Here is a 55,826-nt window from a genome sequence, read left to right as displayed (position 1 = left end):
GATTATGACAAACCATGTCTTCCATATGCTCAATGGTACCTGTGATATTGGCTTTATAATCAGAGATATAAACACAACAATGAGAATGGATTAAGGCACATACTCTTCCTTTCAAGGCAAGGATAATGTCTAAAGCATAACGATTTTGCAGAACAATCTCTCGTATTTCTGCCACTTCCTTGTTTAACAATTTGGTAGTCTGAATGGTAGTGTTGAACATGTGCCTAGTCCAATTATTTAATGCATAGATGTCTCTGTAATTCATGGCTACCCCCAGAGGTGGAATAAGAGATCGTACAATTTGCGTTCCTGTATTGCCGGGTCCTCCCAGGCCATTTTCAAGATCTCTTCGATTGTGCAAACAGTCTGAAGGTGGCTGATCTGACACAAAAACTGAGGGAGCAAGAAAGCCCAACGTACAACGGCCGGACCACCGTGGAGGTATACGCTGATATGCCCACCGGCCACAAAGCATCCAGACGTTACTTAATATATTTGTAGTCATGCTGGAGTTTTGCACAGTTTGGTGAACCATGGCTCTTACAAGATTGCAAAGGAAGAGTGTGGACATCGTGTCCGTGTTGCCGGGGTGACATCCTGTTGATACCGAGCATCCAGTTATTTGATAGGTACACATATATTCAGAAAAATCATCAAGGGATTCAAAGAGAGGGATTTTCTTAAAGCGATGCGGTCTAGTCATGTTGTTTGAAAGTTGAAATGTGACGTCACAATATGGGTATCTGCCTACTAAAACAGGGTTTTTAACAGTGTTCTTATATTCCCAACAAAACGCTGCCTTTTCCTGGATTCTGCTTCCTATTGTGTATACCGTATAATTCACCATAGCATTGGAAAGGGTCCCTCTAGACCAGGGAAATTGTTTCCAACCAGTTGTATTAAAAGGCACCGCATGCATAAAAAGTCCCCCCTCCTCCAAGGTTGGAATATGCATGCACATCCAACACTCAGTCTTGTTCAAAAGACGAGAAATATTCTGCACATCTTTCATAAAAGAGTTGTGGGCCCAGGGTCCATGGTCATCCGACGTCTGGTTAGGATGGTGGAGATTGAACCAAATAAGGACAAACACAGCGAACTGGAGTCCAAATGATTTTGCCATGATCATCTATCGCAGCATAGCCTCTCCCCCAGGTAATAAGCTCTGCAGGACCTTTCCATGTGGGGTCTGGAAGCCGTCGATAGTAAACTGGAGGTCTTGACGTAGGGGGAGGGACTGTTGAAAAATGATGAGAGGCAGCTGTTGATAATGGGTCGCCCATCAGATTTAAAAAATTCAATGTATAAATGCACAAGTTAAGGATGTTTTGCACTGCTGGGAGGCCAGGGGCGATTTTCCCCTTTTCATTTAAATATCGATTGAGAGCTGTTTTTAATGTTTGATTTGCTCGCTCAACCAAGGCTTGACCTTGGGTATTATACGGAATGCCAAACTTATGAACAATGGACCATTTTGTACAAAATTCTGCAAAAGCAGAGCTAATATAAGCAGGCCCATTGTCTGTCTTTAGTTCTTTGGGGCGTCCCAACGTTGCAAATGATCGAATACAGTGATTGATAGCATGTTTAGTGGCCTCACCCCTCTGGGGGGAAGCCATAATGAAGCCAGAATATGTATCAATAGAAACATGAAGATATTTCCACGGGGCAAAAGGAGGATATTGAGTAACATCCATTTGCCAAATTTGACAGCTCTCCAAGCCACGAGGATTTACTCCAAGTGGTATTGAGTGTGCTTGCTTGCTACAGGTTGGACATTGCTGAACGATGGCAGAAGCTTCAGCAGCTGAAAGATTAAATTGTTTGGTTAATGCTTTCTTATTCTGATGGAAATAGGAATGACTTTCCCAGGAAGTTAAAAAGGTGAGTGGCATATTAAGAGGTGTTTGTGAGGCGGCAGCATCGGCAACATCATTGCCTTCTTGGAGTGGGCCTGGAAAAGGCTGATGGCTACGAATATGGGCAACAAAAAATGGGTGCTTCCGATCGTTTACGAGATGTTGCAAGTCCAAAAATAATGTTAACAGATCCATAGAGACATTTGGTGCCAAATAAGAGTCAAAAATGGTTTTGACAATTTGGGTAACATATAAACTGTCCAGGATCAGATTAAAGGGTTGATATTTAAAATGAAAAAATGCCATCGTGGCCGCTACTAGCTCAGAGAGCTGAGCCGACGTCTGTGGGGGGGTGATTTTCATACGCCACTTCCCCTCCTCTTTCCAAGCACAGGCTCCGTGAGTCTTGCTGCCGTCGGCAAACACCGTTATTGCTTCTTTTAAAGGGAAAGGAGCACAAGGAGATTGCCATTTAAATGGAACTGTTTTTAATAAAAAAATGCGAGGATCTGATGGTGGATGACAAGACACTTCTCCTTGCCAATCAGCAAGTGCTTGCTGCAAAGATTCATAGGTGGCCAACAAACTATCCCAAGCCGTTAGCGAACAAGGGACATATAAAAAAGACGGTTCAACACCCCCTAAAGCCTTTGCCCTAAAGCGAGATTTTGTTATAAGCTGAGCAAAGAGCGTATGTTTCTGTGACATGGTGTTCTTCGGGGTGTGAGATAAGTGGATCCATTCTACAATCATCATTTTTATATTAGACATGACCTGAGCCAAAGCTGCCGTAGGAAGGTCAACGGTATTAAAAATTAACATAGAAAAAGGCATATCTGACTGAACACGATCGACCCATACTTTTGACAATGCATGCTGAATGATGTCACAAGTTTTAAGTTGTTGTTGAGTTAACACAAACTTATCTCCTGGATTTTTTCCCTCCGTAAGAGCGGAGAACAATGGAGCCAATTGAGAGGTGGTTAGTCCCATATAGGGATGAGCCCAATTAATTGATCCTAAATATTGTTGAAGTTGGACTAAGGTCGGGCATGGCGGAAGACACAACTTAGACAGCTGAGGCTCGGCGTGTGAGGCCAAAAGCTTGTGGCCCAAGTACAGAAAGGGGTGTTTAAGCTGAATTTTTTCAGGCGAAATAAAAAACCCATTTGTTTGAAAAATGGAGGTTAGAACAGGCAAGGTTGCTGAGACCGTACCTGAGGGCCCTGGAGCTGCCACTAAAATATCATCCATATAATGGTAAATTTTAAAATGAGGAAACTTTTCCCGATATGGTCTTAAAACCTGATTGACAACATATTGACACATTGTAGGACTGTTTAGCATCCCTTGAGGCAAGACAGTCCATTGATATCTGGTCGTGGGCTTGGAGTTATTCATTTCAGGCACAGTAAAGGCAAATAAGTGTTTGTCCTCTGGGTGTAGTGGAATAGAGAAAAATGCATCTTTTAGATCTATAATCATTAGGTCATAGTCTTTTGGTATCAAATTAGGATTAGGTAAACTGCATTGGAGCGCCCCCATGGGGCGAATGATCTTATTGACGACCCTTAGATCGTGCAAAAATCTCCATTTTCCAGATTTTTTCTTTATGACAAACATCGGAGTATTATAAGGACTCAATGAGGGTTCAATGCGTTTTAACTCTAATTGTTGATCTACCAATTGCACCAAAACGGTTAATTTTTCTTTGGTTAATGGCCACTGGTCCACCCAAACTGGGGTGTCAGTCAAGAGGTTTAACTTTATTAACTGAGACATCTTAATCCAAAATTAATTTTGCATTGAACTGACTCATCAAGTCCCGACCCCACAGATTAATATGAAGCGGAAGAATGACAGGTTTAATGTGAGCAGTGACTGATGTTTCTTCCGAGGTCACGGGAAGCCAGCGTTTGCTCACGCGTGCGTGCTCGACTCCTCCCACTCCCCGAACCGATGGTGCGCTGTCGGTCTGCCACTCAGAGGGCCACTCCTCCTCTCTTATGACCGATACGTCAGCTCCGGTATCTAGAATACCAAAAAAAGGAGCATCCGTTGATTTGAAAGGCCATAGAGGGGCGGAACTTTTGAATTTCTTGCTCAACCGCCAAAACTTGCGGTTGTTGGGGCACAGGGACGGCAGTTGCCACTACCGTTCCCTCGAGCACAGTCATGGGAGTGTTAGGGGTAAATGCCAAAGCGACTGATGTAAAGTCAGCTGGGTCTTTCAAAAATGGCATAGCAGTTACTCCCTGCATAATAAAGTCACGGTGAGGAAACACTAACAGAGAGGTGTCACAATCAGGGGGAAAGGGGACAGACGGCTGGATTGGCAAAAAATACGACAGCCCGGATAAGCCTGTGGTTATTGTCTCGGAGGCCACCAGGAAAAAATGATAAGATTCAGCCTTTGAGGCGGGGCTAGCTGAATGCCCCAGCTCTAGTTTCCCGGTTTCTGGGAATCAGCGAGCATAGGGTTGGAGCGACACTGGTTTGCCCAATGAAACCCCTTTTTACAGTGCGGGCAAACAGTTTTTGGTCTGGCTCCCACTCCCCTACTTTTATTAGCGCCCCCCCCGGGGCCCAGCACTGATTTTTAAAATGACCAGGCTTCCCGCAATTAAAACAGTTACCAGCTTTACCCGCAGGTTGCCCATTATTATTTCCTGCTCTTTGTAAGGCCATAGCCAAAGTTTCCATGTTAAATGCATTGGTCCCCACAATTCTACAGGCTTGAATATAGTCTGCCAATCCTGCATCAGGTTTGCTCATTAAGGGCTGCAGGACCCTTCTACAGTCCTCATTAGCATTTTCAAAGGCAAGTTTTTTCAACAATTCCTCTTGGGCTATTCCATTTGTGATTTCCCTAGATATGGCCTTTTGTAACTGATCCACAAATTCCCCATAGGGCTGATTAGACCCTTGAAAAATCTTTACAAAGGAGCCTTTTGTTCCCCTCTGCGGATCATCGACCCGAGTCAGGGCAGCTTGCGCGGCGAGGGCTGCATGAGAATAAAACAAAGGATTCATGGCTTGTTGAGCGGCCAGGTAACTATAATTTCCATTCCCTGTTAGCTGGTCTACTGTTGGCTGATTACGGCCACGCCAAGCTAAAACAATCTTCTGACATTCTTTTTTCCATTCCGATTCCCAAACCACGTATTGTGAAGACGTTAAAATCATATGGAATAGCCCTTTCCAATCTTCAGGCAACAAATAAAAAGTAGAGGCCATGTGACCTATCAGACCCAAGGTATAATGGCTGGAAATCCCATAGCTTGATGCTGCTTGTTTTATTTTTCTAATAGCTTTCATGGGAATGGTTTCATATTTGCGATTGCCTGTGGTTGGATCAATAAAAACAGGCGCGCAAAATTGATATTCTTCAGGTTGCAGTTCCCCTTTTTCATGAGCTTCGGCCAGTGCCCTAGAGATGGCGCTGGCAGGGGAAGGCAGCACGTTAATGCTCCTTTGTTCTTTTTCTTCCTCATTCATTGGCGCGGACGGCTCAAGAGGCACGTCGGCTTGATAAACGGCCAAGGAGGATTTTTCTTTTGCACTCTATCCCTTTTTTAATCATCGGGCTTTTCAGAGTTATAAGCAGGCGGGGGGTCTACCATCCCCTTCTCTGTTTTCATGGCATCTTCATGGACTTGGAGACATTCAATAACAATTCGTCATGTAGACAAAATTTTTGGAGGGGCTTTCCCAATTTAACCCACACAGACACTTTTAGGGATCCTCCTTCGGGATATACAAGCCAATTTTGATATATATATTTTAAGAGGAGGATCAAATCCCCTTTAGTGGGAAGCGGCAAATTTTTCCCATTGTTTTTCAAAACAATTATTGATGACTTGGTCAATTCCCTAAGTTCTGAGAGGTGCACAACCTGAGGCTTAGAGAATCCTGCCCCCATACTCACGGTAATGTCTTGGGAGGGTCCTTCGTCTAGTCCTGACGACTGGCCCTGAGTTGCAGTAGGCTCTTCCGCCGAGTGAGTAAGAGAGTGCCAAGAGATGCGCTCGGAAACATGAATCACGTCAGGGTCACCAGTTGTGGGTTTTCACGCGCCCAGCGGGTCTCCCATGAGTGTAGAGGAACAGACACGAACACGTGGTTTCCTTGGGATGGGAGCCCCGAACAAAGCCGAAGCATCCCTTTTATTGCGTTATCAGAAGGCGGGTTTATATGCACCTCGTGACCACATCACACCAATCACACTGTTGCAACACAGCATATTAGCATATTACACGTGCTACAGCTTTGTTCTGCACACATCCCTATACAGCTGTTACACCCGGCACCAATAACGCACCAAACACATTTCTTTGCACCGCATGGCATTTCTTGGTATTCTCCTGAACTTCTTGACTTCCGACTTTCTTATACCTTGGCCTACTGCAGCTGATGACTCAGCCTAACAGGCCAGATAACCTAATAACTCCAACACTTTCTCTCTTCTGGTGAATATTTAAAGAAAAAAAAATTAAATAAATTTGGCATTTATAGGAGTAAACTGATGCATATTAAAGAAATCAGATCAAACTGTGTAGTGATATAACAACTGACCATGGCAATAAAAGATTTTATTAATTTCAGTGGACAAAAACATAACTATGATACATATGCCCAAGAATACCCCTTCATACTGTGAGATTAGGAATTAGTTCTCAGAACTGTGCATGCTAACAAAAGCCAAGCAGCCTAGTCAAATCATTACTAAATTAGAACTTGGGAATATTAAACTACATTATTGAATGTATGTATTTGTTGTTATTAGTTGCGTGCAACCCATCGCGACCCTATGGACAACGTTCCTCCAGGTCAGGGGTTCTCAACCTTGGCAACTTTAAGACTTGTGGACTTCAACTCCCAGAATTCCTCAGCCAGCTCACTCCTACTGCTTCAGTGACTCCATCCAGCCACCTCATTCTCTGTCGTCCCCTTCTTCTATTGCCCTCAATCTTTCCCAGCATTAGACCCTTCTCCAGTGAGTCCTTCCTTCTCATTAGGTGGCCAAAGTATTTGAGTTTTAACTTCAGGATCTGGCCTTCTAAAGAGGAGACGGGGTTGATCTCTTCTAGGACTGACTGGTTTGAATGCCTTGCAATCCAAGGGACTCTCAGGAGTCTTCTCCAGCACCATAGTTCAAAGCCCTCAATTCTTTGTCACTCAGCCTTTCTTATGGTCCAACTTTCACATCCATACATTGCAACTGGGAAAACCATGGCCTTGACTATACGCAATTTTGTTGGCAGGGTGATGTTTCTGCTTTTTACTATGCTGTGTAGATTTGCCATAGCTTTCCTCCCCAGGAGCAAGTGTCTTTTAATTTCTTGGCTGCAGTCCCCATCTGCGGTGATCTTGGAGCCCAGGAAAATAAAATCTGACACCACCTCCATTTCTTCTCCATCTATTTGCCAGGAATTGAGAGGGCCAGATGCCATGATTTTTGTTTTCTTAATGTTGAGTTTCAAACCAACTTTTGCACTCTCCTTCTTCACCTGCATCAAGAGGCTCTTTAGTTCCTCTTCACTTTCTGCCATTAGAGTGGTATCATCTACATATCTTAGGTTGTTGATATTTCTCTCGGCAATCTTAATTCCAATTTTTGATTCATCTAGTCCTGCCTTTCTCATGATGTGCTCTGCATATAAGTTAAATAGGCAGGGCGACAGTATACAGCCTTGCCGGACTCCTTTTCCAATTTTGAACCAATCAATGGTTCCGTGTCCAGTTTTCACTGTTGCTTCTTGACCCGCATATAGGTTTCTCAAAGAGGCAAATAAGATGGTCTGGTACTCCCATCTCTTTAAGAACTTGACACAATTTGTTGTGATCCACACAATCAAAGGCTTTAGCATAGTCAATGAAGCAGAAATACATGTTTTTCTGGAACTCCCTAGCTTTCTCCAGTTGCTTCACTCTTTCTGGCGCTACTAGTACTAGCTCTCTGTTCTTCCCCAGTAGCATATTGGACACCTTCCGACCTGAGGGGTTCATCTTCCAGTGTCATATCTTTTTGCCTTTTGGTACTGTCCATGGGGTTTTCATGGCAAAGATACTGGAGTGGGTTGCCATTTCCTTCTCCAGTGGATCACATTTTGTCAGAACTCTCTGCTATGACCTGTCTGTCTTGGGTGGCCCTGCACCGTATAGCTCATAGCTTCATTGAGTCACGCAAGCCCCTAGGCCACGACAAGGCAGTAATCCATGGAGGAATGTATGTATATATGTATGCATTTATGTATTTATTTATATCCCACTTTTATTTTACAAATAACTCGAGTTCCCAGAAACCAAGTTGAAACCTAGAGTTTATGATGTTTAATCTCACCTGGGGTAAGATACAGTGGAGGTAGTTTCTGATAAATATTTGGGAATTTGCCAAAGAGGAACAGAGAAGAAATCCTATCAGCAGCCTTGATATCTAGGCAAAAGGATGAGGCCTAGCAGGTGTGCTAGAAATGTGCTCAGCTATTCACAGCAAAACCATCATGCAATCTACACTTTAAACATAGGAATGACTAAGCCAGTGGTCCTCAACCTATGGGTCGCAACCCCATTTGGGGTTGAACGACCATTTTACGAGGGTTGCCAAACAACGCAATCTGCCATTTTTCCCCCTCAGGGGGTGGCGCCGCGCATGCGCGCCACGCATGGGGGCAGCACCGCACATGCGCGGTGCATCCGTGTGACGGGGGTCGCCGTCACAAAAACGTTGAGAAACGCTGGACTAAGCCAATGTCAAAAGTGTCACTGAACAGCCCCCTGGCAATGTAATATCATTGAAGAACAGACTGAGTTGATGCAGGCAATGAGGGCATTAGACCTTCTGATTCCCATGGGAAAATAATGTTTCTGCACGGACTTTAGAGAACATCAGAAGAAAATATTAACAGACTTGTTTCCTACATCTTGCAATGATGACTGGCTCTAGCACCTAGGAGAGTGGGGAACATTTTCATACTGGACTTGATCAAAGGTTATTGAGACATGTCTTCGGTAGACAGCGTTAAGAAGTCAGCTTTCATCACACATTTTGATATGTTTGAATTTAGCACAGTCCATCTGATCTTTTTGAAAGAGAAAAATAGTGACGACTTCCAACTTTTCTCAGTGTAGTAAAATACAAAATGTAGTTACAGCCTTGGCTTTTTACCTATTTAGTAAATATAGCAAATGTTCGTAAAAGAAGTATAATGTATAGCAATAGAACTAGTTGTAATTATATATTTAATTCATGTTGACAGGTATCAAACATATGGATTAATAGTGCCTTTATTATTTAATATAATTTCAATACATAGATCCATATAATATTTTGGCAAATAATGATTGAACATGTTTTATAATTATTATAATCTCAGTCATGTACTTATTCATTTTGTCCTATATGCCCTTCAGATAAATTGAATTATGTCATGCTAAAGAAAGTTTTGTATCATCCCAAAGTTCAGGAGACAAAACCATAAAATGATAGCAAAACCCTTCTAACAAAAATATGGCAATGGAAAGTATTCCTCCAAAGGATTGCATTGACAATGCATTTATCTGGATTCCTACACAAAGACTGCGGTTCGGTTTGCCTATAATAGGACATTATTTATTTAATCAGGTGTGCAGGACAAGCCATATGGACATCCTATAGTCACAAAATACACTGACATTACCATATAAACCTCAATGTTAAAACAAAATGTCAGGATAGTTAAACAACTTCATTCATCACTTCCATCTCAAAATGAGCACTCAATTCCGTGGCCACGATTTTCACTCGACCAAATTACATAGAAACAGTACAATGTTGAACAAGGAAAAGGATAACCTACTGATATCTTCCTCTACCAATCAATTAGAACTAAAGAAACTTCTTGGAGGAAAAGAGAGAGAGAAAAAATTAAGGTGAAAGTCCAGTTGTCTTTTGGAAAAGCACCTTTGGGAGAACCATGACCTGGATGATTGAGAATCTTCACAGACATTAATTTACCGATGCACGCAAACCCGGATTGGAGTGGTTTGATTTAGGATCACAAGATTAATTTCCAAAAGTAACTCGGAATCTGGAGGTTGTTGGAAATGGTGCACATGTCTACCACTAGTCTGAAGAACAGGATACCGCTAAGCGCCTGCGCGGGATCTACACGCTCGACCTATCACTGAATGGGGAGTTTGCTGAACCGACGATTTGACCCCATTGGGCGTGCGGTGAAAATTCTGACTTCGGGCTTGGGCCTGTTCCGGCCCCAAGCCTTGTGGCGCCAGCGTGCGGGGCTTGTGATGGGCCGCAGACAACGCCGAAGACAGCAGCAGAGCCGTGAGGGAGGCTCCCAGGTGAGTTGGGACCTAATCGCGGCGGGCTCCTTTTGGCCGTTCCCGGCGAGAAAAAGCCACCGTTTTTCGCAGAGCTCGTATTCTGTTAAGTTTTGCCAAGAGAGGCTAATTGCTCATCTGGCCTACTGGTTTTCTCCGCTTCTGCGGTCTGATATCTCAGCCCGTGTGGCTGTTCTGGGCCGATAAAGAACCCCGAGGCGCTTCGCTCGTGAGAATAAGACTCGGTTGAGACTTCCCCTCCTCGCTTGCTTCTCCCCAGGGCTGGTCCGATGGTGGGTATCCGGACATCGTGAAGGAGAACGCGTCGTTTGAACACTACTATGGGCAGCTTGGCATTGTGCCTCAGGAGGAATGGGAGAGCTTCCTGGCCACTCTGCGGGAGCCTTTGCCAGCCACCCTGCGGATCACAGGATATAAGAGGTGAGCAGCCTTTATTTGCTGTTTCTTACCGGTAAAGGGTCCTGCACTAAGTTCACCTTGGTTGATGGATGAGACCTGGTTAGCATCGGTCTGGGGCACCACTAGGGCATGTTAGGGCTGTAAGAGTTGCCAGAATAGAAAGTAAAAACACCTCTGAAGAAACCAATGGCAAATTGCTTTCATATTTTTTGGAAAGGAGGGGGTTAACATGAAATGGCTGGCGATAAAAATGAAGAATATATTTCTGTTCAACTTGAATGAGATTATTTATTTATTTTATTTATGAGACATATACCGCTTTAAGTGCAAGTACTCTCTAAGCGGTGTATATATCTCACCTTGCAGATTTTGGGAGATGCCATGCGTGTTTGTGTGGTGTGTGTATATGCTTATTTTAAATATTTTATTTAGGGCGCTGTAATTTGGCTTTTCATCTAAAAGTGTAGTTTGTTAGTTCATATTTCTTTATGCAGTATGTAGATTCAAAGGCATACTGTATACGTACATGTATTTTTAAAAAATACATTTGTGTATTTCAAAATTGAAAAGTAAATAGAAACATGACTTACAAAATAAGATATGTTTGGTTTTTGGGGGGATGACTACACTGTTTTGAAAAATAAAAAAGGGAACATTATTTTAGGGTTTAAGTTTAACTGAAACAAACTGCACTTGACAGTTTTGCTAGATTGTGATCATCACAGAAAACAGGATATAGCTGCAAGAGCCTATTGTATTTGCAGTGAAAGGATCTCAGATTCAGAAATCAGTAGCAAGGAATTGTGACAAAAGGAAGAAATTTGGTGATTGAGTGTTGTGATAATTTGGAATTTGGGGCAGCCATAGAAAGGTATGATGTGCTTTTCATATTATAACTGAAACTAGATAAGATTAAGACTTTGGCAAAGTTGAAAAGTAATTTGGTTAGATTGTGATTCACCTTCCTCTGATTGGGTTTCTTTTTATTGCACAGCCATGCCAAAGAAATTCTCCGTTGTTTAAAAGAAAAGTATTTCAAGGAGATAGAGAATCTGGTGGTAGATGGTCAGAAAATTGAAATGCCGCAGCCATTACGCTGGTAGGTTTGCATATATAGTTATTGACTGGTATAATAATTGTTAATAATATACTTTGAGTATTAGCTTTGTATAGATTGCATATATTTGAAAGTAGCAATATGTTAAAAATAATTTCTGGCCAATTGTTCATGGACAAAATGCTGTTTATGCTTATTGGTTTCTCTGTTTAAATAATGAGTAACGAAAGATTTCCAAAATGTTCATATGTCTACTTTTGAATTTGTGGATAGATTTACAGTTCTATAAGAATATGAAAAGAAGGAAGGAAGGAAGGAAGGAAGGATATAATCTACAATTATTCACAAGATGAACAGTGTTCCAAATTTAGTCAGCTTTATTATTACAACCAAAAGCAAATTACATGAAAAACCAATCACTAACTAATGACAAATACAATGCCAATTCCCATCCAATGTTAGAAAAAAATCCAGCTTTAATATACGTGTATGCACACTCCATGTACTATTTGCATTACATTAGAAAAGATTGTATAAAGCTCAGGAAAAGAATTAAGGAGTAAACAAAATGCATTAAAGATAAGAATTAAGAAAAAAAGGAAATCTAACTAGATCTAGTTGAGATTGTTTACTATATCTGTTGATATCTTTGTAATTTTGCAAGCAATCCTTGGATTACAAGCACATAGTGACTTCTTTTTGGTATTTGATTTTTCAATTACACAGCAGGCATCAATACTGCCTCATGTTCCTGAGCCTTTTCTAAAGCCTGCTTGAACATCTAACATGTCTTTTTCCACATAGGGCTCTATTCTGTATTGGATGATCCTAAACCAGTGATGGCGAACCTTTTAGAGACTGAATGCCCAAACTGCAACCCAAAACCCACTTAAGCATAGTTGGGTGCCGGGTGGGTGTGGCCCATTGGGTGGGTGTGGCTGCGGTGGTAATGGCAGACTGGGTGGGACTAAAAAGTTCAATCAATTCCAACTTTGCAAGATCTTTTTTTCCCCCGTGAGAAGTTGAAATTGACTGATTGAACCTTTTTTTTTTTTTGCACATGGCGGTGGAGGCCGAAAGCGAAAAAGTTTTATAAAACCCAGCTGAATGCCTAGGACTGGGATGGTGGCGTGTGTGCCCACAGAGAGGGCTCTGAGTGCCGCCTCTGACACCCGTGCCATAGGTTCGCCAGCACTGTCCTAAACCTTATTTTGTTAGCATATAAAATTAAGGATATTGTACAATAGCTTGTTGTTGTCTTTCTTGGTATTCGAAGGATGGTCATTATGTTGTTCTCCAGATTTTCTGGCATACTTGATTAGAACTTTTGCAGATTTTGCTTCTGTTGCCATAATTTTTGAGGGTATTCCATCCGTTCCTGTAGCCTTCTAACTTGGTAATGACTGGAATGCTGCTCTAACTTCATCTTCTAGTACTAGAGGCTCTTATAATTAAGGCATATCTTCTAAGGTATTGGAATCTTGGATGTACTGTTGGGTAGTTCAGTGTAGTCCATTGATCTTTATTTGATCTCTCTTGATTCAGTTGTCTGTTCATTGGTGGCCTTTACCATACTAATTTGAAGTTGGAACCTCCTCCTGATTACAGAAATCTTTTGAAAAACTTGCATTGATTTTCTATGCTGTTTCCATCATTATGTTTGCAAATGTAATACTACTTCTTGTCTCTTCTAAAATATTTTTTATCTTTTATGATTTTGGCATCTCTTGTCTTCTTGACAAATTTTCACAGTTTGTTCTGATATCTAGTTTGCATTTTTCTGTTTCTTCATCTTTGGCAGTCTCTTTTTACAATCATACTTAGATTATTATTAAGCTCATTGCAAAGGTCCTCTGTCTCTATCAGTGAAGTTCAGGACTTTAAAATGATACCTCATGTTCTCCTTAATAATAGTGTATGTTCAAGATCAGACCATGGAAAGTGATTGCTGTTCTTTTTCTTATTTAGCTTACCTTGGAATTTGTTCACTTGGTACTTGGCCATGTTTTTAATGCTATAATTAAACTCCATCTTCTTTGGCAATACAGGTACTTACCACCATTTGTTCAGTAACTGTTTAAAGTTCAGTGGTGCTGAATGAAGCAGCTTATGATTGGTCACTGAAGTTATCACTGTTGCAGTGCCCTCACAGTCACATAATCACGATCTGGTACTTGACAACCCATTTGTACTTATGGCCAGTTGCAAGCTCTCTTTCATTGTTTGGGTTATCATCTCTTAGGATGCAAAGAAAAAATATCTGCTGCAAACTCTGTGTAGGCATCAGGAAGGGCATCAAACCAGTAAACTCTCACTTCCATTCGCCCCAACTCTACTCTGAATTAAGGGATTATGGGGTTGTAATAGGGAGTTTTATTATGTTATAAACATGATTTTCTTGGTAAAAATACACCATTGTAATTTTTTTGATTGCTGTTGTTGGGAGTCAGGTAGCCTACAAGTTTAATAAATTGTGTGAATAGTTGTCTTTGGCATAGTCATTAAAGTGATAATCTGCCTCCAGCATCTTCCTATATTGCTGCTGCTAAACATAAGTGTCTGCTTGTTTTACCTGGGCAACTAGTATGACCTTCACTCTTTGAATGACCCTGCTGGAAATTGTATACTCTAGGCATACACACCTGCACTCATCCCTCCCAGGAACGCATCCTTCTGCTATGCTTAGGCTGCACAGCAGGACTTGGAGGGAGGAGGAATAGGGGTGATGTTTGCTTGCCTTAATTTTTTTTTCATTTTCTCATCTGTAGGGAAAAATTAAGCAATTAATTTCCCCCATAACATATTCCTTTTAACACATTAACATCAATATTCATAGGTACATTGAAGGGAATTTTTGGGCATTCATTTTAAAATGCAGTTGCAATCTTTTATGCCAGTTCAGAGATTCTTTATTCAAAATGCTTTATTTTATTAGGTACCCAGAGGAGTTGGCATGGCATACAAACCTAAACCGAAAAATCTTGCGGAAATCTCCACAGTTAGAAAAATTTCATCATTTTCTTGTTAGTGAAACCGAATGTGTAAGTATTAGCTCACTTTTCATTCTGGGCTTCATATGATTTCTTGCATTCAAGAAACTTTTTATTCAGAGTTTATGGGCAAGCTACCTGTTTTCATGTTTCTAATAAATGGAATAGGAATGCTACTGAAGTATTTCTTTAGAAATAGTAAAAAAGCCTGCATGTTATTTTTAAATCCTAGCCCTGTGAACTGTGATTCAAATTTTAAAAAAAGATTTTGTTCATATTAGTACTTTAATACCTTACATTTCTGACTACCAAACTATATAGTAGTATAGCTTGTTCATAGTAGGAGATAGCCTTGTTGTGAATAATGCTTTATTAAACTTCATTTTTGAGTTGTCAAAGTTTTGCTTTGGGCAGTAATTATAACAATAAATTGACTCTGAGACAGGGGGTTTATATTGGGAACATTCATAGTCTTTTGAACTACTATCTCTATATACTATATAGAGTCAGTTTGGTCTAGTGATTAAGGCACCAGACTAGAAAAGGGGAGAGCATGAATTCAAGTCTCACCTTAACTATGAAAGCCAGCTGAGTGACCTTGGGCTAGTCACTCTGTCTCAGCCCAATTCACCTCACAGGGATGTTGTTATGGGAAAAATAGGAGAAAAATGTGTTGGATATATTCACTAGCTTGAGTTATTTGTAAAAATAACAAAGGTGGAATATAAATAAATATGAAATGAACAAAAATATTACATGCAAATTGAGGCATTTGAAAGGAATTTTCCACATCCTTCCTATTGTTCAAAGACTAACCGTTCAGCATTCAAAATACAAATTAATGATGCCAGTTACTCAGTGGATTGAAGACCTGATACTTGTAACTTATGAATTAGTTGTTCATAGGAGTTCATTATGTATGGATATTACAATGAAAAATGATCATATTTTATCTAAAATATTGCATACAACTTTATTTCTGCTCATTTTTATTTTAGTATCTCTACAAGTTGAGCTCATCTCTTAATCGTTTCGTGGAAACATCCATATAGTTTTCTTGGAAGTATATGGAAGTTTTAACCCCTTAGAGATTTTTTTTTAAATTGACGAGTCTAGTCTATAACTTTGGAATTTTTTGGAAGTTGCTCATTCAGGGATTATCTTAAATTTAAGATATTTAAGTAAATTAAGATTTATATTTTCTTCTGTGTCTATAAATATAAAATGAAAGTGGAATTGTGCACTGTATTTATTTTGTTTTAGGGGAATATTAGTCGTCAGGAAGCTGTCAGTATGATCCCTCCATTGCTTCTTAATATTCAGCCTCATCATAAGGTATTCTTGTATTATGATCTCTGAAATTATTTTGCAGAAAAAGCATAAAGGAACATACATATTGATACTTAATACTACACATTGATATTGAATATCTTTTCTAATTGGGTTAATCAAAATTCATTGTAAAAGAATATAATACAATGTAGCCTTCTCTGTTCTTTAAATATATAAAAATAAAATTTTACACTTGTCTTATCTTTTCCCTTATTTAACAGTTAATATGTTTCATTTTTATGTTTGTATTATCCATGGGTTGGAACACCTTCCACCTGACTTTTCCCCAACCTTTAATGTAAAAACACCTATTACTATCTTCCTATCTTGCTTTATGCTCCAAAAGACAGGAAAAAAATGTGGCCCAGAATCCCCCCCCCCTTCTTCTCACCTTCTTTCTTATTGTTGGCTTTTTCTGGGTTAGTATTAGGATGAGATCAAAGAAGAAAAAAAGCAGTGTTCCATACAGTTTCTAAACCAGGGGGTTCAGACACACATAATAATTCTAATCGGTCAAATTATTGGGTGGTCTCACAGTATTTTGGTCATTTTAAACATGGAAATATGTGGATTCTGCAAAGATATGTGCAGTAGGTGCTTTTAAAAACATATTTGAATTTCTGTGATTCTTTTTCTTGGAGATAATTATTTTCAGCTTTAATGACTAAATCAGAAGCCTGTACTGTAACTGAAAACTAATGTCTTGAAGAGTTTAATATTGACTTGCTAGATGCAAGATTCTTAATACTGTAAGTTTCCTTCCCAAATCTCTCTACAAATACTGTTATATATAAGCATATATGCTTCAAGTTTGTTAAATAATATCAATAACTCTCTTTCTGGTAAACATCTTAATCTTGATAGATTCTAGATATGTGTGCTGCACCTGGATCCAAGACTGCCCAACTTATTGAGATGCTTCATGCAGACATGAATGTTCCTTTTCCAGGTAAGTGAAGGAAAATTTTAATTCAGTAATCCAGATTGAAGTAGCATAAAAGTAGCTGTAATAAATATATTTTAATTATGGTGTTTTGAAAAGTGCAGTTAGGCTTACTAAATTGACTGTTGACTTCCTCTTAAAATCCCTTCATATTTCAACATTGATCTTGCACTCGAGTTAACTTATCATTATGTGAATAGGTGATTTACTCACCACTAATGTGAGTAAACAACATTTTAATAATGTTTACTCACATTACTAAAGCCAGGTGTGTGTTAGGGTGATATAAAGGGAGACTTAAAAAACATGTTAGATGATAAATGTTGTGGCTGTCTTTTTCTGCAATAAAAGACTGGTTGCTAGTCTTTATTCATAGAATTCACCTGCTATTCATACCTATCATATTGGGCATCCTGTCATATACATTTTAATAATATAAGAGTGTGTGCATGTGCTCATTGTTTTCATTACTTGTTTGTGCTAGATCTGATTTGTCATAAGAGAGAATGTCTTATTTTATGGATGGTTTGTCCACATGAAAGTACAAGATTTAGAAATTTGTTGATAAATTTTTGGTTTTCTCAAATTTTTTCCGTCACCATTTTCGGTGCATACACATTTTTCTGTAAATTCTGTTAGTAAATTCGTTTTATGATTTCTTGGTCCATTTTTTTTTCTATCCATATTACTATATTGATGCTCTCACTTTTTACCATTCGTATACTGTCTATTTCATTCGACTGGCAGCTGTATCACTGCTAGCACTCTTATACCCAGTGGAATAAAATGGTCCTAAATGTTTGGATATGGCCAGAAGTCTTTATACCTTGTACCTTTAGGTGTGTTTGGCTTCAGCTTGGCTGGCTTTCAGGAAAGCATTAAACTAAACTTTTTAAATTGGTGTTTTACATCTAGTTTTGAATATTGGATGAGCATCACTTTTGCTTTAAATTTGTTTTATAACCAAAGTTGCCAAAGTTTGTTCTATGCTAATTATTTTGTATCCTAGGTCCTCAGAAAAGACAGTATAACATGTTATAAATTAAAGGTAACTGTATAAAATAATTATGTTTTCTTGATTCCATGTAGTTAATATTTTGATCTTATACGGACTAATGATAATTGAAAAAAGTAATTCTTCCACTTCCCAAGTGATCATTCTCTTTTAACCAGAGGATTTTCCTTTTCTTTTTTTTCCCTAGAGGGATTTGTAATTGCAAATGATGTAGATAACAAACGTTGTTATCTGCTAGTTCATCAGGCAAAGCGGTTGAACAGTCCTTGCATTATGGTTATAAATCATGATGCCTCAAGTATCCCTAATATACAGATCAATACAAATGGGAAAAAAGAGATCCTCTTCTATGACAGAATATTGTGTGATGTTCCTTGCAGGTAAGTTAAACTATGTTAAACTTTAAGCCAGTAGGCTGTTTGTAGCATACTTTTCTAAAGCTAGTTGTTAAGACAGCAATATTTACATCAAGTTATAGCTTAAGAGGAAAATTGGTACAAAATATTCTATAAATGGTACAGGCAATCTTCATTTAACAATCGTTACTGGGTATTATGGTATTCTAAACATTTTAGAAATTACAGTTAACATTGATGTGAATTCTTTTATCTCTTAATCTTTAAAGATTTAAGTTATCATCAGAATGTTAATAACCCCTAATCATTGCTGTATAAATACTATTGTATGCATATAAATATCATTTGTGTTTTACACTATATAATAAAATAATATTAACTTTGAGAAATGCAACTTCTTAAAAATGCACTACTGTAATTTCAATGTGTTCGTATAAAAATGTTATATCGCAACTAGCTCAGAACGCGTAACTTTCATACTATCTTGGAATTAATGTGGAAATGTCTCTTTTAGTGGAGATGGAACCCTGAGAAAAAACATTGATATATGGAAAAAGTGGAGTACACATAATAGTTTGCAACTACATGGGTAGGAAAATATTTTATTATACATTTTTTTTCAATTTCTGGAATGAAATTAAGAATTTGATTAATGTCTTGACTTTTTTTTCTATATACATATTACCATTTTGTTCTGTTTGGAAAACTCCAGCCTTCGGATTGCATTGTGGCCAATTCTCCCCATGTATAGAAATTTTTAGTGTCAGGTCTCCATAGGTAAGTTGACATAAAAATATGCCTCATTTGCAGGAATTGCCAGACTCCCCTTTTTAAAGAAAAATATTCCAAGGTATGTACTTTGGATAGATTTCAATTTATTTTTATTTTTCTGATTCCCCATTTCACCCCAAAAGCCAGACACTTTATTCTAATATTTCTAAAGTGGTCATTTAAGCTATTGAATCCAATCTGCTACTCAGTGCAGCAATTCAAATTAGAGTCTATTTGCATATTTGGTAGATTACTCTCCAGTCTTTGTTTGGATGTATCCAGTTAAGGGAAGGCTGCCACTGCTCTAATTAGTTGTGCCCCCAAACTTCTCTTACTGCTATACATTTTGGTTTTTTAAAATTTAAATCCAGTGTACAGTGTCCCATACTCTTGATCATTTTCTGCATGACATATGTACTTTTAGGTATTCAAAGTGCTATAATTCCTCAGTTTTTTCTCAAGATTAAAAATGCCAGCCTCCTTCAGTCTTTTTTTAGAGAGCTGTTTCTTGGCCTTCATACTCTTATTGTTTCCATTTTGGCTGAATTCTTCTTAGCATGGTACCACAAACTGGACAGATTGCTTTAGATGAAGCCTGACCAACACAGGTTAAAGTGGAACATTTTACTTCTAATTATTTATAACTCTGCTTCTATTGATCCAGTCTAAAACTGCATTTGTCTTATTCTGCAGCCATATTACACTTAGATTCAGTTTGTAATATGTTGTTCCAAGATTTTTTACATGCTCTATACTTTATCCACTCTTTACCTGTGAATTTGATTTCTGTTTCCTAAGTGCATAATTTTATGTATCCATTATATTGCATACTTTTCATTTTGATATTCTAACTCCTTTCCCTATATGAGGGATGGACATTCTGAATGGCTGTATGTGACCCTTACATTACAGTGGAGAACGGGTTTAATTTCAGCAGGGGTTTAACAAATTGATTTAATTTTAGTGGCATGATTTGGAGTCATGGGTGAAATGAATGTGGCTTCTGTCCAAGAAATGTCCCTTTTCTATTTCCACCCTTTCAATCCCCCTTCCCAATAAAAAAAGATAAAAAAATCAAGCAAGATGGATTGTGAAATGCTTTATTGAAATCAACACATATACTTATATTTACTACAGAAGTTATCTACATATTAAAAATGAGATCATTTTAGCAAGGTTTGTTTCCTGATAATTCTCTATTTTTTTCTGATAGTTAGGAAAGTGTGTTCAATATACTTACAACCTGATTGGTTTTTTTTTATCTGCTCCAGAATCTTTTCATGCATTGATTTCAGAGTGAACAACCTGGTTCGGTTCTTAACCTGCTGCAGAAAATTAACAGGACATCTATAACATCAAGGATGCAAACAATATAATTAATTTCTAATTTCAGATTTCATGCCCTGATAATTAAGTGTTGAACAATATTTTCTATGCAGACTACAGCTAAGGATTGCAACTCGTGGAGTCGAACAGCTGGCAGAAGGAGGTAGAATGGTGTACTCTACCTGTTCATTGAATCCTATTGAAAATGAAGCTGTCATTGGTTCTCTGCTGGAAAAAAGTGAAGGTGTGTATAGTTTAAAAGGAAAAAAAAATTGGTATTTTAATTAGGTCAAAAAGAAAGTAAAACTTACTCTTTCGGCCAAACTTGCTGGGTAGCATGTTGATTGAAAATCTGGGTTAATATTTGTTATGTTGGAATTCTAATTTCAATCTAGGTGCTGCTGTCTCATCTTTTTAGAAATTATAGCTGATTAAATACAAGTGGCATGATGTTTCTTTTCTAGTCACAAATGAACCATGCTACCCCTGCAGGAACTGATTTACTTGATTTTTTTCATCCCAGATGTTTTTAAATGTCAGAACATAACCTATCATAGTTGCTAGCTGGTCTTCACTGTTTAAATCAGTGGTTCTCAACCTTTCTAATGCCGTGACCCCATAATACAGTTCCCCATGTTGTGGTGACCCTCAACCACTTATACATCACCGGGTGCCAGGGGCGTGGCCAAAGAGAAAGGGGAAAAATGGCGGACAGCCTTGTTTGGCGACCCCCGTGAAATGGTCGTTTGACCCCAAATGGGGTCCCGACCCACAGGTTGAGAACCACTGGTTTAAATGCTATTCAAATGTGTTATTAAAGAAGCTATATAGATTTGGTATGAAAACCTTATATCATGTTCACTTTCTGCCTCACCCTATTTTTTTGAGATAACATACGTACCAAGAATAGTTGTCAGTCCACAATGCTTGTTTGCTTCATGGGTGTGTTTAGGGAACCTTCATAATTTCAATATATTCTTTTTCTTGACACTTTGGGTTAAAGTTTTAAAGGTTGGTCAGAAGTATTTAACTTTTCAAGGCATACTAAAGATTTGAACTGAAACAATCAAGAAAAAGAATCAGGAAAGATGGGTAAAAAAATAAAGTTCAAATAAGCAAGGGATTTACAAATCCATGAAGGTTTTAATTTTCCAGTGAATCATTAATTAACTTTAACTGAATGTATTATATTATTTTAAAAGAAAAAACACTACAAAAGTTAGATAAAGTTTGCATTTCAGCAACCAGGATCAAAACAATATGAATCACTGAATGAGATTATGAGCTACAGTAAATTATATCCATATTACGAAAGGTAGATTCTGATTTTAAAATTGAGTCTAAGCATAAATGGTATAAATATTGTACATGATACAATCCATCAGTGATTAAAGACCAAAATTCAGCAAATATGGTGAATAAAAGGGAAAAAAAGCAGAAAAATCCCTGATACAATAAAGTAAAGGAAGCACCAATGGCTTCTAAAAGCCATAGCTATAGATAGGAATTTTGCAGCCTCACCTTCTAGAATTGATCACATAAAAGAAAAGCAGTAATCTCATATGCAAAGAAGCAATTAAAATTACTGACAATTACAGCTATGAATTTTAATCATCATTGAGTATTTAAGCATTTTAACAGCACATTGGTGCAGGGTCATCCTTCTTCACCTTTGCACAGAAAAGTGTGGCTTTTGCAGAATGTTAGTGTCTCTGCTAATTGTCATCCAAATAGGTAGTTTCCCGTTTGTGTCAGAATAAAGAGCCTCCTACAAGGAGCATGTAAGATACTAAATGAATAGCTAGCAGTGGGTTGTGTTGGGGGGGGGGGGAATTATGAGAAGTCCTGATTCTCTCTTTGAATATTTAAATCCCAATTCTCTGTTTCAGTTCAGCCAGTTTATCTAACCAAGGGAGAAAATGGCTAAGTCATTGTTAATTTGTCTCTTTAGGAAAAAACTATGCCTGTTTAGGAGAAGGGAAGTTTCCCCAAAGAGTTGTTACTGGCAGAATTGAGTCAACAGAATCTTAATTGAGCCCCAAAGAGGATGCAGACTAATTCTAACTATATTAAAATACATTATTTTCAAACTTACCTGCAAATTTAAGAGTGACAAGATATGCTTTTGGGGGCTTTTATAAGCAACTGTCTCTTGAGTTGACCAACTGGTAGGATTATGGCTAATCCTAACCTCAATCCATGTATTAAACTGTAACCTAAGAATTATTTGCAATATAAATTAAATTCATATCAGATTTACTTTGAAGATATGAAGTTATTCTAGATATTGAAAAATACTTTCACAGCTTGATTAGCCATTTTTCCAGTCAAGTGACTTTTCCAGTAAAATGCATATAATGTTGATTTGTTTTTTTAAAGGTGCCTTAGAACTTGCTGATGTCTCTTCTGAGTTGCCAGGTTTGAAAAGGCTGCCAGGCATCACAAAATGGAAGGTAATTTTAAAGAATTACATATTGTATTTAGGGATTTATATCAGATGTGAATAAACTAAATTTCCAAAAGTAAATAGCTTCATTATTTTTCCAGAATGAAATCATTGGCCTGAATTTCCTTTTTCAAATCTCATCGAGGTTTATTTGGAGCTCGAGCATGCTGTAAACATTTATGCTTCTGCTTAGGAGAGCCAGTTTGGTCTAGTGATTAAGGCTCCAGGCTAAAAAGGACACCATGAGTTCAAGTCCTGCCTTAGCCATGAAAGCCAGCTAGGTGACTTTGAGCCTGTCACTCCTCTCAGCCCAACTTATCTCACAGGGTTGATGTTGTGGGGAAAATAAGAGGAAGGTGTGTTGGATACGCTTGCTGTCTTGAGTTATTTGTAAAAATGATGCAGGAACCACATAAATAAAAATAAAAAAATTGTGACCTGCCCCCCAAAAGGAATGGGGACAGGGAAGGCCTTTGGTCTTTTATATAAATACTGTGGCGGGTGAAGAGAATGGGAAGCACCTCTTGGCTGGAGACCTTCTAGCAATAATACCACCAAGAGGGTATATTTTCTCAAGATATTTTTTCCCAGACCAGTTTAACCATATTACAAGGTAACCACTTTCTGTATAATTCATTGATGATCCTCAGGTGGTCAGTTGGCCCTTGTTACATTTCAGCGTTAAGTTTCATGAGAGAAAAGGAAGAGTGCCGCTTTGATGACCAGATTAATAGTAAGATTTGAAAGACATTGTATTTTCCCGCCTAGATAATGACCAAAGATGGTAATTGGTTTGAAGACTGGAAAGAAGTACCTTCTAGCAGGCATACACAGATCCGCCCCACAATGTTCCCTTTAAAAGATGAACAAAAATTGAAAGCATTACATTTGGAGCGCTGGTATGTAAAGTTGTCTTCATGTTTGTAAGATGGTGTTGAATTCAAGTTCACTTTAAGATTGCCACGTATGTTATGTGTCCAACTGGGAGATATGTACAGCTAAAAATTAAAATCTAGAGATATATTTTAAGGGTTTAATGAAGTCCTGCAGTATCAAGAACACTTATTTCCAAATTCTTTATTAATACTGCAAACAATTATCCGTATTAAACCATTTAACAACACAGTAATCAAAGATACAACGATAGCATATTTTATCCTTGGCAATACAGCATTTATCAATAGTATAATAATGTTAAAATTGATGAATAGGAAGTTGATATAATAGTAGTTTGGTCTCCTGGATACTCTGACTGAAGCAAAATACAAGAACACTGTACAGTTGTATACAATCAGTTTCTGTCTCCTCTGAATCATAAGGGCAAACTCATTCAGATGAGGGGATTTTGAGTTATCTCCTCAGTAGAATTGCTGGTAATTCATTATGCCATACCCAAAGGTACTTCCTCAGAGAACCTTAGTACCTTAGAGAAGATGAGAAATATTAATTATTTGATCAGCATTCACAGTGCCCTTGAAATCTAGGTTGTGCTATTCCAAGGAATACAGGTGCCATGCTTACTGAATGAAGCTGTTCTGGGATGGAAGAGGCCACAGTTCAGCTGTAATTGCTGTTTTAGACCCTGAGTCCTCTTTAATAAGATACATAACTAAAACAAGCAAAATAGTTGTACAAAATCATGCAAAAATTTGATAATATTTAATTTAACTAAAGTTTTTTTTAAACCATTTTCTGATCGCAGATTTAACTAGAGCTCAATATGCCTATTAATACAAAATCCATGTTGCTTCTCTAGTTTTAGAATTTTACCACATCATCAGAATACTGGAGGTTTCTTCATTGCTGTATTAATTAAAAAATCTCCTATGCCATGGAATAAGCGTCAGCCCAAGGTAATGTTTGGTATTATTAAAAACATTTTTCAGTATGTTTTAAAAGGACAAGATTTTAGAAACACCATGAAATAATTATGAATTTAGAACAGCATGTTTCACAGGAAACTGCTTTTGGAACTGGATTAAAGCTGAATATTGAGAGAGATGAGAAACTGTCTACTGAAAATTTATCTCAAGTAAATCCACTGGGCATTCTTGAGTCCTTGGATGTGTTTTTAAGCAAAAATAGACAGATTTAATCCAGAACCAAATATTATTCCCTTATCTAGTCAAGCTAGATTGTTAAGTCTTATACAAGGAATAAGGCTTTAAAAATGGTGATTCTGTTTCCAGAAAAGTAACTAGTACTTCAAATTGTTTATTTTTCTTCATGCAGAAACACATTGCTCTATTTAGAGTATTTTTCCGCGTGGAGGGCATCCCTGGTTCATATTTTCTCCTTCCCGTTATTATAATTTACATTTGTTTTATATGGAAGTGCTATTTCATAATTATTTATCTAAACAATAATTTGTCAAAGGTTGTTGGTTTTTTTGCTTGTGTTGCAGCAAAAGAGCAAAGGAACCTATGGCATCTTAAAGGCTAAGAGGTTAATTATGACCTAGACTTTTGCAGGTCTGAGTTCATTTCATCAGATAGTTGTCGATTTCAGGAAAATGGGATTTGGCGAAAGGTTAAACTTGCAATGTAATTAGTAAAGTAACAAGGAAATAGAAATGATTTTAAGTTTAAAAAAACAATATCCAGACAATTGAGAGTTTGAATGTGTGCAGAATACCATTCACAATAGCAATGCTGATTATTGTGTTATCAGCAAACACTATTGTTTTGAAGGATTTCTTGCACTAGTTTTGCATACATTTCACTATAATTAAATCATTGTTTACTATGAAGATGTTGCTATATATCAAAAGTGGAACCTACTTATGCTAGGAAGAGAAATGATTTGGTCTTTGTAAATACTGCAAAAGCTGTATGCCAAATACTTTTTTCTTCCAGGTCAGAGTTGAGTTTAAGCTGATCTAAATAACTACAGTCAGGCCTTTTCTTCTGATATTGGCTCTCCATAAATAAACAATACATTGTGTCAGAAGTGAATTTGAATTTCCGTGCAGTAATCATGACATGCTGGAGACCCAGATTTGGCCCTACAAAACAAAACTCTTCTGTTAGCTTATTAGAAGAAGTATATCTGAGTATTACTGCACAGTCAAACCACCAGTCAATTGTAGTAGTACTGAGCTGTCCTTAGAGAATATGCCCTCTTTGATGTTAGCTGACTGGTGACAGCTGCAGAGAAAGAAAGGCTGCTTTGAAGCTTCCATCAAAACAGAAGCATACTGAAAATATGGAAGGCCAAGGGTACCCTTTCAACAAAGTACTTCTGTGCTTGAGAGCAACTGGATGCCATAAAGAGGGTACAAAACAGAAATTAGCACTCTTCTTGACAGCAGTTGGGAGAGGTGCCCTTGATGTGTATCATAGGAAAGGGAAGCAAATGTAAAGCCCTATTGCAGAAACTTGTGGCCTGCTGTGTGTTGTGAATAGACTTATGAATAGTTTGTCTTCAGATCACACATAGAAAAAGTCAGTCTTTGCCACTGACTTTGGTGTGCTGACTGAATCCTTGCTCAACTCAAATTGCTTTGGGCATAAACAACAGAATGCAAGAATGTGGCCCCGTTCCTGGATCAGCAGATCCTGCTTACAATCAGGCATGTCCTAGTTTCCTTCAGATTGAATTGTTACAATGCACTCTACATGAGACAGTCCTTGAAAGTATCTGGAAGCTTCAGCTGACACAGAGTGCAACAGCATGGACAGTAATATGCATTTCTAGAACGGTACATGTTATCCCTCTGCAAGGTGCATTAGTTACCAGTTTGCCTCCACATCCAATTCAAGATGCTGGTTTGATCTATTATGACAGAACGTCCTAACCGTGCTTCACGAAAGCCAGGAAACAGGAACGTTGCAGTATTCAACAAGCTTTATTCACTACGTTGAAAACTGCAACGTTCCTATTTCCTGGCTTTCGTGAAGCACGGTTAGGACGTTCTGTCATTAAGTTAGCACTGGAAAGAAGCTCCATTCATTGCCCTAAATACATTACTCCATCACACCCAGACTACACACCCTAATTAACGGTTGATTAATCAATTAGATTCCACCCGTAGCATTCCCCATACCTGCCTCGTGATAAGCCTCCACCCTGACTACGCCCCAATCCAGCTAGCACTTATGTTCTTCCCTCCTGGAACAACTTTAAAATGGAACCTAAATCGTTGGAAATATTGCGCCCAACGAACATGTTTGGGAGCTAATCTCCTCGGTGTTTGGAGGACTGTTAAATTCTTGTGGTCTGTCCACACCTCGAAGGGATGCTGTGCGCCCTCCAACAAATGGCACCATGTGGACAGGGCCCATTTCACAGCAAACGCCTCCTTTTCCCACACCGCCCAGCTTACAATACAGGCGAGCGTCTAACAATTTTTTCAGCACAGTGCGTACCAACTTTACATGCTCCTCCAGTGTTTGGGAATAAATGAGTATATCGTCCAGATATACCAGCACACCCCGGTACAAATGTTCGTGCAAAACTTCGTTAATAAGCTGCATAAATACAGCTGGGGCCCCTTGCAACCCGAAAGGCATCATTTAAATTGATAGCTGCCCAGCGGGCAATTAAACGCTGCAGTATTCAACAAGCTTTATTCACTATGTTGAAAACTGCAACGTTCCTGTTTCCTGGCTTTCGTGAAGCACGGTTAGGATGTTCTGTCATTAAGTTAGCACTGGAAAGAAGCTCCATTCATTGCCCTAAATACATTACTCCACCACACCCAGACTACACATCCTAATTAACGGTTGATTAGTCAATTAGATTCCACCCGTAGCATTCCCCATATCTGCCTCGTGATAAGCCTCCACCCTGACTACGCTCCAATCCAGCTAGCACTTATGTTCAAACCTACATTGAATCCATGCGTTACATTCACGCCGTTCTCATTCCTAACATCCCCATACCTGCCTCCTGATAAGCCTCCACCCTGACTAATGTTATCCAGTTTTGGGCTCTCAGGGAACTGGAGACATGTTTAGATAGCCCCACTGCTGAGCTAGCTATGCTTATTTTCTCTTTCCCCAGGCTTTTTTGTTTATATAATATTTATTGTTAATGTATAAAAGATTTTTATGTCCTTTATATTTGTGATTTTATATGTGGTTTTACCCTTTAGGCATGCTGCCCAGAGTTGCTTTCAGTGAGATGGGTGGCTATACATACATACATACATACATACATACATACATACATACATACATACTATAAAATTTGGATTGCTAACAAAGAATTAAGGGAGAATGGGATAGCTATTTCGAGTTTCTTAACTCTCTTCAGCCACACTTACCCTTCTGAGATTCGAGCCTGGACTGTGTGCATGTTAGGCAGCTGTATTTACCTCTAGGCCACAGGCTCCTTCTCACTTTGTCGGCTGTATCAGGGAGGGAAGAGACAGGGGAAGGAAATTTACCTTGAGTGTTTCTTGATGCACCCTGTCGGCCCAAATATGGGAGAAAGAAATCTTCCTTTCTTTTTCTTTTTTTCTTTCTTTTGCCTGTATCAGCTTCTTTCTTTTTCTTTTTTTTTCTTTTGCCTGTATCAGCTCAATCTAGAGCCATCCACAGGCAGCAGTCACAACTGCGACACCATTTATATTATGAAATTTAGATTGCAATCCAAATCCGAATCTCAGAAGGGTATGTCTGGTTGAAAAGAGCTAAAGAGTTCGAAATAGCTATTCCAGTTCTCCCTTAATTCTTTGCTAGCAATCCAAATTTTAGAAATGTACATGATGTCACAGTTGTGACTGCTGCCTGTGGATGGCTCTAGTTTGAGCTGATACAAGGCAAAAGATTTCTCTCTCCCATATTTGGGTCAACAGGGTGTAACATACAGCATTCTAGATAACTCCTCCCCTGTTTCTTCCCTCCCTAACACAGCTGGCAAAAGTGAGACAGAGCCTGTGGCCTAGAGGTTTAATACAGCTGACTAACATGCAGGCAGCCCAGGTTCGAATCTCAGAAGGGTATGTCTGGTTGAAAAGAGCTAAAGAGTTCGAAATAGCTATTCCAGTTCTCCCTTAATTCTTTGCTAGCAATCCAAATTTTAGAAATGTATATGATGTCACAGTTGTGACTGCTGCCTGTGGATGGCTCTAGTTTGAGCTGATACGAGGCAAAAGATTTCTCTCTCCCATATTTGGGTCAACAGGGTGTAACATACAGCATTCTAGATAACTCCTCCCCTGTTTCTTCCCTCCCTAACACAGCTGGCAAAAGTGAGACAGAGCCTGTGGCCTAGAGGTTTAATACAGCTGCCTAACATGCAGACAGCCCAGGTTCGACTCTCAGAAGGGTATGTCTGGTTGAAAAGAGCTAAAGAGTTCGAAATAGCTATTCCAGTTCTCCCTTAATTCTTTGCTAGCAATCCAAATTTTAGAAATGTACATGATGTCACAGTTGTGACTGCTGCCTGTGGAGGAGCCGAGGTGGCGCAGCAGTTAGAGTGCAGTACTGCAGGCCACTTTAGCTGACTGTGTTCAGCAGGTCAGCGGTTCAAATCTCACTGGCTCAAGGTTGACTCAGCCTTCCATCCTTCCGGGGTAGGTAAAATGAGGACCCAGATTGTTGGGGGCAATGTAAATATATATATATACATTGCTTACTGGTGTACACCGCTTAGAGAGTGCTTGCACTTAAAGCGGTATATAAGTCTCATAAATAAATAAATAAATAAACAGGGTATAACATACAGCATTCTAGATAACTCCTCCCCTGTTTCTTCCCTCCCTAACACAGCTGGCAAAAGTGAGACAGAGCCTGTGGCCTAGAGGTTTAATACAGCTGCCTAACATGCAGACAGCCCAGGTTCGAATCTCAGAAGGGTATGTCTGGTTGAAAAGAGCTAAAGAGTTCGAAATAGCTATTCCAGTTCTCCCTTAATTCTTTGCTAGCAATCCAAATTTTAGAAATGTATATGATGTCACAGTTGTGACTGCTGCCTGTGGATGGCTCTAGTTTGAGCTGATACGAGGCAAAAGATTTCTCTCTCCCATATTTGGGTCAACAGGGTGTAACGTACAGCATTCTAGATAACTCCTCCCCTGTTTCTTCCCTCCCTAACACAGCTGGCAAAAGTGAGACAGTCTATGGCCTAGACAGCGGTTCTCAACCTATGGGTCGCGACCCCATTTGGGGTCGATCGACCATTTCACGGGGGTCGCCAAACCCTGCTGTCCGCCATTTTTTTTCCCTTTTCTAACTGTTCTACTTCCTTATTTGGCTATATAGAAAGTGCCGTTCCTGCCTCCCTCCTCCTTGCGCATGCGCAGCTTTTTTCTATTTAAAGTTAGGAAGTTTTGGTTTCGGAGCACGTGGAGGAAAGCAATACAGAGGACAAGCAAGAGAGAGCAAGCAGCGGAAAGCAAGAGAGAAAACAACTCAAAACAGTAAGTTTCCTCTCTGGCCTGCTGCTGAGCTTCCTCTGCTTGGCAGAGGAATATATGTACTGTATTTTCCGGCGTATACGGGTACTCTCTAATTATTTCAGTGGAGTTTAAGTTTGTAGTTCGTTTTGTCAAAGTTAAATAAATGAATCAAAAATTCTTGCATACTTATCTCTCTAAGCGTCAAGGATCGCAAAGCAACATGAGCCCCAAATTACTTTTGTGCATCAATTTCTCATTATTTCCCATTGTGCCAAGGCAAGGGGTTTTTTTTTGCATCGTATCGTAGAAATCCCCTCATTTTCCCTGCTGCCCAGCCGCTTCTCTCTTTGTTCCGGCCTCTCCCCTCATCGCCTGCTGCGCTCTCCAGACTACTGTTTTGGGCTCGTCTCGCTACCACCCCCTCCCTCACTTCTGAGTGCCTCCGGAGCCGACCCTCCCCTCTGCCCGCTGCCCTGGTCAAGTCCCTTCGCGCGCTCCACTCACCACTCGCTTCTGTCCATTCAGAGCTGTTGGCACTCTGCTCCTCGTAGCCACCGATGCCGCCTCCTCGCCATGCCCCAGCGCGGCGCTCCTGCTGGCGCACGCTCCACTCCCCACTCGGCTTTAGGCGTCCTTCATCCCCGAGGCGCACGCCAAACGCACCACAAGGATCGAGTCTCTCGACCTCGACCTACCAGCAGGAGCGCTGCGCTGGGACATGGTGAAGCGGCGGCGGCTATGAGGAGCAGAGCGCAAACAGTGCTGAATGGAGAGAAACACTTCTCTCAATTCAGCGCTGTTTGTGCTCTGCTCCTAGCCGCCGCCGACGCCTCCTCGGCATGTCCCAGCGTGGCGCTCCTGCTGGTAGGTCGAGCTCGAGAGACTCGATCCTTGTGGTGCGTTTGGCATGCGCCTCGGGGATGGAGGACGCCTAAAGCCAGACACGGAGTGAGGAAAGTGGGGTCAGGATGATCTGGAAGCTGAGGCAGGCAGGAGCCATGGAAGTGCAGTCGGTATCTGAGCCGTCAGTGGCAGCGGTGGCGGGGGCAGTGGCCCCCGGCACCAGTGCTCTCCCTTTGGAACCGGCAAAGGATACGGACCGCCAGCTGCGTCTTCGCCTCTGTGTCCTCAACCGAGCAGGATTACGTGGGCACCCTGCGTTTCCTGCAGTCGGTAAACACCGGGGCTCCGGAGGGTATGCCTGGACCCCAGAAAGGGGAGGGAGTCACTGGGGCGGGCGAAAGATTGCGTCAAGGAAGAGGAAGGGCGGCTGTGCATCTGCTGTGGCGATGGGACCCGCGGCGGCCACTTGGCGGCCACACCCACTCGGTAGACATGCCCACTTGGTGGCCACACCCACTTGGCGGCCACACCCACTCGGTGGCCACGCCCCTGGGGTCACCACAACATGGGGAGCTGTATTATGGGGTCACGGCATTAGAAAGGTTGAGAACCACTGGCCTAGAGGTTTAATACAGTTGCCTAACATGCAGACAGCCCAGGTTCGAATCTCAGAAAGGTATGTCTGGTTGAAAAGAGCTAAAGAGTTCGAAATAGCTATTCCAGTTCTCCCTTAATTCTTTGCTAGCAATCCAAATTTTAGAAATGTATATGATGTCACAGTTGTGACTGCTGCCTGTGGATGGCTCTAGTTTGAGCTGATACGAGGCAAAAGATTTCTCTCTCCCATATTTGGGTCAACAGGGTGTAACATACGCATTCTAGATAACTCCTCCCCTGTTTCTTCCCTCCCTAACACAGCTGGCAAAAGTGAGACAGAGCCTGTGGCCTAGAGGTTTAATACAGCTGCCTAACATGCAGACAGCCCAGGTTCGAATCTCAGAAGGGTATGTCTGGTTGAAAAGAGCTAAAGAGTTCGAAATAGCTATTCCAGTTCTCCCTTAATTCTTTGCTAGCAATCCAAATTTTAGAAATGTATATGATGTCACAGTTGTGACTGCTGCCTGTGGATGGCTCTAGTTTGAGCTGATACGAGGCAAAAGATTTCTCTCTCCCATATTTGGGTCAACAGGGTGTAACATACAGCATTCTAGATAACTCCTCCCCTGTTTCTTCCCTCCCTAACACAGCTGGCAAAAGTGAGACAGAGCCTGTGGCCTAGAGGTTTAATACAGCTGTCTAACATGCAGGCAGCCCAGGTTCGAATCTCAGAAGGGTATGTCTGGTTGAAAAGAGCTAAAGAGTTCGAAATAGCTATTCCAGTTCTCCCTTAATTCTTTGCTAGCAATCCAAATTTTAGAAATGTACATGATGTCACAGTTGTGACTGCTGCCTGTGGAGGAGCCGAGGTGGCGCAGCAGTTAGAGTGCAGTACTGCAGGCCACTTTAGCTGACTGTGTTCAGCAGGTCAGCGGTTCAAATCTCACCGGCTCAAGGTTGACTCAGCCTTCCATCCTTCCGGGGTAGGTAAAATGAGGACCCAGATTGTTGGGGGCAATGTAAATATATATATACATTGCTTACTGGTGTACACCGCTTAGAGAGTGCTTGCACTTAAAGCGGTATATAAGTCTCATAAATAAATAAATAAATAAACAGGGTATAACATACAGCATTCTAGATAACTCCTCCCCTGTTTCTTCCCTCCCTAACACAGCTGGCAAAAGTGAGACAGAGCCTGTGGCCTAGAGGTTAATACAGCTGCCTAACATGCAGACAGCCCAGGTTCGAATCTCAGAAGGGTATGTCTGGTTGAAAAGAGCTAAAGAGTTCGAAATAGCTATTCCAGTTCTCCCTTAATTCTTTGCTAGCAATCCAAATTTTAGAAATGTATATGATGTCACAGTTGTGACTGCTGCCTGTGGATGGCTCTAGTTTGAGCTGATACGAGGCAAAAGATTTCTCTCTCCCATATTTGGGTCAACAGGGTGTAACGTACAGCATTCTAGATAACTCCTCCCCTGTTTCTTCCCTCCCTAACACAGCTGGCAAAAGTGAGACAGTCTATGGCCTAGACAGCGGTTCTCAACCTATGGGTCGCGACCCCATTTGGGGTCGATCGACCATTTCACGGGGGTCGCCAAACCCTGCTGTCCGCCATTTTTTTTCCCTTTTCTAACTGTTCTACTTCCTTATTTGGCTATATAGAAAGTGCCGTTCCTGCCTCCCTCCTCCTTGCGCATGCGCAGCTTTTTTCTATTTAAAGTTAGGAAGTTTTGGTTTCGGAGCACGTGGAGGAAAGCAATACAGAGGACAAGCAAGAGAGAGCAAGCAGCGGAAAGCAAGAGAGAAAACAACTCAAAACAGTAAGTTTCCTCTCTGGCCTGCTGCTGAGCTTCCTCTGCTTGGCAGAGGAATATATGTACTGTATTTTCCGGCGTATACGGGTACTCTCTAATTATTTCAGTGGAGTTTAAGTTTGTAGTTCGTTTTGTCAAAGTTAAATAAATGAATCAAAAATTCTTGCATACTTATCTCTCTAAGCGTCAAGGATCGCAAAGCAACATGAGCCCCAAATTACTTTTGTGCATCAATTTCTCATTATTTCCCATTGTGCCAAGGCAAGGGGTTTTTTTTTGCATCGTATCGTAGAAATCCCCTCATTTTCCCTGCTGCCCAGCCGCTTCTCTCTTTGTTCCGGCCTCTCCCCTCATCGCCTGCTGCGCTCTCCAGACTACTGTTTTGGGCTCGTCTCGCTACCACCCCCTCCCTCACTTCTGAGTGCCTCCGGAGCCGACCCTCCCCTCTGCCCGCTGCCCTGGTCAAGTCCCTTCGCGCGCTCCACTCACCACTCGCTTCTGTCCATTCAGAGCTGTTGGCACTCTGCTCCTCGTAGCCACCGATGCCGCCTCCTCGCCATGCCCCAGCGCGGCGCTCCTGCTGGCGCACGCTCCACTCCCCACTCGGCTTTAGGCGTCCTTCATCCCCGAGGCGCACGCCAAACGCACCACAAGGATCGAGTCTCTCGACCTCGACCTACCAGCAGGAGCGCTGCGCTGGGACATGGTGAAGCGGCGGCGGCTATGAGGAGCAGAGCGCAAACAGTGCTGAATGGAGAGAAACACTTCTCTCAATTCAGCGCTGTTTGTGCTCTGCTCCTAGCCGCCGCCGACGCCTCCTCGGCATGTCCCAGCGTGGCGCTCCTGCTGGTAGGTCGAGCTCGAGAGACTCGATCCTTGTGGTGCGTTTGGCATGCGCCTCGGGGATGGAGGACGCCTAAAGCCAGACACGGAGTGAGGAAAGTGGGGTCAGGATGATCTGGAAGCTGAGGCAGGCAGGAGCCATGGAAGTGCAGTCGGTATCTGAGCCGTCAGTGGCAGCGGTGGCGGGGGCAGTGGCCCCCGGCACCAGTGCTCTCCCTTTGGAACCGGCAAAGGATACGGACCGCCAGCTGCGTCTTCGCCTCTGTGTCCTCAACCGAGCAGGATTACGTGGGCACCCTGCGTTTCCTGCAGTCGGTAAACACCGGGGCTCCGGAGGGTATGCCTGGACCCCAGAAAGGGGAGGGAGTCACTGGGGCGGGCGAAAGATTGCGTCAAGGAAGAGGAAGGGCGGCTGTGCATCTGCTGTGGCGATGGGACCCGCGGCGGCCACTTGGCGGCCACACCCACTCGGTAGACATGCCCACTTGGTGGCCACACCCACTTGGCGGCCACACCCACTCGGTGGCCACGCCCCTGGGGTCACCACAACATGGGGAGCTGTATTATGGGGTCACGGCATTAGAAAGGTTGAGAACCACTGGCCTAGAGGTTTAATACAGTTGCCTAACATGCAGACAGCCCAGGTTCGAATCTCAGAAAGGTATGTCTGGTTGAAAAGAGCTAAAGAGTTCGAAATAGCTATTCCAGTTCTCCCTTAATTCTTTGCTAGCAATCCAAATTTTAGAAATGTATATGATGTCACAGTTGTGACTGCTGCCTGTGGATGGCTCTAGTTTGAGCTGATACAAGGCAAAAGATTTCTCTCTCCCATATTTGGGTCAACAGGGTGTAACATACAGCATTCTAGATAACTCCTCCCCTGTTTCTTCCCTCCCTAACACAGCTGGCAAAAGTGAGACAGAGCCTGTGGCCTAGAGGTTTAATACAGCTGCCTAACATGCAGACAGCCCAGGTTCGAATCTCAGAAGGGTATGTCTGGTTGAAAAGAGCTAAAGAGTTCGAAATAGCTATTCCAGTTCTCCCTTAATTCTTTGCTAGCAATCCAAATTTTAGAAATGTATATGATGTCACAGTTGTGACTGCTGCCTGTGGATGGCTCTAGTTTGAGCTGATACGAGGCAAAAGATTTCTCTCCCATATTTGGGTCAACAGGGTGTAACATACAGCATTATATATATATATATATATATATATAGGTCTTTGGTTGTTCGGGTTTTCTCTCACGTAAAATTGGAAGTGTCTTGGCGACGTTTCGACGAAGTCCCATTCGTCATCTTCAGGCTGGTGCTTTCAGCTTCGTGCCTCGAGCAGCACTGCTGCTCGAGGCACGAAGCTGAAAGCACCAGCCTGAAGATGACGAATGGGACTTCGTCGAAACGTCGCCAAGACACTTCCAATTTTACGTGGGAGAAAACCCGAACAACCAAAGACCTACATACAAATACCCGCGAAAACCTCAGAAAACATATATATATATATATATATATATATATATATATATATATATAGTCAATTACCAATAAAGCGTGAACACCAGGAATATAATAAACTATAAAAGTTTAATACCATCACCGATCACCAAGCTTTCGTCAGATACTTCTGACATCGTCAGGGTTAATGCTGGTCTGTGGGAGAGTGCCTTTATAGGTGAGCCGTCATTTGCACACGGCTCCTAGATCTTGTCGTAGGTCCTAATTGATTTAACTGCTTTTTAATTACGGCTTCCATACTGATGACTCCTCTTTTCTTGCTTTTACTGCTTGTGGGTGTGTCATTATTCCCCTCTACCTCCCACTGCCTTGAATTAGGGAGGTTCTTTCCTCCCCTTTTTTGGTCATTCACATCTCTAAGTTGTTGCCTCTTTACACTTCCATGTCTCCTACCTTCCTCCTTCTTCTGATCTTTACTTGCTCCCCAATTGTCATCCCTCATTCTATGGGGGAGCACTCTCAGCCTTTCTCCCCATCCCTTGCTTTCCATTTCCCTCTCTTTGGCTGCATAAACTCCGTTTCTGTCGTTGCCATTCTGTCTGACATCTACTTGCTCTTTCACCCCATTGTCAATGTTCTCGGACTCCACGTCAGACTGAATCCCTTGAATATCTCCTTCCTCCTCACACAAGCCCTCGTGTGCCCTCCTTTTTTGAGTATTTATGCCTGGTTCCTTTATATCCCTCCCTCCATCAACACAGTGATCTATTTTACAGTTTCTATCACATTCTACCCTTATTTGCATTTCCCCCCCATTCACACAGCTCTCGATCTCTATATCCTCTCGGGCGTTCCGATTGGCGCTCTGTTGTTTCCGCTGATGGACTGTCATCACAGGGCAAGCCGGTCCCATCCTCCTTCTTTCCTGATGCTGCTGGATCATCGCTGTTTTGGGTTTCAGGGGGTCGGGAATGATTGTTTGTTGGCTAATTGCCTCTTTCTCATCATGCAACCGTTCTCTCACTGTCCGGGAGCGTGTGCATGGTCCTGGAGCAGGGGGGGAGGAGTCCCTCAATCGTTGATTACTCTCCTGAATGTCCATGGGCCGTTGCTGTTGTTGTGGGGGGTGAAAATTCATCCCCTCCATAACTTCTTCCCTAGGGTTACATGATACTGTCGCAGGGTATCTCCTTAAGGGTGGGTGGTCTCGCCTGCTCCATGCTCTTAAAGTTAGATGTGCCGGGCACAAATCGATGTGCCGGTTGACAGAGTCCCCGTCAGAGAGCCATGCCTCTGTTAGTAACCGGCCCTCTTTCGTGTTGTCACCGGACAGGATGCAAACATTATCAAAGTCAAAGCAATGTCCAGAATCCGCCATGTGCGCCCATACTTGGGAGTGCTGTTCCCCCCTTTTTACCGCTAATTTATGCTCATGGACCCTAGTCTTCATTCTTTTTGAAGTCTCTCCAACATAATTAACGGGGCAATCTTTGCAGTTGATTTTATATATGATTGCCGATTTTTCACTGTTGGGGAGTGGGTCTTTTGGGCGCATCACTTTGGATCTTAAAGTTTGAACAGGTCTGTGAGCCACCCTCACTTTATGGGGGGCTAACAACCTGGCTTTTGTTTCTGAAACATTGCTGATGTACGGAAGGGTGACACGGGTTATCTGTGACGGGAGTTCCTTCATATCCGAGCTCATCCGGGGTTTGGGTGGTATACTACAGTGTCTGATGAACCTGGTAGGGTAACCATTGCGTCTGCATATTTGGAAGAGATGGTTTCTTTCTTCCCTTTTAGCTTTGGCTGTGCTGCAATGGGAGTCTATTCGTCTAAATAGCGTTCTTATGCAGCTAACTTTGTGGGTCATAGGATGGTTACTAGCATAATGCAGAATTCTATCTGTATGCGTAGGTTTTCGGTATACCCTCATGCCCAGGGTCCCATCTGGCTGGCGGTGGACCATTACGTCCAAGAACGCCAGTCTCCCCTGGTTCTCCTCCTCCTCCGTGAACTGAATGTCAGGGTATACCGAGTTGAGTATGCCCACAAAGTTAGCTTTATGCTCCCTTTTGATGACCACGAATGTGTCGTCAACGTAGCGGGCCCAGAATTTAGGTTGGTATTGGGCCATCGCTTCGTGCTCTAGTTGTTGCATACTCATAGAATGAGGGATGACAATTGGGAAGCAAGTAAAGATCAGAAGAAGGAGGAAGGTAGGAGACACGGAGGTGTGAAGAGGGAACAACTTAGAGATACGAATGACCAAAAAAGGGGTGGAAAGAACCTCCCTAATTCAAGACAGTGGGAGGTAGAGGGGAATAATGACACACCCACAAGCAGTAAAAGCAAGAAAAGAGGAGTCATCAGTATGGAAGCCGTAATTAAAAAGCAGTTAAATCAATTAGGACCTACGACAAGATCTAGGAGCCGTGTGCAAATGACGGCTCACCTATAAAGGCACTCTCCCACAGACCAGCATTAACCCTGACGATGTCAGAAGTATCTGACGAAAGCTTGGTGATCGGTGATGGTATTAAACTTTTATAGTTTATTATATTCCTGGAGTTCACGTTTTATTGGTAATTGACTATGGATTCACCCAGGAATCATATTTTTATTTTCACTATTCTTATTAATATATATATATATATATATATATATATATATATATATATATATATATATATTTATATTATATTATATTATATTATATTATATTATATTATATTATATTATATTATATATATTATATTATATTAATTATATTATATATTGTATATGATGGATTAATTAATAAATAAGAATGTATTCAGAGAATTGAATCCTTCCTTAGAATAATGAGATGGGCAGTTTCTAAATTTGACAAATAGATAGAAAATAAACCAAATCAGGCAGCAGAGATCATGTCAGAATCAATGGGAATAAGTAGCTATAATATTTTACATTATTATACTGTAAATAATAGATTGGCAAATAACAGCTATATCCAAAAAGATCAGCAGATTAAAAAGGTCAATTTGCATACTATCAAGGCAGAATCTCCAATTTCAGTGAAATCAGAACTGTTTCTACCAATCCATCAATGGAGATATTGCTGTGAACCAATCAACAACCTGACAAAGAAGAAGCAGTGAAGCTCTGGGCACAGTAATGGGACAATGTAAAGAAATACAACTAGGATTCAACTTGGCTAAAAAAGGCAAGGGAGATCAAGAACTAGTCAGCATCAGATGAAAAGGAACTGCATGGTTTTTGATTGAAACATCCGATTGGTGTATACCCAATCATTGCCAAGCACTTTAACAAAACATACTTCAAGGAAATGAAAATGGAGATCTGGCAAAAGTTGCATGATAATGAAAGATCCAATAAAGGGGGTGGCAACAGGCAACTACAAGAAACTTAACAGTATTTTCAGTACACCTTTTATGCTATGTTGCAAATAAAAAGCCCTGCATTGAGTGAAGTGGAATGTAATCTGTGAAAGCTATTGCAATAGTAATTTTTTAAGTCATTTGAGATTTTTAACAAACTATTCTATATTTACATTGGAGAATAGACTGCTTTCACTAAGAATAAATGATTAAATAAGCTACCACAGGGCTTTTCAATCAGTGGTACGGGTACCACCTGTGGTACATTGGCACCTTGCAGGTGGTATGCGACCATCCTAGAAAAGTGGTAGCGGGGGAGGGGAATGAACTGAACCGTTGGCAGCACCGCACAAGCCTGAGTGAGAGATGGCTGGAACTGCAGGGCTGTCAGGGCTCAGCGGAAGCGCCAGGATCAATGCCACTTTCCAGCTGATTGGTGCTTCTTTGGGACTGCCAGGGCTCAGTGGAAGTGCCAGGATCAATGCCAGGCTCTAGCTGGAGCTCGGTGCTGATCCTGGTGCTTCTGCTGAGCCCTGAAGAAGCACCAATCAGCTGGAAAGCAACATTGATCCTGGTGCTTTTGCTGAGCCCAGAAGAAACGCCGATCAGCTGGAATGTTGCAGCATCCCCAGGATCTTGTGATTACATTCAGATGTTTGGCAACCAATTCATATTTATGACAGTCACAGTGTCCCAGGGTCATGTGAGGTGAACTTGCTGCAACCACCCAGCAGACCGGGGGAATAAAATCCAAACCCCACCCCACCCCCTGCCAATCCTCAACAGAAATGCTCACAACAATGAAAACCTCAGACAGGAGGAAGAGCGCTGCTGGGTGGGCAGGCAGGTGTCTTGCTTGATTGGCTGGGAGGGCACTTTTTTCAGTGCCATTTTTTTTTTGTCATCAAGTTTTTTTGCTAGGCGACTGATAGTACTCGGATATTGCCATATCCTAAAAGTGGTACAATGGGTGAAAAGGTTGAAAAGCTCTGAGCTAGCAAACAAAGCCCTAGAATATAGCATCAATATGATCATTTTCAAGTTATTATTATTATTCCTGAGTAATGTTCTTAGCATTTTATGAAAATTATTTCATGCTTAAATGGGCAGATAAACATTTACCAATATTTAAACCAAAGTTGCTATCAATTTTCAAATGCCTTTTATCTTGTTCACATTTTTATTAAAAAAAGTTTGCAACTGAATAAAAACAATACAAATTTTGGACTGAAAATAAGGATAGGGAAAAGTAATAAAGTGAAAAAGATATAAAGCAAAAAATAAACAATAAAAATAAGGAAGTAGGTTCTGATCTTTTTAACAGCAGTTATAAGTCCATTTGTTTTTATCCTCTTTAAGCATCAATTTTCAAATGTATTTTGGAGATAGCAAATATAAATGGTTTTTCTAGAATTGAAACATTATTCTGTTTTGAAACAGGTTCAGAATAAGCTGCCTCAAAAGACTGGAGATTTAATACCTGTAGATGCAGAACAGGATCCTTTAGAAAGTAAAGATCCTATAATGCAAGATGCAAAAGATGGAGAGACCTCAGTAACTGAGAGTGTGGAGAACAAGAAGGATGGTGTTTGTGGGTAAGAAATTGGGAACTAAAGCTGTTTTTATTAACAGAAGTGTGCTGATCTATATTGGTACTCTAATCCAGAGGTCTCCAACCTTTCCGGGCTTGCAGCTTGGCGGGAAGGAGAGCAGTTTGCAAATTGATGCGCCCGCAAACGCCATGGCTTGCTCCAGCGTGGCACTAGTGGCCCCATTCGCACATGCGCAGACGGGCTGCACACACTCGCAAATGGAGGCGCGAGTGGCCAGCTATTTCCATGGCCCGCTGGTCAAGAGGCCACAGCCCATAGGTTGGGGACCCCTGCTCTAACCCTTCAGGGTAGGAAAATTGTTGGACACCTGAGAGGTCTAAGGAAAACTCCGAGATCACAATAAATTGCATAGAATTATTGATAAGTTCTTAATGTCTAGCCTTTTGAAAAGAATGTGGTTTTCTGCTATAAAGATGAAGCATATTTTAAATTCCCTTGATGGTGTAATACATGCCAAAGCCCTGAGAATAATAGCATTAAAATAGCAAACACATAATAATTGGAATGAATACACTTTACTTACCACATTGAACCACAATTTGTTTTACCTAGGTATCTGAACCATATTCTGGCTGATTCCTTATTTGTTAGTCTTATCCCATTCCAAAATAATGCAGAACAAGAGAAATTAAGAAAGTCACTGTTCTTCAGTCTAAAACCTTTCTCTTCAGTTGCCCTGGCAACCATCATCTTTCTACCACCAACTACTCCATAGCATAAGTAAAGATGAAGCTCTCTTAATCTCCAAATATCAAATATTAAACCACATACCAAACAAGTCAACAGTTTGCCTATATTTATAATAATACATAATTATATTATTATATAAATTTATAGTATCAGTAATATACAATGCTAGTAAACATATAACCTATGTAGAAACCACATACAACATACACATAAACCTGGTCCCAAGAAACACAAATCTATAATGAAAGCAGGCAAAAATTTTGGAAGACACACAGACAAAACTCACATCCTATAAGCATAAAGAGATCTCTTCCAAACAGACTTAACTCTCACCATGAAACATACTCTGACATTCATTGTCACCAAGAAAAAAGAGAGAGACCACAAATACAGGCTGCTCAAAGCTGCCATAAATCGCAGGAGCTCCACTTTTCAAAATCTGTCTTAATACACAGACAAAAATCATGTTATATGATAAAAGGAAATGATCCCACAAACATGCTAGAGTTATCTGCTTTGGATAGGTACTAGGTACTGGAGAAGAAATTGTGAGAACCAACCAAGAATTGGTCAATCAAATTATGATTCTAGATTGTTCAAAAACAAAACTAAAAATTTTGGCTTAGTGTTATACATAACATCTTTGTTTAGTGAATGCCTTTAGGTGAACAACTCAGTCTAGTGAAGTGGTCACCAAATGAAAAATCATGTGACTGTGATTATGCTTAATCATTTTACATCAGCTTTCCTTTCCTTCATTGGAAAGATATAACCCCAAATATGAGCCCAAATAGCGGGGAAGGTTTCTGGAACTTCCTCATGAGGAAGTCAAGTAAAAGAGCAAATCTTATATTGTAGTCCTTTTCCCACATTTTCCTACCCTTTAGAATGTTTACCTCAGTCTGGAATAATTAGTAAGAAGAGAATTAATGTTTGTATTTACATTCTTTGGAGACAAAGGAATTACAAGAGTATAAACAGGCACACAATGGGGACTACACATCGAAAGGAATGCAGTAGTTCCAGCTGTTTTCTGTGAGCTCAAAGGGAGACAAACAAAAACCTTTAGTATGAAATTGATTGGGGGCTTATCAATTTCAAGCAATGGCTCTGGCCAGCTAATTAAGATCAAAGAGCAGAGCTTCTTAATTTGCAATTAGCACTTTTTAGGGGGCACTGAAAAGCTCAGGAAGAGATCCAGCAATCTTAAGCAATTGCTCAGGGATGGGGGGGGAGCGCGGAGAAATGGGTCAGGCACAGGAGAATATATTCAACTAATTGTAATAGGGAACATGTGATTAAAAGTTTCTGGAGTTTCAAGTCATAAAAGGGCCAAGTTTGAAGACCCCTGAGTTTGTTTATTTATTTATTTATTTATTTATGAGACTTATATACCGCTTTAAGTGCAAGCACTCTCTAAGCGGTGTACACCAGTAAGCAATGTATATATATATTTACATTGCCCCCAACAATCTGGGTCCTCATTTTACCTACCCCGGAAGGATGGAAGGCTGAGTCAACCTTGAGCCGGTGAGATTTGAACCGCTGACCTGCTGAACACAGTCAGCTAAAGTGGCCTGCAGTACTGCACTCTAACTGCTGCGCCACCTCGGCTAGTTAGATATAAACGTAGCTATTATCTAAAATGGAACAGTACTGATATTCTATGTTTAACAATGGTAACTAGGGCAACAGTGGTAATGGCAACTCCATTGCTAGTAGATACAATTATAAAGTGTGATGTCATGTGACTGCAGTGACTATAGCAGTTCTGGTTACTATTAAGCAAATCCCATACCCAGTTGGTGGGTATGATGTTACGTGATCACCATTCTCGTCAACCTGCTCGCTTTCCCATTGATTTTGCATGTCAAAAGCCAGCAAATGGCCATCACATGACTGCAGGGATGCATCTGTTGTAATTGCAACTAAGTTGTCAGGCCTCCAAATTGTGATCATGCAACTGTAGGAATGCTGCAATGCTGCTATAAATCTCCTTGCTTGGCCCATTGTAACTTTGAGGGATTAAGCAAAGACTACCGATATTATCTACTAAAACATTCTACTAAAAAGATGTTTATGAGACTAAAATATGTATTGTCTATTTTCTGCAAGTAATCTGTTTTATTGTACGCTTGGAAAAAACATAGTTGACATATAGTTCAAAGAACTTTGAATGAAGTGACTCACAAAAAATTGAATAAACAGACTTTCTGTAATGTACTTAAATACTTGGTGTTATGTGAAAGCCATGTTATAATAGAAAAATCAGTAGCAAGATTTAACTAATCTCAATGTTAAAAGGCTGTTCTGCATTTCCTAGAAATTCCTAGGAAATTCCATGGTAATAGGCTGCTGACCTTGAAAAAAGATTTAGTCCCCTTGTTGAAATTATATATTATTGGCAATTACCACTTTGAACAACAACAACAACAATGTTACAATTAAACCTGCTGAATCAAGCAAGTTCAATATACTAAGGCTTTTCTATGTATGTTTACTATGGAGTATATAGGCCATCCTCTATTGATTGAAATAAGTGATAATGTTTGGAAATTGTAAAGGTGGGGAAAGGAAGATATTTAACTATACCAGAACAATGGTAAGCTATGGACATTTCTGTTTTTTCTTGCAGACCTCCACCATCTAAAAAAATGAAGCTTTTTGGATACAAAGAAGATCCATTTGTTTTTCTTCCTGTAGAAGATCCTTTGTTTCCTCCTATTCAGTAAGATGTATTTTTTATTTTCCCTATAATAGTTTACTTAATAAATTCTAGAGCTTATGAATGTCACTTAACATATTAAAGAAAATAAAGTGGAATAGAACATAAAGTATTTCTATATGAAGTATGTTAATTGCAGGATGTTGGGCCAGTCAAACCTATCTCACATGATAGTTGTTGGAAAAACTAGGAAGGAGTACTCTATATGCCTCTTTGAGCTCCTTGAATGAAAGGCAGGATATAAATCTAAGAAATAAGTAGATGGATAGTCTGTTGGAAACTGAAAATAAATTCTAAACATATATGCTGTGTGAATATAGTTGACATCTAAAGATGGCTTGATTGTCTTTTAATATATATTAAATCAAAATCTCACCATAGTCCTACTGTTTTTAATTATTTCATATGAGATGCAGCCTGTTGACTGGGTGATTCCAATGATTTTTTAAATAAACAGAGCATAAATAAAATATTGAAAGTAAACAACATAATAAAGGACAAATATACAAATGAAATGCCATAAGCCAATATTTTTAAAATGCATAATTTGTGCTTTTGAAATCCTAAGATGTGATATGAAATTTTAAACATCTAAGTTACTATTTCTGAAAGAATATATTTTTTTGGATCATAGCTCTGTATCCAGAGATGCCTTTCTGTTAATAAAAAAGCATCATTTGTTCTGAGAAAAAGCATTTATGATACGGGAGAATATGTATCAGATAAGACCTTCTATTTGGAAAAACCTATTGTTAGATTTCTCTAGCTAGCAAATATCCTTTCTCAACCTAGTGCATTCCACTTCTGTTATGCAGCTTTCATGATGATTTGGTCGTCATATTTTTACACTGTAGTGTACGTCATCTCACCTCCAGTTTTTGTGGTACTGCACAGTTACTTTCATGTAAGAGAATGCTGTACTTCATGTTCACTGAATCCAAATCATGTGATTTTTGAGAAGAAAGAAAATGAGTCCCAGTAAAGTAGAATGTGTTTTAGAGCTTATCTTTACTACATTTACTCATTCAATTACAGTTGAGTAAGTTCCATTAAAATCAATATTTTTACAGCTTAAAAAACCCCAGAATTGTCCATGTTATATAAAATTGCAATAGGATGATTACACTTAATACTTGTAATTATTTTCAGGAGCTTTTATGCACTGGATCCTTCATTCCCTAAGATGAATTTGTTAACTCGTACTCAGGAAGGAAAGAAAAGACAGGTGTATATGGTTTCCAAGGAGATACGGGATGTACTGTTAAACAACAGTGAAAAGCTAAAGGTTTGATTTGTATTTATGTTTTCAGTAAAAATCCTCATTCAAAATGCTCTTAAGAGGAGTTGAGAATCTGCTCTTGAAAATAACTGTCTTTTGTAACGACTTTTCATTTGATTAAAGAGGTGCATTTTCCCTATCAATTTTAATGCAGTTGTGCAGAAAAAATTGTTTCAAAACTAGGCATGTCTTCTCTGTACACTACTTATACAGTTTTTGTATGTGTGTCTGCAGGTATCTCTACATTTTTAAGGGTTGAGTTGCTTACTAATGAGTACAGAGAATGCCTTCTCTGCTCTGCATGCTCAACATATAATATAATATAAACTCTTTTCAAGAACTGTGTATAACCCCATCTGGCTGGAATTCCATAATCAGGTTAAAGCTACTTTATTCTAGCTGGTTAGTCCCAGCTGACTGAATGTGGGCACTTACTCTTGCCTTTCTTTTATGTTACTTTTTTATTTTGATATTGATTTGTATTTAGTTATTTATTGTTGCATTTTTCTTTTTGTTTGCTCTTGTATGCCCAGTTCTTTGGGATTGGAGTAGTTTATAAATACTGGAAATAAATGGGACTTAATGCCGTTTATGTCAAATATTATTTTATCAATGAAAAGGCATAGAATCTCAATCTTCTCTGTTGAGATACAGTCTATATTTGAATGTTTATTGCATTATTTTGTTTTGTGCTAGAGTTTACATTAAAAACTATTTTAACTGTTATCTTGGTGGTATAGATTTGGCATGCCTTTGGATACAATAGCTTAGTGGTTAAAGATTCTGAGCTCGTCAGTTGGAAAGCTGACAGCCCGGGTAGGAGACCTGAATGCCACATAACGGGGTGAGCTTCCATTACTTGCCCCTTGCTCCTGCCAACCTAGCAGTCCAAAATCATGGAAATGCAAGTAGTGAAATAGGTACCACTTTGGTGAATATTTATTATATTCAATATAATATTGAATACATATTGAATATAATCTTGATGTGATTAATAGAACTCTATTAAATGCCTATTCTATCTCATGTCTCACTTTATCAGTATATATTGGTGTTTTGTCGGTGCTGACTCCTGCCAAACTGCTTCAAATTACTAATTGGGTATTGTAATGCTTAAATATGCTGAAATATTCTACTTTTTAAACCCCATATAGGTTATTAATACAGGAATTAAAGTGTGGTGCCGCAATAATGATGGGGATGGTTGTGCCTTCAGATTAGCACAAGAGGTAAGAATGAATGCATTATTATTACATTATATTTTTCCATAATCCTCCTGGAAACAACAACAACTTGCAATATTTAGATTTGTCCTGTGTTATTGCTGTGTGTGCTTTTATGTTCACTTCATTACATTATGTTTGTTTTTACTATTACTTATTTTATTTGTACTTCACCCTTTTGAAAAAACCAACGGCAGTATAAACACATGATAGTTGGCAGATATCTTTTTCTCACATATGAAACAGCCTTGGAGCTCAAGAGTTTAAAGTAAAACTTAAAAGTATTCAAGATAAATATAGTAATCAGTCAGTGTCACGATTAAGTAACATAATCTTAATATTTTTAGGCCTAAGTGACATATACTCATATTTACTGATAACATTTTGTTTAGCAGCTTCAAACAGGTGGGGTTATCTTATAATAAATTAATGGCTGAGACAAAAGCACTTATCTGTAAACAAAAAACAAATAGGCTTAAGACTTAAAAATGGCAATGCTCGTTCATTCATTCATTCATTCATTCATTATACCTAAGATAGACCTAAAATATAGTCACTACAATGCTAGTTCATCTCCTTAACCACTGCATCATATCACCTTAGAAACCATCAAAAGAATATTTCAGTTTCCTGGAACATATAAATAGCAAGAGAACTTCATAATAACATTTCCTTTTAAAGAGAAGTTTTATTTTATTTAGAAAATTTATTTCAACATTAACAATTTTGTGCTATACAATGGTATTACATTTTACATAGATTTGTAGTAGAATTGATCTCTGTTAACAATGCTTAGGTTGATCCATGCATATGGAAATATAGAAGTGTCCTGTTTAAGATGTTAGACTAGGACTGAAATTGTAAGTGGCATTGGAGAATATTGCTTCTTCCATCAGAAAGAAATAAAGGTAGTCCTCTGTTTACAATCACAACTGACCCCAAAATTTTTGTCGCTAAGCGAGACTGTTAAGTGAATTTGACCCATTTTATGATCTTTCTTGCCATAGTTGTTAAGTGAATCACTGCAGTTGTTAAATTAGTAGCACGGCTTCCCTATTGACTTTACTTGTCAGAAGGTCGCAAAAGGGGATCACATGACCCCCCGGGACACTACATCTGTCATAAATATGAGTCAGTTGCTAAGCTGTTTAATTTTGCTCATGTGATAATAGTAATAGTAGTAAAGTTGGAAGGGACCTTGGAGGTCATCTAGTCCAACCCCCTGCTCAGGCAGGAAACCCTACCCCATTTCGGACAAATGGCTGTCCAGTCTCTTCTTAAAAACTTCCAGTGTTGGAGCATTTACCGCTTCTGGAGGCAGGTTGCTCCACTGGTTAATTGTTCTCACTGTTAGGAAGTTTCTCCTTAGTTCTAGATTGCTTCTCTCCTTGGTTAGTTTCCACCCGTTGCTTCTTGTTTCAATGTTTGTATGAAAAAAAGTTGTAATTCGTTTTTTTCAGTGCCTTTGTAACTTTGAACAGTCATCAAACAAACTGTTGTAAGTCGAGGATTACCTGTACATGCTAATGCCGTGTCCGCCTAAATTGCTGTATATTTTTATGGAGTTAGTAGGATTGTTGGAATAGGATGGCAATCTATTGAGGTTTCTATGTCAGATTTTTTAAAGTATCTTCATTTCAATGTTTATGATATTAGGTTAGAAACCAGGAGAGTGTAAGTTGTAGTCCCACCTTAGGCCTGAAGCTAACTGGGTGATGCTGGGCCATCACTCTCTCTCAACCCTAGAAAGAAAGCAGTGCCAAACCATTTCTGAAGAAAAACATTAACAGGAAACTGCCAGGACTTGTCCAGGCAAATTTATGCATGGATGCATGCCGGTTGTATGTACAGTGGGGCAAAAAAGTATTTAGTCAGCCACCAATTGTGCAAGTTCTCCCACTTAAAAAGATGAGAGAGGCCTGTAATTGTCATCATAGGCAGACCTCAACTATGAGAGACAAAATGAGAAAACAAATCCAGACAATCACAAATCCAGATTTGGAAAGAATTTATTTGCAAATTATGGTGGAAAATAAGTATTTGGTCACCTACAAACAAGCAAGATTTCTGGCTCTCATAGATCTGTAACTTCTTCTTTAAGAGGCTCCTCTGTCCTCCACTCATTACCTTTATTAATGGCACATGTTTGAACTTGTTATCAGTATAAAAGACACCTGTCCATAATCTCAAACAATCACACTCCAAACTCCACTATGGTGAAGACCAAAGAGCTGTCGAAGGACACCAGAAACAAAATTGTAGACCTGCACCAGGCTGGGAAGACTGAATCTGAAAATAGGCAAGCAGCTTGGTGTGAAGAAATCAACTGTGGGAGCAATAATTAGAAAATGGAAGACATACAAGACATACAAGTAAAGTTGGAAGGTAATAATCTCCCTCGATCTGGGGCTCCACGCAAGATCTCACCCCGTGGGGTCAACATGATCACAAGAATGGTGAGCAAAAATCCCAGAACCACACGGGGGGACTTAGTGAATGACCTGCAGAGAGCTGGGACCAACGTAACAAAGGCAATCATCAGTAACACACTATGCCACCAGGGACTCAGATCCGGCACTGCCAGACATGACCCCCTGCTTAAGCCAGTACATGTCCAGGCCCGTCTGAAGTTTGCTAGAGAGCATTTGGATGATCCAGAAGAGGATTGGGAGAATGTCCTATGGTCAGATGAAACCAAAGTAGAACTGTTTGGTAGAAACACAACTCGTCGTGTTTGGAGGAGAAAGAATGCTGAGTTCCATCCAAAGAACACCATACCTACTGTGAAGCACGGGGGTGGCAACATCATGCTTTGGGGCTGTTTCTCTGCAAAGGGACCAGGACGACTGATCCATGTACAGGAAAGAATGAATGGGGCCATGTATCGTGAGATTTTGAATGCAAACCTCCTTCTATCAGCAAGGGCATTGAAGATGAAACGTGGCTGGGACTTTCAGCATGACAATGATCCCAAACACACCACCCGGGCAATAAAGGAATGGCTTCGTAAGAAGCATTTCAAGGTCCTGGAGTGGCCTAGCCAGTCTCCAGATGTCAACCCCATAGAAAACCTTTTGGAGGGAGTTGAAAGTCCGTGTTGCCCAGCGACAGCCCCAAAACATCACTGCTCTAGAGGAGATCTGCATGGAGGAATGGGCCAACATACCAGCAACAGTGTGTGCCAACCTTGTGAAGACTTACAGAAAACGTTTGTCCTCTGTCATTGCCAACAAAGGATATATAACAAAGTATTGAGATGAACTTTTGATATTGACCAAATACTTATTTTCCACCATAATTTGCAAATAAATTCTTTCCAAATCAGACAATGTGATTGTCTGGATTTGTTTTCTCATTTTGTCTCTCATAGTTGAGGTCTACCTATGATGACAATTACAGGCCTCTCTCATCTTTCTAAGTGGGAGAACTTGCACAATTGGTGGCTGACTAAATACTTTTTTGCCCCACTGTATGTATATGTTTAACATGAAAGTAATACAAGTTTGAGGATGTTTTAATTCACTCTGTATGGTTAGAAGACTGCACCGTTGATGTAGTTGATTAATTGACTGTATATTTTATTTCATACTATGGTATTGCACAGCCAGAAAACACTGCGATTTCGGTTTCTTATTATTATATTCCACTTAGATACTGAAAATCTTCCCTTAAAAATAGATTTCTGTTTTGAATTTTGAAAGAAATGGCTATATTATAAAAATTATGTCTTTCAATTCCAGGGCATATATACATTGCATCCTTTCATCAGTGCCAGATCTATTACGGCTGGCATAGAAGATATTAAAATTTTGTTAACTGAAGAAAATCCATTCTTAAGCAGGTTCAGTAATGAAACACGCAGTCAACTGAATGGAATGGGTAAGTAATAGTTACTTGGTAACTAATTAACAATAGTTATTTGGGTTTAAGATTTGATTTACATTGTTTATTTAGAGTAGTTGATTTCCAACTGGTTACTTTGAATATATTAATGGTGAAAATTGATGGCAACTATTCATAAATGCCCATTTGTCAGAACGTAACTCTCCAGAATCCTTTCTGCTCTTTCAATTTTACTTTTCATGTTTTCACTTGACCTAAATGACTGTAGACTGTAGCCATCCATGATTTTTATTTTCTAAGAATGTCTCAGAGGCTGATGTTGGGCTCAGATCTATTTTTGGGACTAAAGATAACCCAGTAATCAAGTTCACTGTGTGAATGAGGGCTAGTGAAATTTAAAAATTCCTCTATCTGGTGAAGATCATTATCCCAACATTATTAATAGCAGCTCAAGAATATCAATAATTTCCTAACATTTGCTTTGATAGAAAAGATGATAGTGTTCAGCAAATTCTATGGAGAATAACTGTGGTTCATAGGTTGAATGGCTAAAGATTAATGTTATTTGTATTATAATAATCTGTTATTTTAAAACATTACACTTTCTTTGTTTCAGCTATGGGTAGCATAGTCTTGAAATATGAACCAGACCAAAGGTAAGTGACCTCTGTGTTCAGTTTATGCAAATGTGTGTGGATGTACAGATCCTTTTGAATATAAATTGAACAGAAATCATGAAAGGATTAATTTAATGGTTTCAATGAACCCCTATTTCTAGGATCCTAGAACAAACAAGCTAGTAGTAGTGTTTAAAATTACTAATGAATCCTTTGAAGAAAGTAAAATTGAAGCATCAACAGTGTATGCATTTGTCTATTTGTAGCAAACAAGACACCCATGAGTGCTCTATTTTGCTGTGTGGTTGGCTTGGCAAGACATCTCTTCGTGCTTTCGTGCCCAAGAATGAGAGATTACATTACCTGAGAATGATGGGACTTGAAGTATTCAAAGCAAAAAGGAAAGAAGAAAATTTAGAAGGTCAGTTGGAAACAGCATCTACAGATACTTCTGGACAAGTGCTAGAAGAATTGGAATTTGGATGTAAAACAAAAAACATCAATCAGTTACCAACAATAATAGAAGATGAATTGAATGGACAGCATGAAAAAATGTTAACGGAAGCCAGCATAGTAGAAAATCTTTCTTCCACTGACAAAGATGAAAATACCAAAAATATGCAAAGCAAAAGTAATGTTGACATTATGGGAAAAAAAGACTAAAAAGTCAATTTGCATTGACTATTCATGTGAATTTTTTTTATAATTATGTACTGCAAAGCATCTAAAATGATTTTAATAAAGAAGCTATTTCAGTTGTTGAAAAATGTGGTAAACAATTATTTTACAAGAGTTTTTTTATGCCCTTGATTTATTTTATGCCCTTGATTTCCACTGGCTCCCAGCCTAGGTGAGAAGGACATGACTAAGTGTAGATGACTGGGTGTTGTGTGTATGATGAGATATGTGTGTGAACGAAAGAGCAAATGTACATTGTAACCAGTAAAGCTTTGCTGGTTAAATTTAAATTTCTATTCCAAAGAGCTCGTTGTGCCTCAGTGTTTGGTTGAAAGTGATTTGGGTGTGGTTCTTTACTGTGTGTAACACTCCCCAAGGATTTTGTGGCTATTCCCAAACTTCAAGTAATGGTCAACGTAATAAAAACGTAATCTATATCTGCTATTACTAATTTGCCCAACAATGTATAGCTGAATCAGAAATCTAGATGTAATTTAGGACCTTTGTGTAGATTGCAACAGTGGTGGTTGTAAAAATGCTTCCTTGAATTAAGAATGCTGACAAGCCAGTATTCTTGTAAATAACAGCTTACAAATTAAAACAGTTTTTGTAATCTAGGACTACTCCAAGAAATATTAGTTGGAAAACCTTAGCATGATTAAAAATTCTATTTCTAGCTAGCCTCTCTCAGAAATAAAATGTTGGCTACATCCAGGGATTTTTCAGAAGGATGTTTCATCTATACAAATAACTTTAGAGGAGATTTTTTATTTTTTACCATTCTTGTTTTCAAGTATTATATATTAGAACAGCAGAGGGCAGCACAACACAAGTCAAGAATGTCATTTAAAAAACAAACTGAAGTATATACCATGTTTCCCTGAAAATAAGACCAGGTCATTTTTTTTGTGCCTCCAAAAGAAGCACCAAGTCTTATTTTTTTTGAGGGGGGGTATGTCTTTTATACTCGCCTCCGGCACCAACTGCCCTGCCCAGCCGGTCCACTTCTGCGGCCAAAGGAGCAGCTTCATTCTGCAATTGCATTCCGGCCTGCATTCCAGCAGGCCTCTGCAGCTGAGTCTCGATCTATGGATTGAATCCATAGTTCGGTTCTTGGCTACAGAGGTCTTGCAGAACCGAGCCATGGATTCAATCCATAGCTCTGTTCTTGGTTACAGTGGCCTTCTGGAAAGGCCTGACTGCAAAATTCAGGCCTGACTGCAGAAGACGCTGCTGGCGAGGAGAGGCCTGGGTGCAAGGTAAGTGGGTGTGGGGTGTGTAGGGCAACTCCACACCCCCACCCCTGCCCTAGCTTGATTTTTAAGTGTATGCTACACCCCAAAACTAGGGCTTATTTTTGCAATAGGGCTTACATTAGGCCCACACCCAAAAATCAAGGTAGGGCTTATTTTGGCGGTAGGCCTTACTTTCGGGGAAGCACGGTAGCTGCTGCCCTGAACTGAGAATCACTCAAATGGCAACTTTGGGAACGAAAGTTGTAATCAACAAGGACATACAGTTTGCCTAATGTGTTTTGATCTTGCCATTAAATATTTGGTTCTTTGGGTGAGAAAAATGGTATTCAGTTTGGAGAATTGCGTTCTTTGTAGGATCACAGAGTTGGAGGGGATTTTGTAAGGTACTAAGTCCACTTGTTGCTTCATACAGGACTGAAATCCACATGAAAGTATCTATGACAATGAGTGTCAAAACTCTGATCTTTTCATGAAACTAGTCATCTTCCTACATTGTTATTACACTATTTGGAAATGAACCAGAAACTAACCAAATGAGCCATTCAGCTAGAATGAGATTTCTTATAACTTAAGATCATTAATCCATGACACAAGATGTTGATTAGTAAACTAAGTGTGATGGAGGAGGGAGCATAAAAATGAAAAGCCTCACTTTAGAGCAAAGCCACATGACACCTAGCTATTGAATCCACTGAGATTCTCCAAATTTCTGATAAGACTGAAAGATTCTTTTTTACCTGAAAATACAGAGATGGCTTAAACTGGGAACTGTTGCATTTGAAGCATATGCTATACTGATGCAAAGCCTGGCTTTATTGGATAGTTGGTTATACATAAAAACAATTCATTCTAGAACTGACAAAAATGCAGAAATAAAACATTTTAGTTGGTGGCTGTTTATGCAAAAGATGTCTTCTATTAATGCAGTGTTTCTCAACCTTGACAATTTTAAGGCATGTGGACTTCAACTCCCAGAATTCCACAGCCAGCATTGCTGGCTGTGGAATTCTGGGAGTTGAAGTCCACATGCCTTAAAATTGTCAAGGTTGAGAAACACTGTATTAATGTCTTTTGGCAGGATTATATCCATGTTTAATAATATGTAATATGATCCTAATATCAGGCATATAAAAATCTAGGCCTCACAAGATGGCTCCAGCGAAGGTTCTGTTTCGTGCCGTCTAGCAGTAATTGGGATTTTCATTGTCCAGATATGGTGGCCCTTCTGTGATTAATGGAATACCCATATTCCAATGTAATGTTATGTTATGCAAGTTTTTTCCAAACGGGAAGAAACCATCTCAATAGATCATCCTTCCTATCATGGGAGGTTTATTGTGTTTTTTGGCCACAGGCATCTCTGCGATATTGGGAAGTGCAAGCCAAGCCATGCTTACTGAATATCTAACATAATTCTTCAATATTTTTATCCGATCCTGCCTCCTCTGGATAAATTAGGGCCAAAAATGGGTGAGAGAATCTAGCTTGAAGAATTAATAAGGAAACTGTTTCTGTTTGCTCGCTTTCTGTGCTGAGGAATGGTGTCCCAACTTCACTGCAGGTGAAAAGGTTTAGGAAATAAATTGAAAGACAGTGCAGTGGTTGCCGTGCTCACCTGCATGCACAAGGAATGTGCTTACTTTTATGTTTGTTTCCTTTATCTCTTTTACTTCAACAGCATGCAATGGTCACTACAGGAATTTGAATGGGATCTGGTTTGGATTCTTGTTTCTTTTTGCCCACCAGTGAATTATGTAATCACAAGGATATCTTCAAATGTATTCTCTATGATGTATCTGAGCAATGTTCATGTAACTGAGTTGTTGATTAATATTCATGTAAACATTTGAATTTATCTTCTGTCAGTTAAAAACTATTATCAAACATACTATCCATTGGCACATCCTTAAAAAATTGGAGATAATTCCTAGATCTTGTTTGGCAACTAAAAGTCGTGGTGCAATTTTCCTAAAGGAACATAGAAGAAACAATGTACTTGATAAAGAAGAGAGGTCAAAAAAGTAACAGGATTAGAGAGACTTGTAATGGGAGTCTGCAGGACCCAATCCACCAAATCTTATGAATGCATGTGCTCCAACACAATGACACATTTTATATATCCTGCTATGATAGATTCAGCTTCTGCTTAAAAGAGGCTAACTTGTATTTTATTCTACATGTTTTATGGCTTTGTAGTTAAGCAAAGTGTCACTACAGCCATACTTTCTCTCTAATGCTCTATCAATGGCTATGCATGGAAAATGTTCTGGTCTGGTGTCCTGCAAGAATCTATTCATTTTACCCCCAGTTCCAGCAACCACAATCCCTATTTCTTGGCTTTAGACCAAGAAATATTTGCTTTGGTGCGCCATCATAGGATGTACCGAAGAAAACTGCCCAACTGCTCAATTGTCCAGAACCTGCAAATTCATAATCTTGAACTTCAGAAGCTTACTGGAGAATATGAATGAGGTTAAAGATGTAAAAGTGACATTCCAGGAAGTCTATTCCTATACTTTCGCTATAAATGTTTCTGTTTTATGCATTGTTAGCCATCCAGAATCCACATAAATCTGCACAATATGAGTAAGGGTTAGGAAGAATTCATTAAAAGCATCTTTGAATCCCTCAACTAATAATCAGCTCATTCTAATATTTTTTGTAGGGCTTCAGCAATTTATGTTAGTGACATGTTTTATTGCAAAAAAGATTGCATAAACGTTCCATAGGGCGATGCTGAAATTAAATTGCAAAACATGGCACAGCGCAGGGAAAATAGCAGAAATCCT

General features: G+C 39.8%; 1 protein-coding gene across 1 annotated transcript; it reads left to right on the top strand.

The window, feature by feature from the left end:
• Positions 1-10,013: 10,013 nt before the first annotated feature.
• On the top strand, positions 10,014-51,870 carry NSUN2 (NOP2/Sun RNA methyltransferase 2). The gene is made up of 19 exons (XM_039329280.1): positions 10,014-10,199; positions 10,459-10,619; positions 11,593-11,697; positions 14,591-14,696; positions 15,909-15,980; positions 16,842-16,926; positions 18,123-18,315; positions 18,806-18,880; positions 20,502-20,632; positions 22,768-22,841; positions 23,603-23,733; positions 24,591-24,687; positions 40,554-40,708; positions 44,052-44,144; positions 45,291-45,426; positions 46,575-46,649; positions 50,384-50,522; positions 51,103-51,142; positions 51,370-51,870. Exons 1-19 carry the CDS (start codon positions 10,029-10,031, stop codon positions 51,764-51,766), a joined length of 2,436 nt encoding a protein of 811 aa, XP_039185214.1. The 5' UTR covers positions 10,014-10,028; the 3' UTR covers positions 51,767-51,870.
• The last annotated feature ends 3,956 nt before the right edge of the window (positions 51,871-55,826 follow it).

Source organism: Crotalus tigris, unplaced genomic scaffold, assembly GCF_016545835.1.
Source record: "Crotalus tigris isolate CLP2741 ecotype Arizona unplaced genomic scaffold, ASM1654583v1 scf7180000024391.5723578, whole genome shotgun sequence".
Taxonomy (NCBI): Eukaryota; Metazoa; Chordata; class Lepidosauria; order Squamata; family Viperidae; genus Crotalus; species Crotalus tigris.
The sequence above is the reverse complement of the archived record's forward strand: the minus strand, read 5'-3'. Positions and strand labels throughout refer to the sequence as shown.

Excerpts from the sequence above, each read along its gene's own strand:
- NSUN2 (XM_039329280.1), top strand. The coding sequence starts at position 10,029 with ATGGGGAGTTTGCTGAACCGACGATTTGACCCCATTGGGCGTGCGGTG. Across the intron at positions 14,697-15,908 it reads TTGTTAGTGAAACCGAATGT|GGGAATATTAGTCGTCAGGA; the intron begins GTAAGTATTAGC and ends ATTTTGTTTTAG. Across the intron at positions 40,709-44,051 it reads AAGAAGGATGGTGTTTGTGG|ACCTCCACCATCTAAAAAAA; the intron begins GTAAGAAATTGG and ends TTTTTCTTGCAG.